Here is a 72,089-nt window from a genome sequence, read left to right as displayed (position 1 = left end):
ATTAAAATTTCTCAGCGAAAATACACAAATACAAGTATTACAACACTATTTAGTGTTCCTTTAAGAGGCAGAGAGATCCGTGGTAACATTCACGTATATTATACAATAAACATATTTAATATAAAATCATTCTAACTTTATTTTTAATCTGTATTTTAACCCTCTAAAACAGCTATGTCCTTGCCACAAAACTAATAATCCATCTTCAAAACCTACAATTTCTTTCCATTCGGTGCGGTCGGACCTGAACGTCTTTATACCATTGTAATCACGTGTAAATTCTAACAAAGACAATGTTTGCACTTTTTAAATCACATTTTATTTATTGTGCAAAAACAGTATTATAATGTTTTAATGCAAAAATGTTAACAACAATTATTTACAAACAATAAAAATAAAGTGTGTGTATATAAATATATATATAWATATATATATATATATATATATATATATATATATATATATATATATATATATATATATATATATATATATATATATATATATATACATACAGTTGATGTCAGAATTATTAGCTCCCCTGTTTATTTTTTCCCCAATTTCTGTTTAATGGAGGGAAGATTGTTTCAGCACATTTCTAGGCATAATAGTTTTAAAAACCTATATCTAATTACTGATTTATTTTATCTTTGCCATGATGACATTAAATAATGTTTGACTTGATATTTTTCAAGACACTTCTATACAGCTTAAAGTCACATTTAAAGGCTTAACTAGGTTAATAAGGTGAACTAGGCAGGTTAGGGTAATCAGGCAAGTTATTGTATAACGATGGTTTGTTCTGTAGATTATCAAAAAAAATTGCTTAAAGGGGATAATAATTGTGTCCCAAAAATGATTTTTAAATAATTAATAACTGCTTTTATTCTAGCCGAAATAAAACAAATAAGACTTTCTCAAGAAGAAAAAATATTATCAGACATACTGTGAAAATTTCCTTGCTCTGTTAAACATAATTTGGGAAATATTTAAAAAAGGAAAAAAAAATCAAATGGGGGTTAATAATTCTGACTTCAACTGTATGTATATATATGTATATATATATATATATATATATATATATATATATATATATATATATATATATAATATATATATATACACATACACACACACACATACACACATTTATGGTTAGTGTTATAAGGATTATTTTATCCCCCTTTTATCTTGGCAAAAACATAAGTTTATTTCAGATATTTCTTTCAAAACAGAATATTCTGTACCGCAAAAAAGCCTTCTCCTCACTTGTGATAATGACAATGAAAGCCAAGCTTTTGGCCTATGCTGTACCAAAAAAAAATAAAATCACCCAGGTGATGACAATTAAATATTACGATTATAACATTGTGTTAGTGGCCAGTGGGGTGGAACAACGTCATTGGTCAGAATTAACCACGTGATGAAGACGGCCTAATATTGTATTTAATGCAATTTTCTTCCTGTAAACTGTATATATAACTATAACTATATATATAACGCTGCAAATTACTGTAAATTGACTGTACTCTATATTAACTGCAAAACTGATAAGACTGATTAAATAATAGACAAATTAACTAAATGTATGTGCTATTGTTTAATTAGTATTTTAATTTAATATTTTTCTTCATATGATATTTATTATAATGTAATTTTGTTCAGATTATAATATATACTATAAATACTAACTATACTATAGTGATCTGCATTAAACAACCTGAACAAATCAGTCCTCTCTCTCTCTCTCTCTCTCTCTCGATTTGATCAAAAATGTAAATGAGGCCTTCCGATTAACAGTCCAGTGTACCCTAGCAACAGCCTAGAAACCACTCAGAACACCTTAGCAACTACCTAGGAATGCCTTAGCTACACCTTAGCAACCGCCTAGCAACCACTTCTCAACCGCTGTGCTTCCTGCCAACTGCCTTTGAGTCCCCGGCGCAGTCACGTTGGCTTTCTCAAGCCAACATCAAAGTTCGTCAACGAACTTTAGGTTCTAGTTATAGAAGTGTTTTCCGACACCCGATCCTTAAAGACAAGCGCGAGATTGAAGCGCGAAAAAACAAGGGGCAAATTGTTTCAGAAACCTGAATCATGAACAAACTGCCATGTTTATCATCCCCCTTTGGGCTATCATGAACTCGTAATGATGGAATTACTCTCTAGCAGAGGTTACATATGTCCAGGTGAAGATTAAAGATACAGATGAGAGGTTTGCACTGACTATGGGCTATGTTGCGTGTTGTTTTCAACCAAAATGAAGACTAAATGTATGCCGTGTGTAGTTTTTCTGTAACTGGTAACATTTCATAAACTGTAAGGGTCTGTATGTGTTCATATATGTTGCGTTTATTTAGTTATTTTATATAATCGCAGACGTTACAGTAGGCTATTTCACACTGTCATTGATCTGCAGTTATGATCAAATCGTGCTTATAGAAAGGTTATTATTTATTCACAAGTATTTATGTGTATAAAGCGTCTGTTTTGTGAGAAGTACTTCTCCTATGTTTTGTGAGCGACCCATACAGCTTTACTTTGGCATGTCGTTGAGCGAGAATGATGGCGTCTGAAACTTTATTGTACACCACGCCCATCAAAAGGGTACCCTTGGTACCTTTTAGGCAGTGGAAACGCAAGCCTGATAAAGATGACCCGTACTGTACCAGTCAGTGGAAATGGGCCATTATTAAAGTTTGCTTAATTGAGTGCACTGAGAAAAATGAGAATGAGACTTTTTCCTCCCTGCATAATGCTGTTCAATAATAAGTTAACAATATTTTGTAAAATGGCATTGTTTTCTCTCTGCAGGACTTCAGGTGGAAAGTTATAATGAGAAATCATCATAGTTACATTAAGCAGTAGGGCTACAGTATTTTTCATTTTAAATAAATGAGTCATGATTTGGGAGCCAACCAAAAATTATGCAAATGAATTTCCTCCTGAGCCTGACAGTGTGTGTCATAATGTGATGAGTCAATAAATTACCTAACTATATTTCCATAAGAATGATCACCCAAAATAAACCTTTTTTTTTCAGGGCACGAAATGATTTTTTTTAGAGTATCCACACTTCCATTAGCATAATTGAAATTCACATCTGATCCTTATACTGACCAGATGATAGGAAATGTAAGCATATACTGAAGGGTTCTTCTGATCTGCATAGTTCAGCTCCAACCTTAATCAAATACACTTGATCAAGTTATTTCAGGTCTTCAGATCTACTGGAAAGTTATGGGTATAGGTGATTTTTTTTATTGGCTATCGATAGATGTTTCCCAGTGAAAGATTGTGGCTGGAAGGGCATCCGCTGCATAAGACTGGATAAGTTGGTGGTTCATTCCGCTGTGGCGACCCCAGATTAATAAAGGGACTAAGCCGAAAAAGTAAATGATTGAATGAAGAGAGACATTAAAACACATCAGAATAAATGATAAAAAGCCTAGTTTTTTTTATAACGGGAACAACTATTCCTTTACTGATATGCTTCAAATCCTTTAAAAAAAAAAAACATGTTCTTGGGACTCGCAAACCATTTCCCCCAGTTTCTTTCTTACAGTAGAGTCATGAACACACCTTAACTGAGGCATTTGAGGCCTGGGTTCATTGAATGTTGTTATGGGGTCTTCTGTGGATGAGTTGTTGATGCACACTTGGAGTAATGTTGGTCAACTGGTCACTCCTGGGAAGGTTCTTCACTGTTCAATGTTTTGCCATTTGTAGATAATGGCTCTCACTGCGGTTTGCTGCAGTCCCAAAGCTATAGAAATGGCTACAGCTTCCAGACTGGTATTTGTTTTTGAATTTCTTTGACTTTCGGCATGCTCACTAGCTTTTGAGGATCTTTTGGTCTACTTTGCTTTGTCAGGCGAGTCCTATTTAAGTGAGTTCTTGATTGAGATCAGATGTGGAATCAGGCCTGAGTGTGGCTGAACTCCAGATAAATTGATAAACCAGTTACAGGGTGTTTTGACAAGGGGAGTAAACACTTTTCCACACAAGGCTATATAGTTTGGGATTATGTTTTTCCTTACTATTAAACACCTTCATTAAAAAAACAAAAAACAAAAAAAAAAAACATGTTTACTTGTGGTATTTTTGACTAATATTTAAATTATTTAGTCTTCTGATATTAAAGAATGTCTTTCTTCTGAATTAAATAAATGTTTTTGTCAATTTAGTTTTTATAAAATAATGATTATTCAGCTTGAAATAGACCTGGAATGCTATAAAATTGCTAATTTTATATATTATTTTGATGGAAGGGATGGTTTGAGCTTTTTTTATTTTGTTAAGTTTGATGGAATGCTGTAGAATCTCATGGAAACAACAAATTGCAACAATAAATTTAGTGAGGATGAATGTGTGTCTACCTCTTTTACCTCAGCACTGGTGGAGAAGCAAGGTAATAGATGCTGTGACAGCTTGATGAATGCATGCTAAATTATAGGCTGTCATTGACTTTTAAAGTGATTTGAAATTATTTTTTATGAATGAATGGCGAATGCACTATAACAAATTATATAGCAGTTTGTTTAAAGAAACAGAGCAAAATGTTTGTCAATTTAGAACCTTTTTTTAATCAATCTTCAATTATAAGTGTCTAACAATTTCTTTTAGGATACTTTCTATTGAAGCTTGGCTTCCATTGTGCATTTGTCAGGCTATAAAAACATGAAACCACTTCACACAGAAGATGTCACTTAAAGGTATACAATGTCAACCAAGACACGTCAATAAGGCCCTGTTTACACTGTCAGGTCTTGATACCCAATTCCGATTTGTTGCCTATATCTGATTTTTTTTTCCTGTCTGTTGTTTTAATAGTGACCCATATCCAATTCATGTGATCACACTTGCCATACAATTCACGGTGTCGCGCTTGCATAAAGGCGGGTGTTAGCATCTGTGCAACACTAGCCACGATGGAAGAAATTGTCTTGTTTTTAGCTCTGCGAAATATGCAAAGTGTAGTATAAGCAGTGAATGGTTCCGATTTAGGCCCACGCAGTTTATGTAATGGTATGGCCCTGATGTGTGCGTGTAGTTGAAGATGTAGCCTTTGCCTGTGTGCGCACTGGTGTTGTTGGAGAGAATAGAGTTGTTCTATGTGTAGCCCACAGTGCGTGTATTAATAGCAACAAAAAGCTTACAACACGAAGTTCGCCCAACTTTAAAATGATTTAGAGGTGGGACATGGCCGTCATCGCAGCTTCACCTAGGGTTTATATATGGTTTCCTCCACCATTCAGAGGAATTTGTGGGTATGAGAGAGGTCTCAGGTCTGTTGGGAGCAAATTGTGGCGACTGACTTCTTTCCTCCTCCATGTTTCCTCTGTTTACCACGTTGGCATCTCCACACACGCTCTTTCTTCTATGCTATTAAACCGTGGAGAAACACCACATTGTCGCAAGTTTAATAACATATAAAACAGAATGCCCCGATAACAATCCGATCTGCCTGTTCACATCAGTCGCATTGTCACATATCCGATTTATATCTGATTTATTTCCACATATGAAGTAGGCCTGAAACCGATCTCTGAATATCCAAATGCATGCGTTGTTTTTCCGTGTTTACACGGCCATAGAATAGATCCGATCTGTGTCACATATGAGCAAAAAATCGGAATTGGGTCACATTTACCTGGCAGTGTAAACAGGGCCTAAGAGACAGAGACAAGAAGACATGTTCAGAGTTGAAGTCATCCATCCATGACTCTTTAACTCATGTTCTGAAATGGTACCTAATAACAAACAAAAATTATCTGTAATGTTAATTTTATATCCTTTGATAACAAAAACATACCCTTAAATACATAATTCTTTATTTATTCATTCATTCATTCATTCATTCATTCATTCATTCATTTATTTATTTATATATTTTTTTGCTGAATTCCAAAGTTCAAGTTTGGTTTGCTTTCTTAATTGCATGAATGGACCAAAGTACTCCCAGTTTATTCAAAAGAATATAAAATCTCTCTATGATGCACACGTGACTACATGTTTAGTTAAATGCATATTAAAAAAAAATTATATGTGATAATTCTCATTTCATTGTACTTTTATAGATTTATTGCAGCATTAAATACATTTTAAATATTTATTTATTGTATTATTTATTTATTGACTGAACTCAAATGTACGGTCGCACTTTATTTTGATGGTCCGTTTGTTGAATTTAATCTACATTGCATCCACATGCCAACTAATTCTTGGTAGATTATAAATAAACTGTTAGGTTGGGGTTAGGGTTGGTGTAAGTTGACATGTACTTGCAAAGTTTCTTATAGTCAGTTTAATATCTGTTTAGCAGCAGTATTAACAGTTATTAAGCAGACAGTCTACTAATACTCAAATGGACCATCAAAATAAAATGTTACCAACTGTATCTCCTCTAAGAGTAATACTAGTGTATTGTACTGTCTCAGGTGTCACTGAATTTCAGATACTTGAATCCCTCCAGCTTCTTTTTGTATGCTGTCAAATGACTTCCAGTCTTTTTCTTTGTGAATTTTTCTTTTTAATGTCAGAGGGGTCTGAAAAATGTCATTTGGCAACTCAAAAAAGTGCAGGAAAGTGGCAAAATAATTTATGATGCAGTGGAAATAATCCAGGTCCAGCTGGTGCCCATCGAAACCGTCTAAAAACATGGTGTTTTCTTGTTTGTACTCTCCCAGAATTAAAGAGACAAACGTTTTTAGATACTAACATATATCTGCACTTAGGGCTTTTTGAAAAAACACGTTACACCCCATGCGTTTCTCCTAAAACACACTTGCAACCCAGCAGTAAGGGACATGTCTAGTAACTATCGCAGATATTTATAAAGCAGATATTTCCTATTTCAAGTATCGCATATTTTTGGGGGGTTATGGGTATGTTTGTTTCAGTGCGTTCAAATAGTCTTGCAACATTATCATGCAAAAATTATGTTTTGTGCACATTTTTGCGTTGCCAGATGTACTATAATTTCGACCTCTGTATGATCGATAATGAAAAAAATCCTGTAATGTACGATAATTTAGAATTTTATGGCATTTAAAATGAATTTCATTGTGATCTTAGGGCTTCTACTTATTCATCATGCTGGATCTTTTGTCAACTGTTTGTGAGGAGAACCTAAAGTTAGACACCTTTTCTATGTCATCATACCTTACATTTTCTCAGCCAATCAGCGTGGAGATTAGATGCTTAAGTGAGATGTTTTCAGGTTGAGGTTGATTGCTAAGCAATGAAGTTTTAAATGGTAATGCTGAAAAGAAAGGTGAGAAGGACAAGGGAGTTTGCCCTTGATGTTCTCATTTTTCCTTTTTCAAATGCGTCATGTGAATGTGTTTTTCCAAAGTAATCTCATCAAAAAAAAAGCCACGAAATCGGCTCATTGCAGATACTCTAAATGGGCTCGTGCACACCTCAGAGTGTGTTATAAATTCTGCAGGTGCACTGCTTACAAGCCTACCAGCACTATGTTGTGGTCCATGACGGCATCCAATTTGTACTCCAAAATGAATTCCTTAACATCTGGCAATGCACATAGGACAGCGACTCGGAGGTGGAGTTTGAAGCTTCCCACTGAAGTCTTTTTACGTGTAAAGCTGCAGTCACACTGGGCTTTTCCTCCCATAGACTTCAATTCATACGCACGCAAATGCGTCAGACCGGAAACGCAGGGTCATGCGTCAAGTTTCGCAGGTTGCTTCGGTGCAAAGTTCAACCTTGGTAAACTCTGACCTGCGAAATCGCATCACTTTATTGCGTGAGACCAACCGAGAATTAAAACATGACCTCTCTGGCCATAAACTTAAAACATGGAGCAATCGCTCACTTTTTAAAATGCCTAATAATCTTGTTTAATCCCGCCCCTTTTCGCAGCGCCGTACGACAGAATAGCGCATGCTCAAACTCTAGTGTGACTGTAGCTTTATGGTAATTTGCATGTTGTTTCAAAACAATATTTGTCTTGATAATGGCTGTAAACTTTCTGTTTGACTTGTGTATGATAATTTTCCTATATATACGATAAGTTTGAGGTTCTGCTTTGACATTTACAATCTGGCAACACTGATATCATCCCTTTAAATAAAATGTTCACATTTTAAAAAGGTACCACCACAGTTACAGCCTAAAAAACTCTGTTTCTTAGAATATAGGAGTAGATGAGTATCTCTCCAATGTCTTTTTGTTTTGAGTAGATTTTTAACTGTTTTACACTATGAACACTTACGGCCACAGCCATGTCACCCTGCAGCCCAAGACCGGTTACTCACTGAAGCTAAGCAGGGCTGAGCCTGGTCAGTACCTGGATGGGAGACCACTAGGGAACACCGGGTTGCTGTTGGAAGTGGTGTTAGTGAGGCCAGCAGGGGGCGCTCAACCTGTGGTCTGTGTGAGTCCTAATGCACCAGTAAAAGTGAAGGGGACACTACACTGTCAGTGGGCGCCGTCTTTCGGATGAGACGTTAAACCGAGGTCCTGACTCTCTGTGGTCATTAAAAATCCCATGGCACTTCTCGTGAAAGAGCAGGGGTGTAACCCCGGTGTCCTGGCCAAAGTCCCTCTATCGGCCCTTACGATCATGGCCTCCCAATCATCCCCTTCCACCAAATTGGCTCTATCACTGTCCCTCCACTCCACCAATAGCTGGTGTGTGGTGAGCGCACTGGCGCCGTTGTCCTGTGGCTGCCGTCGCATCATCCAAGTGGATGCTGCACACTGGTGGTGGTGTAGAGAGACCCCCCCTCATGATTGTGAAGCGCTTTGGGTGTATGGCCATACACAATAAATGCGCTGTATAAATACACATTACATTACATTACATGAAACGTTTACGTTTTGATGATGTGAAACTGTAATCAGAACCACTTTGGCTGTACTAGTTATCTAAAAAATATATTAGAATATTCATCACACAATAAAAATCTATTATTTTTGGGGAATATTTTGGTCCAGCTAACTTTTTTTTTCTTCAAGTGATTTGAAAAATAAGAAATATTCTACCAAATGTTGTGTTTAAACTCTTATGAATTTAAAAAATTGGCATTGTTTTGTCAGAAAAATAAATAAAAAATTAACATATCTAAACAAGACACAATTTTAAATTAATATTAGTATTTAATTTGGACCAATTGCTATTTTACACTCTATTTAAAATACTACTACATCTAAGAATAATAATACTTATGACGAAATAAAATAAAGTGTGCAGAAATATAAATATATATTCATCTTTAATTATTCCTCCTTAAAATTCAAATACACAAACTTGCTCAAAACCCTCATGTGGAGCATTCCAAACCAATCACTTGTTATTCCAAATAAGATGTTGGTGTAGTAGGCAGCAGCTGACAGCCGGGCAGCTCTACTGAGGTATTGGAACAGAGCCCTTGTGTGAGAGCTGCGTGTGTTGAGAGACTTGTAAGCTTCTCTGATTAAAGAGACGCTGGATGTCATTCTACCCGGCAGACCTATGGGACAGACGCCAATGAAAGCTCGTCCCCAGGGGTGTTGAAACAGAGATAGCAGTCGGGAACTGACATGAAGTGCATGGCGGCAGAAGGGCTTCTCTGAAGGACAGAGGTCGGAGTTGTGCAGAATTGTGATAAACATCCTGGCAGACTCGGTTTGAGGTGTGAATTGTTCGTGCCTGAGAGACAGACTGCAGTGTTACAGAACTTATATTTCCCTTACTTAAATCAACTGTTTGAACACACTTCAAGCACATATTCACATGTTCATCTAACTATCGTAGATGTGAACAGTGTCTGGATTTTAATTATGGGTTGGCTATAATCTACAGCTGCACAAATATTTCTGTAGAACGGTTCTTTGTTGTGTTAAGGTAATGACAATTTTATTTATTCTTTCTGTCAGTGTTTCTGCGACAGCTCTTTCCATGCAGATTGTTGCTTGGCCCTCTTTCTTGCTCCCTTTAAAAGAGGGCTGCGTCCGAAACCGAATACTTCCATACTATATAGTACGCTAAAGTCAGTATGCAAGCCGAGTAGTATGTCCGAATTCATAGAATTCGAAAAACAGTATGCGAGAAATACCCGGATGACTTACTACTTCCCATGCACGCTGCGCTATCCCATGATGCCCTGCGAGCGAATTCATGAATGGGAGTGAAGCGACGCAAATGACGCAGGTAGGTCGCGTGACCATGACAAAATGGCGGATGTACTACGTGAAAATTCCATTCAAACTTTTCACATTCATACTGTATAGAACGCACTTTTTTAACAGCCGAGTAGTACGTTTACATTCAAATGCAGTACCTACTAAGTAGTAGGTGGTTTTGGACGCAGCCGGTGTCTCCCCGGCCCAATCACTAGAGAAAACAGGTGTTATTAATTATTTCTGATTGGGCTACTGACCAGCCGCCGGTGTCTCCAATCGCTCTCCCAACTTTCTAGCTGTTCGGCCACGCTCTCTCCACCACAATTTCCTTTTAATGCTGGTGTAATCTTTTATATGTTACATGTGAACGAGTGCATACATTTTCCACTGCAGTTGGATACTTGCCCGCTGGAGAATAGCTCGCTTCAGATGAGCGTATTCCAGGAGATTCTGGGCCAGTAGCTGCTGAGCTGCGATCTGGGCTTCGCCCGAAAGCAGCGGGAGGACTCGTACCGGCCACTCGGCTCGCGACCAGCCACTCGCCTCCGACATCTTTTCGAAGAGGTCAAGGAACACTTCCCTGTCATCCTCCGGCACCATTTTCTGTAAGGCGATGGGAGGGTGGGCGGCAGATGTCAGAGCGGGCCGGATCTCCTGGGACAGCAGACTCCGGATTTGCTCGCGGTCCTCCCGCTGGGCCTCCATGAGGACTTGGAAACGTTGTTCCTGGATGTTCTTCAGTTTCACCAGCGTCTCATGTTGTTGTTGGTGGAGGACTGAGAGGGCCTGGATAGCGTCCGCAAATGGCAGTCTTGACGGAGTGGTCATTCTGGCAGTGAGGCTCTTCTCCTTCCCGGGTTTCGGCACCACTGTAGTAAAGTTCGTTGTTGTGTGGGAAGAAGAAGACAGGGTCGACGATATCAGGTAAGCAATATATTTTATTATTTTAATGCACACCACTTGCAGGCTGTGTCTGTGCGTGTGTGTGCTCTCTCCTCTCTCGACCGCTCCTCTCGTTCTCCTTAAGAAGGGATTCTCTCCGGCCCAATCACTAGAAAGACAGGTGTTATTTATCATTTCTGATTGACCTGCTGATTAGCCGCCGGGCTCCTAGCATGCTCACCCCCCTTATTGGGTGTTCGATCACGCTTACCTCTCCACAGTTACACTTTATTTTGATGGTCCATCTGGGTATTAGTAGACTGTCTGCTAAATATATGTTGATACCGCTCCTTAAAATAGATATTTAACTGACTATAAGAAGCTTTGCAGGTACATGTCAACTTACACTAACCCTAACCGTAAACTCAACCCTAATACCAACCTGACAGTCTACTTACAATCTAATGAGAATTAGTTGTCATGTAGATGCAATGTCACTTAAATTCAACAAGTGGACCATCAAAAAGTGTGACTATTAGTTTTATATTCATTAGTTGTCATGGTCCTGACCTGACAGTCTTGTCTGTCCTGTCAGTGTTTAATGTTTGCCTGTTTGTCCTGTGCTTATTTACATTACTGTCTTAATTTGTGTTAAGCTGCGGTCACACTGGGCTTTTCTCCCCATAGACTTCCAGTCATATGCATGCGAATGCGTCCGACCGGGAACTAAAGAACCTCTCTGGACAGAAATTTAAAATATGGAGCAAATCGCTTAATTTTTTAAATGTCTAATCATCTTGTGTAATCCCGCCCCTTTTCACAGCGCCGTACGACAGAATTTTGCATTGCATGAACTCTAGTGTGACCGCAGCTTTACAAGAGACTGGGTCATTTGAATCTGTGAATAGTCAAGTTTACAATACTGGAAAAACTAAAATATTGAAACAGAAATGTGACTGAATATTACCACGTATTTGCTTATAACTCATGCACTATATAAAGGGTTTTAATGTGGTATTGTTTAAAAAAAAATTGGAAGTGCTAATAAAAATGTGAAAGTCCTAATAAACTAGAAAATGCCAATGAACTCCAGCAAGTAAACAAACCGGCAGACACAAAATGACGCTTTTTACTATGGAGGGATGACTGCGCAGACTGATTGTATCCCTGCTTTAGACAAACTATACAATTCGAGAGTGAAGCACGGCCGTGGCTGGTAAACAGTGTTTTAATGCATCGCACGTCTCTTCAGGAGCAGACGTGAATTCATTTAGCTAAACTGCGACATGGTCATCTTGCGGAAATATTACCAACGATCCATCAGGTAATGTTTTCCCCTCTCTCTCTCTGTTGGTAAAGCACTATCAATAAATGTTTTCCCCCATATCCCATAATGCACAGCGCATCGGCCTACGGCAGCTGGATTAGTCCAAAAGGCGCAGTACTTTTTGCGGTTGGTTCTGTTTTAGTTCGGATCATATTTTCACCACAAACGAACCGCTCCAGGGTTCGTTTGAAACCGTACTGAGACCACCTCTTCAAGCAGGTCTCGGTACGCTTTTTTGGTCCGCTTTTGGTGCGCACTCGAGTATGATTGCTGCATTCACACCTGCCCAAACAAACCGCACCAAGAGGGAAAAGAAACTCTAGTGCGATTCAACCGAACTAAATGAGGCAGGTGTGAAAGCACCCTAAGTGTTAAGAATACAGTATTTAAAAAAAGCTTGTACAGGCCAGATTTTCCAATGAGACTTGGAGCCAAGTTTTTAATGTATGTACTTTATACATTTAATGACTTTCGCAAATAAATCTGCCTGAGAAATATTAACAGGAGTAAAACCTGTCACAACAAAGCCCTTAATTGAAAGCTTTCAAATGCAGCACTTAGTGAAAACAGAACTAGCTGATATATTACAGCATAAAGTGCCCTCCTCAAAACATCGCATCTTCCGCACATAAAAAATGCACATGATTTATTTTGACTGACACCATCAAAGTGGAAATAAGATCTGTAATTCTCTGAAATTGCAGCACAAAAGAGCTTGAAGGCAGGTATACAGCTTTCCGTAAGCACACACAGGACACAGCCTTATCAGGTTTGAAACTGCCTAGACATTTTTATCTTTCTACTTGTGACGGATAGATACCCTGTATCACACGTCTATGGACATTTCTCTTATTTTTTTTTTTTTAAACCAGCTTGAGGATCAAGCCTAATAATGTTCTGGTGTAGGCATTAGCTCTGATAGAAGTCAGAAAGGTCTCTTCACACAGCTTTGTGTCATTTAATCTCTGAGTTAGAATCCATTTAAGATGTTTGTTGTCATTTCTGCCGAGTAGAATCTTGTTAAAGCGAGCGATCAGCCTTGCACGTATTTGACCCTGACAGAAAATGGAGTGCGTGCAATATCCTCATCTTGAGTGTTACTCTACAGAATTAAACGTCAGTGGATTCAAAGCACATTCTTACTTTGTATATTCCAGACGAGATCGGTTTATGTGTGGTACTTTGCATTTACATGCATCTTAAATGCAAGATTGTGATATCCACTTGTGATCACTGCTGTGAATGCAAACAGTAAAGCATGAAACTAGCATCGCCAAGGTCATTGGTTCTGTATTTGCAAGGGAATACAGATGATGAAATGTAGCTATATCTTGAATGAAATGTGAGTCTGCTAAAGCCAGAACTGTAAATGTATAAGCACCAAGACACATCAATGATTCAGTCTGACCGCTTGCTGGTAAACATCGAATGATTGGATCACAACATATTTAAGCAATTTTATATTGTGAATCATACATTGTGTTTAGTATGCATTTTTTAAGCTGTTTAAAAAATAATCCTATACCCTTATGTAAATTATGTAACAACGTCGTAGTGGGTAGCACTCACAGCAAGAAGGTTGCTGGTTCGAGCCTCAGTTGGGTCAGTTTGCATTTCTTGGCATTTCTGTGTGGAGTTTGCATGTTCTCCTGTTGTTCAAGTGGGTTTTCCTCCTGGTGCTCCGGTTTCCCCCACAAGTGCAAAGACATCTGGCATTACATCTTATCCATATTTCTTTCCACGTTCTTTGCACGTTAAACACACGTCGACCCCAACAGGAAGTAAAAAAAAAAAAACTGCATCTGCGTTGACTGCATAATTTTTTTTTATGTGTTAAATATTTCAAATTAATCACATTGGTTAACGCACTAATTTTGACAGCACATATATATATATATATATATATATATATATATATATATATATATATAATGATTTTTTTATTAACATTGTTTTAAAAAAATGTAACTAACATTTTAAATAAGTGATATCTTTTGAGGAAATTTTAACAAAAAGTATCAATATCGTATCGCATTAAAAAAATTCCGGTATCGCCCATCCCTATCTCTCACCTGCAACAATATGTTATATACAACATATTGCCATTAGAGTCAGCTGCACAGCACACAAGTGTAGTATTGATCATAGTAAAATATCTCCCTGATATGGAAGAAGTTGGCAAACAAAGTTGTTTTTACAGTTTTTTTTAATTATTATTTTATTTATTTTTGTGCATACTGTATGCTCAAAAGTGTTCTTGGAGCTTCTCAACCACAAAAGCCACGTAGAATGTTTTGACAATGACCTTAGTTACCTTTCTCTGCATTGAATGTCCCAAGAGGATGAAAAAGCTTATTTTGTATAAATACCTTATTTTGTGTTCCAAAGACCAATAAAGGACTCGGGGGGGATTAAATCAATGTGAAGGTGAAAAATTAATACCATAATTTTCCTTTTAGGGTGATTTAACACTTTACGACCAAGCCTTAACATACAATTATGAGTCTGATCACTGATCTCAATACCCTTGAGCGCTGTTGAGATGTGCAGCAATGGAGGATTCACATAATGGATGCGCAGCCAACAAATCTGCATGATGGTATCATGTCAATATTGACCAAAGACTCTGAGAAATGTTTCCAGAACCTTGTTGAATCAATTTCACAGTGAGGTAAAGGCGTTCTGAAAACTAGCAAGCTGATTTTTTTCCAGAAAATCTATTTGCAGGTATGCAGTATTTACATTTGAATTGCATTTTGATGACAGACTCACTTCATTACATTGACGCTATCTGACCGTCATTGTCTTTAAAATCCCCTGACCCGTTCTTACCTCTGGTGTTTCTGAGGTTATTTCCCAGAAGACTTCCATTACCTTAAATTTTACTTGCCTGATATCAATGCATCCTGGGAGTTCCCTCAGATAGTTGTGTGATATGTGCTGAGTGATGGAAGCAGATGTATTGAGGGTGAGTCAGTCGCTCGCTCGGGTCGCCATAAAATTAATGAACTATGTCTGAATAACGATCCTGTCTTTCTCAGTCCTACCTCTTATAATTGACATCTAAACTGCTACCACACTGGTGCCATTTCTCAACTCCACCTCAGAGACTCAGAGAGGTTAGTGTCGGATTTTTATGTTTTTAACCATTACATTACTTACAATAGACTGTTATGTTAATTCTGTCTTCAGAGAATGACTTAGTAGCCATTGTTCACATCATCAAGTTAATATGCTTTCTATGTGTATTAAATTATTTTTCTAATTTTAATTTGAAGCCGAGTGTGATGCGGCTGGGATGAGAATCATCGCCTCCAAGTCCGAGGCCATGGTGCTCCACCGGAAAAAGGTGGTTTGCCATCTCCAGGTTGGAGGAAAGTCCTTACCCCAGGTGGGGGAGTTTAAGTATCTCTGGATTTTGTTCACGAGTGAGGGAATGATTGAACATTAATTAGATTGACAGGTAGATTGGTGCAGCGGCAGCAGTAATGTGCTTGATGTACCGGTCCATTGTGGTGAAGAAGGAGCTGAGCCGAAAGGCAAAGCTCTCGATTTACCGGTCAATCTATGTTCCTACTCTTACCTGTGGTCATAAGCTTTGGGTTATGACCGAAAGGACAAGATCTTGGATACACCTGACACCTGGGAGGAGCTCGGAGTAGAGCCGCTGCTCCTCCACATCGAGAGAAGTCAGCTGAGGTGGCTCTGGCATCTGTTTTGGATGCCTCCTGGATGCCAACCTAGGGAGGTGTTCCAGGCATGTCCCACTGGGTGGAGGCCTCGGGGAAGACCCAGGGCATGCTGGAGGGACTATGTCTTTCGGCTGGCCTGGGAACGCCTCGGGATCCCCCCGGAGGAGGTGGAAGAAGTGTTTGGGGAGAGGGAAGTCTGGAGTTCTCTCCTAGGACTGCTGCCCCCACGACCTGGCCCCAGAAAAAGGGCAGAAAATGAATGAATGAATGAATGAATGAATAATTTAAAGCATAACCAAAATGGGACATCTTGTCTTACTTTACATTCTGATGATCTTGTATTTGAAAAAATGAGCAAATATGCTAATAGCATGTTAAAATCTTAGAATTGTTTGTGATGTGTAATAGACTACAAGCAGGAACGGCACGCAAATATAAGCATACTATAGAGCTGCTGGAGAGGTGGGGGGTTACACAGATGGGGCAGCAAGATGGAGAGACCTTCAATTTTTATCGTTATTATAATTATTTCTGGGCATTAGATTGGCATTATTATCTTCATATCAACAAGTAATCATGGTGTTAGGCACTAATCACACACAGGGCACATATTTAGACTGGGTTGTGAAAGCAAGCCAGACTACTGAAATCCTATTTTTCTTCTGAGACTAAAAATCAAACTCTATCTTCTCCTAGAGCTTTCGAGCTATGACCACCAAACTCACACCAGACCTTCAAACTGGTGTGACTTGGTGTGCTATATCTTTTCCGTCTGATCCGACTTTCGGTTTTCCAAAAAACATCCTGGGCCGTCGGAAAAATTCCATAGACTTAACATTAGACCAAACTTTGTGACCTCATAACTCTGTGTCAGACTGTCACACAAACTTCTAGCTGGGCTAATTTAACTCAGACTACCTAACTGCCAATAACTGATGAGCTTTTAACGCCCTAGCAACTATTTTTGGGACCTTGAAACTGTCCCATAGACTAACATTGAAAAGGTTGCTATTGACTTTACATTGGATCAAACTCTGTGAGCTCGAAACTCTGCATCAGACTGTCCTACAGACTATTGGCTGAGCTCATTTATCTCAGTCTAGTCAGCAGCCAAACACTGATGGCCTTTCAACTTTCTAGCCACACCCTAACAACCAAATACTGCACCCTAGCAACTGTCCCATAGACTTCCATTGCAAGTGGCTGTCATTGACTTAACATTGAATTTATCTGTCTGAACTTTTTCAAACTATTTTTGCCTGCCTGCCCACCTGCCCGCCCGCCCTTTTTAAATAAACTATTACCAACAGGCTTTCTCAAGCCAGAGTAAACTGTTATTTATTTGCCCTTAGGGCAACTGTGTTTTAATGCCCTTACGACACCAGCGCTGAAACAGGCCTGCAACGAGGTTTAGTTAATTTTTCATTCATTTTATATGGACTATTTTTGGGCTTTTCTGAACCATTGACTTTGCCGTTTATTTGAGTTATTTATTTTACGTTGATATTTTTATGTTGAGTTTATTATTTATTTTGAAACAAACTTTTATTTCTTTTGTTTGCATTTTTTAATTGTATTTAAGTACATTTGGAAAAGTAATTTTGTGCCAGATTTGTTGTGTTTATTACTTATATTAATTGGTATGAGGTTATGGATTTCTTTTTTGGGTTGAATTACAAATTAGAGCGATCTAATTTATAAGAAGTCAGAGCCCTTCCAACGCCATAGGGAAAGGGCGCTACCTAAGGCTGAACAGCATGAAATCCCATCAGTCTACAGAGAAATCGCCCTGTATTTCTCTGATGCAATCAAGATATCACAATAATTATACCCAAAAAAGCAGAGCAAACACTACCAGATTACTGTTTTGTTTGCAATAAGGTAAAACACTAATAACATGAGCACTCTTCTTTCTTTCTTTTTACTTTCTTTTAGAAACAAATGATGGCACCCAAAAAGTAACTCAACGTTAGACAGAGTGGCCTACACAAAATACATATATTCCTGATATCTGATCTAAACAACTACATTCTCAACTAAAAAAAAGCCTCATAAGTACATTATGTTGTCAAATAGCAGCAGCAGTATAGTCAAACTGTAGAGTGTCCTCTGCTTATTGCTGTAATACACAAGGGTGAAGAGGGTGGACGAGTGCTGTTATTTGCAGATTATCCCACGGCTATCAGCCAATCACATTCAAGAACCAGAAAGAACTGGTGTATAAACTCATATAGATGCATGGAATAACAAAAAAAAAAAAAACTTTTTGATGTATTGATGTTCTTCATACCTTTTATCAAAAGAGACCTTTATAATCTCATAAGACAGTTCTCAGGCGAAGAGAACTATTTGAAAGAAACTGTGTTAAATGTTTAATGGAAGTGAAAGCCTCTCAATATATGAATCTCTGACTCATCATTTTTGTCAACCCTTGTCTAAAGAAGACCACCAAAATCAATAACTCTCAAATCCTTCATCTATGCAATTCAATTCTGAAGCCACCCTCTTTTAAAGCCGAATTTTTAAATCGTGCACTGAGCTATTTAAGCGTTAAATTAAATCATATGTAGTTTACAAAACTAAGCATGCAGACTGCTGCTTTTAAAGCACACAACCAGTAAGTAACAATGCGGAAGGTATGCCTTTAGGGAGCCCTGCAGTAGATGTAGACTGAAGTGGGGTTGATAAATGGGCAGTGGGGAATAGTGGGTGAGCAATCAGCAAAGTACCAGGATAAAGAGATTGGCCTGTGGCACATATCAGTCGGTACTAAAGGAGGAGTGCAAACATGCAGAAGACAGCGAGTTGAAAAGATGCATTCATTCTTTTTTTTTTAGCTTTTTTTTTGTGCGGTACTCATCTAGACCGACGACAGCTGATCCATTTGCACTGAGGTGACTTTTCTTTGAAAAGAAAATGTTTTTGTTTTTGAGAGAATGGAGTTATTTTAGCACACAGCCTCTAGGTGAAACTGGAGGTTGTTTCAAAATGTGCACTTCAAATGCTGTGTCAGATTACATGTTGAAATGCCAGACAAAATGTCTTGTCGCAAGCTAATTGGCTCTCTTTGTAAAAGCGACCGCGTTGGAGTTTTCACACTCACAGTCCAAAAGTGTATGAGAACTAATGCTTGCGTATGGCATCATAAATCTCTGATATGTCTGTGGTGACACATCGCAACTATTGCAAATATCGGTGATTACTTTGAGGTCACGACAATGAGCAATTCCAAATCCAAGTGAACAGTGTGAGCCCAAAGGCTTTTAATCTAATTGCCTTCACTCTCTTCCATCCGCATTTACCACAATTAATGACAGTGCTGTATATGTTTCCTCAGTACAAAACATGCTTATAAAGCTAATTACGGTGGTGGAAAGAGTACTGAAAAATCATACTCAAGACTCAAGAAAAAGTACCATTACTTGCCTAAAAATGTAGTGTAAGTGGAGTAAAAGTATCCGTTGTGAATATTACTCAAAGTATGAGTAAAAAGTAGCCCTTTTAAAAGTACTCAAGAGTAGTGAGTATTTCAAAGTATAAAGCTGATGCATTTACATGTAATGTGTGGATGTGTGTAAACGAAACATTCTGTAGTGCATTTAATTATTGACCAGGAGGCACACAACGTCATAAGACGTTAATAGTAGGTTAGATTTAGGTTGTGACGTTAGGTAAACAAAATTCAATGGCTAGCCAGCATCTAAGAACAACAGTGTTTTGATGTCCAATAATGATGACAAATGACGTTGATATTTGGTTGATTTTGGGTTGTTAGAAAGTGACCAAAATCCAACGTCGAGCCAACATCTTATTTTTGACGTCAAATACTGACACTTATTTGTCAGGTATAGCAACCAAAATCCAACATCTCATAGACGTCATAGTGGTAACATCCACACAACATCATTAGACGTTGATATTTGGTTGATTTTAGGTTGGACATCGACGTCAACCTGATTTTCATTTCCAAACAAAATGCAACGCTACCACAGTGCTGAAGTACAACGTCAATCTGACGTTATATTGACGTCTTGTGCCTGTTTAAGACCAATACGGCCATCATACAGTAAACATATTATATATATATTTATATATATATATATATATATATATATATATATATATATATATATATATATATATATATATATATATATATATATATTTATATAAAATAGTAAATTGGATAGTAAATTGGATATAAATATATATATATATATATATATATATATATATATATATATATATATATATATATATATATATATATATATATATTATATAGACAGGGAAAAATAAAGTAGTGACTGCAGGTTGAAGTAAAGTAGTGGAGTAAAAGTACCGAAACAGCACTAAAAATTTACTCCAGGGAGAGTAAAAGTCCACATTTATAAAACAACTTAGTGAATTACAATTCCTGAGAAAATACTACTCAGTTACAGTAATTTGAGTATTTGTAATTAGATGCTTTACACCACTGCTAATAAGTTATTATGATTTTAAGTCAAGCAAACTAAACGAAAATGCATTTACTTACAGAAAAGTCCATTCATATATTGATGTAGAACACTGTGGCATTTTGATGTACAGCCTTAAGATTTTTGCTCAGCAGGTGGTGATTAATAAAAACCCACAGATCCTAAAATAACAACACGCAGGTCTCATATCATGCAGTTTAACAGAGTAAATTGGATGTCAACTTAGTGGGTGGTGTTACAAGAAAGACAGCTTTGGACAGATTCCCCCCCTTCTTAGATTCAATGTCACAAGCTGCTTTATGATTGCCCTAAAGGTGAATTGTATCTATTAATAAACTGATACTGACTTTGAATAAGATCAATTTAATTATAGATAAATTAATTAAATATTAAAAACTACAGTATACTATCTTATTTTTTTTTCTGTGAAACAGATAAAGTAATGACCATAGAATAAGGCAGAACTTATTATATTGTTGCTGTCACATGGTTTTTATCTTCTTGTTTTATCAGTCAGAATATAATTATATGGTCACACTTTATTTTGATTGTTTGCTGAACTTCAGTTGCATTGCATCTACATGACTACTAATTCTCACTAGATTATAAGTAGACTCTTAGGTTGGTGTTAGTGTAAGTTGACATGTACTTGCAAAGTTCCTTATAGTCAGTTGAATGTCTGTTGAAGCAGAGTATCAACAGATATTAAGCAGACAGTCTACTAATACTCAAATGGACCATCAAAATTAAGTGTTACCCTTTATCTTTGTTATTCAGCTACACCAATTGAACTTTATAACAGAATCATTCATATTTTTCTTCACCTCTACTACAGTTGTACGAATTTGTCATCAAAATGTCCTTTACTTTTACTGAGAAACTTTAATCACAAAATAAATTAGTTCCACTGCAAAGTGATCAGAAAAAAGTTTCTTGACTGTAACAGACCTATGACAATCATGTTTATGACATGTTTATAACAGGTACTGCTTTATACATTTTTGGAGAGCATCAAATACATCCAGGGAGGTACGTTTTTCTTGTAGTTTTTGTTTTCGCATATCCACCAGAGGCTGCTGTTTATGTTTTTTTGAGGCCTCGAATTTCTCTCATGTGTGCCATTTGTGCCTGCTGTTCTTGGGTAAATCCACCAGAGGTCTCTTGTCGACTGACTGACTTACTGACTGACAATCAACTGACCCACTCTCCTCCTTTTCTAAACCCAACCAATAGTGTTTTCAAAAGCACCTATTGACCCGCCCACCCACTAAACCCTACCTAAACCAAACCGACAGTTTTAAAAAGCAATCCAGAAAAATAAAACACCTTGACTGATTTTTACCACATTCTCAACCTGTTATTAACTTGTTTGTTTTATTTTTTGGCTTCTGTTTTCTTCTTACCTGCTTTCTAGAACTATTCTTAACCAGACTCAAACGTTGTCATTGTGGTCAACTCCTCTCTGCGTCTCAAGTTCGCTGACGTACATGGCGAACTAATGGACAAACTGGTAGTGGTGAGCTGGATAGGTGCAAAAAGCAACAGTGTCCTACCACCCCCATATTGTTCAAAGCCATATGTACTTCTGCTACATATGCATACATTTTTCATATACATTAGAAAGTTCTTATTACAGTCTAATGAACACCACTTCAAGTAAGTTGAGTGGGAGGTTTTGGATGCATCTTTCAGGGAAGTGTGTCTGGGGTAAACTTTGCAGGGCATCGAAGCCCTACAAGCAGGATTTGACTCCCCTGCCCTAAGGACTCTAGTGGTCAGCACTATGTGCCAAATAAAAGTCTCAGGCAGCAAGGTTTTGGAGGGGATTAACAGTGTGTGACACTTACCCCTCATAATCCAGCCCTGGTCAAGGTTATCTCAGAAAAAAATCCTCCATTAATTACCCTGCAAGGTGTGTCGGAGCAAACTTGGGACAGTGAAGGAAAAGGTGAGGATCACAGAATTCCTCCCTATGTGAGCCCATACCTATTGATGGTCAATTTACCAGTTTAACCACAAGTGTTAACCTACCCTACTCACCTGCTCTTGTCATGCTATGTTTGCTTGAGGACAGCAAGTATTCTGCAGTTTCACTGAACATCTGCCAGCTGGAGGATAGCAAGTAAACATTGGGGCTATTTGACTGCTCCTGGTGGGACTGGACTTGGTCCAAGAAATATGCAAATCGTGACTGCAGCAGAAACAACATTGATGTGGCTTTCCAGGGTTGGTAATCATATCTCAACTTAATTTGATACTCCTTGCTACAGAGATCTACTGACTACATGAGAATCATTTTGATGCAGGTTATGGGTAAAGAATAATTGATATTAGAAAATAATTAAGGTTACAATAATATTAACTTCTTTGTCCAAGGTTCCAAGAAACAAATCTGACACTTTAAATGTTTCAAGGGTAATTGGTTATTTGTGGATGCATCACTTTATCATCAAACCTACGTCAAAACGTACTCATATAATGTAAACTTAAAGTTCCAGCATGTTTTATTTTATTCTGATTTTAAATAATATATATATATATATATATATATATATATATATATATATATATATATATATATATATATATTATATGTCTACCATGTAGTGTTTAATGTAGTGATATAGTTGTTTAATGGGACTGAGCCACACTGGAACTTCCAGAACTCTATAATTGCTACAATGGCCATTATTGTCATTCTGACCATTTACATAAGCAACCCAAGCTCATTCTGAAAACGTAGCCCCGCGGACATTTCTGGAGACATTTCTGGAGGTAGGTATGACCGCGTTTGGTTTTTTCGAGCAAATGCTACGGGGCGGTGTGACGCCGCTCCTCTTCTTAGCGCTCACTCGCCGGCTACGAACTGGCTCACTCATCTCGGTGTGGAGGGCTTTCCCGCCGCAACCAGTTTGTCCGCTTAGCTCGCAGCATTACGTCGGTGGAGCGGAGGCCCGGAGGAGGAGGATCCGGCCGCGATGACGACCGGAAAGAGTCTGGGGAAGAGCGGTTCCAGAAATCAGGTAAGATGAAAAACAGAATCCAAAAAATAAAAGCGAACGAATTTGTGACGGGGCGAGAATGCGGCGAGATCCGAGAAAGCGGTCAAAATCAGACGAGGGCTTTTTCTTTTCTTGACAGCTTTTGTAAATAGTCGTTTGGGTTAAGGGAAGGAGGAGGAGGGTGATCGGGTTGGCCGATTGGCCCGGTCGATTGTTCAGTCATTCGCTCGACAGCGGCCTCCGGCGGCTTCTCGCGCGCGAATGGCACACGCTCCCGAGAGGCGTTCAAGACTCTAAAAAGTGTGCCGCAGCAGCCTCTCGCGGATTCCCGAAAACAAAAACTACACGAATACGGACCTCCCGGGACGTATTTCGTGGCCTCCAGAAACGTCCGCGGGGCTACGTTTCCAGGATGAGCCTGGGTTGCATATAAGACTGTACTGAATAAAATGTTCACACATTTAGATTTGAAGCTTCTAGTTAAATTGCATAATTAAGCTAATTTTATAAAGTCGTTACAGTAAAAAAAACAATCTATTTTGTAACGCATATAGCACTATAATTTTGATTAACTAGACCACCCCCAAAGGTGCATACCTGTCACTGTCACCAGCGTACACTGATCGCTAAAGGACTACAAATCCACCATTTCATGGTCTACAAAAATGCTCACACACACACGTTCCTTCACCTGACTGATTGCACACACTGCCGGAGGATTGTCTAGGACTATTTACGCTCACTATTTAAGCAACACAGACACACTCTTTAGTCGCTGAGTGTTGTTTACTTTTTGTGACATTACAGCGAGTTTCTTTTATCTTGTTTTGCCGTGTTTTGACCCTCACCTAGTTTGTCTGTTTATCCCTGTATGCTGCCTGCCTTCTGATCTTCTGCCTGTATATCTGACTATGACTCTGGATTACCTGTGTACACCTGTTTACCCCTGTGTTGACCATTGCTTACCTGACCTCAGTAATAAACCTGCATTTGGATCCGCACTTCAAATGTTGTTTTGGAAAGTTAAAACGGCATGTCTGAAGTAAAGTTATTATTATTTTTATTTATTTATTTTTTTTTGTAGAAAGTTCCTAGGCAACAAAGGCACGCATATCCAAAGGGCACAGAAAAAAGTAGAAGACATAGACATGCTTCAGGTCAATTTTAACATTACGGCCTTGCAAGGTAGAAAGAATCAGAGCACCTAAAATAACAAGGACAATGTTAAAATAGTGGTTGTCACGGTGGCACAGTGGGTAGCATGATTGCCTCACAGCAAGAAGGTCGCTAGTTCAAGCCCTGGCTGGATCAGTTAGCATTTCTGTGTGGAGTTTGAATGTTTTCCTCGTGTTCACATGATTTTCCTCAGTAGGTGAATTGAATAAGCTAAATTGTCTGTAGTGAATGGAAGAATGTATGAGTGTTTCCCAGTGTTAGAAGGGCGTCCGCTGTGTAAAACATATACTGTATAAGTTGGCAGTTCCTTCCGCTGTGGCAACCCTTGATTAATAAAGGGACTAAGCCAAAAAGAAAATGAATGAATGTTAAAATAGCAATGATAAAATTACATATACACACATTTTCGAACATACAGCACATTAGAGTTATATGGGTTTAATTTTAGTATTTAATATTCAATAATTTTCAGGGTAATTTTTATTTTAATTACAAAATTGAGCAACATTCAAAATGGCTACCTTGGTAGTTCTAATGTTACTGTAATAATTTTAAATATTGAAAGTAATATATCCTATGAAAAACACTGTTTCCACTGGCCACAACTAGAGGCAGAAGCTGTGATTAACAATCTGGCCAACATACACCAATGTTCTGATGCCACTCAAAATCAACAACTTCTGCTTAAAAAAGGAATAGATCTCTAACAGCTGTAGCAAATTCTCTAGTCTTGAATACATCAAGTTAAATAGCCACTTCATGTTTATATAAAATTATGTTAGAGACTCTCAAATGATTTTAGAGACTCACCTTGAGTCTTGGTCTTTGAATCCACAATCTTCACTTTCTAAAAGCAGGTTTCAGACATCAAAAATAGAGATTCAGTCAACCATAGACAGTGCTTCCAACTAGTCTCTAGAGACCTTCTGGCCAGTTTCTGATTGTTCCACCAATTGGCCTTCAGTTGAGTATCTTTTATACTGACAGCATGTTTTCCTGGCAAAGAAGCAAGCAACTTTGTCAATCACTACTTGGATGCTGGTAGGCTGCCTAGGGAGGAGCCATTATTGCACAGTCCAGGCCAGCTGTGAAATTTGGACCCGGGCAGGTTTACACAAATGATATATTTATTCGTGAAATAGCTAGTTTGCACATGCCAGGGCCAATATCTCTGATTTAAAGATGCGAAGGTGGACGCAAATAATAATAATAGGCAAGCAGTACCTCTTCAGAAAGAGATGCCAATGATATGCAAGCCAACTATCACTTCATAACTTTCAGAACCAAAAATAACTTGGCAATTTGTGCCTAAAAAGTCCTGAGCAGTAAGTTTTCTAGTAGTTTTCTGGCAAATGTGGACTGCAGTTTCTCACATTTAATATTTTCATTGCTGCATTGGTCTCACTTTATATTAAGTGGTCTCAAATATAATGTACATACATTTAACATAAGCATTTGGTGCAATGCACTTATATAAATGTTTTTACTTTGTACTTATATCCTAACCCATCCTTTATCTCCTATAGAACATGTTAAAACTACAAGTCCACAACAAATGTGATGCAATGCATGCAATAAAATGTATCTTTTCCATGTTAAAAATAAGTATTTGTCAATCCGTGACAGCGACATGCAAAATGTCTATTTTCAAAAAAACATTGCGGCCGAATACCTGCATAGACTACAACAATGATCATCTTAGTTGCTGATTATGTTCTTTATTTAGTGTTAAATGCTAATAATGTGAGTTTGAATTCAATTTTACATGACATTCACATCCATACTGATACTGGCAGCAGATTACATTACCTCAGATCATGGAAATAAGGGTGCTTTCACACCTGTGAATCGATTCAGTTGTTTCGAAACAGAGATTACAGTTGTTACATTGTTGCTCTTTGCTCTTGGTGTGGTTCGCTTTCACACTGCAAAGTTTCTAAATGGACCAAAAGAGCTAAAACAAGTCAGGTGTGAGTAAACTTTCCTCACATTGGTCACATTCCCACTCAGCTGTACGGGGGGGTGGTGGTTTGGTGGTGTTTGACAAGGTGCGCGCGATGTGTCTGAAGAGCGAGGAGGGATGCGGTGGGGAGGGGTAAGAAGGGTGCGCGACGTATTTGAGGATCGGGAAAGAGAAGCGCGATTTCCGGGAAATTATCACTTGTTTGCGGGCATTCGGGAGTCTCTGTGCGTTTGCGGGAGACTCCAGAAACTTCCGGGAGACTTGGGACGTCTGAAATGATCTCCCGCCCTACTCATAATTCTCTCTTCATAAAGCTGTATGTCTATTATATATCCATAATACACTGTGATATAGCCGGGCTCGGATTGTATTAAACAATCGATCCCCTCTAGAGTTCGTTTCAATTGAGTCGAGACAACCTCATTCAAGTGATCTCGCATTGATTGATTTGGCGCAGATGAGGGCGCGATTGGTGGATTCACAAATGCCAAACGAACCATGCTAACTGGGCAATCGAGACAGTTTCCTAAACAAAAGTCTTGGCGTGAAAGCACCCTAACACCACTAGCAAACATTTAGTTTGAATGTTAATGTTGAAGTGTGACTCAGTGCAAACCAACAACATCCGTCACTCCGAGTGTACTTTTAATAATTTTACAGAGTTTTAGGATGTATTAATTGTAATAAAAGCCATACCATTTTATTAGGGTGCTTCTGAACGGCTCTGGTATTTAAATGTTTCTGTTGTGAATCTTCTGGTGCCGACAGACAAGTTGCTTGTTGCTGGAATCTTAAACCTACCCATACCACCAAACATGTCACTAAAATCAAAGCTCTAATAGCACTACAAGTATTGTACAATACAATACATGCACAACAATAACATTGTACTTATTTTTTGTTGTAAGTACCTAGAAGTTATTTGGAGGACTTACAGTCTTTTACCTACCTGGGCAGCATCATAGACCAGCTAGGTGGAACAAATACAGACGTCAAGGCAAGAGTCGGCAAAGCAAGAACCGCTTTCACCCAGCTCAAGAACATCTAGCCTTCAAGAGAATTTACTTTGACCACCAAGACCCATCTGTTCAGCTCCATTGTAAAGTCAGTATTGTTGTACGAGGTTGAAACCTGGAGGATAACCAAAACAACCACCTGAAGAATCCAGACATTCATCAACAACTATTTCAGAAAGATACACATTCTTTGCCCAACAGGATCAGCAACACTGACCTATGGGGAAGGACCCGTCAATCTCCAATAGAAGCAGAAGTCTGGAAGAGAAGATGGGGTTTGATAGGGCACACCCTACGCAAACCACCATCTAGCACAGGGGTGGGCAAACTCGGTCCTGGAGGGCCGGTGTCCTGGACAGTTTAGCTCCAACCCTAATCAAACACACCTGCTTATAGATTTCTTGTGATCTTAAACACACTGATTAGCATGTTCAGGTGTGTTTGACTAGTGTTGGAACAAAACTCTGCACGGACACCGGCCCTCGAGGATCAAGTTTGCCCATCCCTGAACTAGCATCACCAGAAAGGCTCTCAGATGGAATCTCCAAGGGAAGCAGAAGAGAGGCCGTCCAAGAAACATTTGGTGAAGTGACCTAGAGGCAGACATCACAAGGATGGGTTATACCTGGAGACAAGTAAAAAGAACGGCCCAGAACAGATACCTCTGGAGATTGACCTTTGGCAGCCCCTACCCCGGAAGGGGAGGAGGGTATAAGTAAGTAAGTACCTAGTATTTAAGGCCACTTATTGTTATTATTTGATGATTATCATTTACTCAAAGGCTTGCTTGGAGTTTAGACAATGACTTGGGTGATCTTATACATTAGTACAGGGGTCACTAATCTCAGTCCTGGAGGGCCGGTGTCCCTGCAGGGTTTATCTCCAACTTGCCTCAACACACCTGCCTGGATGTTTCAAGTATACCTAGTAAGACCTTGATTAGCTTGTTCAGGTTTGTTTGATTAGGGTTGGAGCTAAAATGTGCAGGACACCGGCCCTCCAGGGACAAGTTTGGTGACCCCTGCATTAGTACCTTGAATTAGGCACACTGAATGGTAATATTATAATATGGTGTTCTGTTGTATGCCACTGCTTATCACCTCAGAGGGGAATCTAGTTTTAAGGAGCAACCTTAGTGGCTCTAGTGAATGTGGAAACAGATAGATCAAGTTGTTATTTTCTAAAAAAAAAAAAAAAATAGAATCAAGATGAAGTGTTTTGTTTATGTATGGTGCTGGTGACCTCTTTTAACACAGCAAAAAAAACAGATTTCTAAAGGAAATGAGCCTGCAATTGACATCAGTGTTGTTTTTATTCATTAATCTCCCAAATAAGATGTCAGCGCTCCTTTTGTGCTCACAGCTAATGGCCGCTCAGTGTCTTGCCCTCCTTGCGACTTTGTCATGCTGGTGTCTGTGGTGCAGAAGCATAATTATCAAGGGACCCCACATAATGCTGACATACGCACTTGGGGGCTCGTTCTCAAGGTCTCAAGGCTCAGCATCCTGCCCACGTCTCATTTTAGTCATGCTGTCGGGGGCATAAAGGGTGCTCAAAGCTTTTCTAATCCATTTTGGCAAGAGGCAGCTATGGGTTTGTCACATATGAGCAATGAGTGGCATTGCATGGAAGACTTTTAATGAACGTAATATATTGGTTTAACAGGGAAGAGCTAATAAAGTGCCTAATATTGGCTTTAGTCAGACAATCAATTTGTGGTTATGAAAAAAAAAAAAATTATGTTGCTGCCAAGTAATAAAATATTTTAGTTTAGCTGCTCATTGACTCTGCGTTGTAAATACAACTAACTAATAGCAAATAGATTGTGCTAGAGCTCATTTCAAGCTGATTTTTAGTAGAGATATGTCCTTTCTTAATACATTTATAAAAGTGTCCTAGCAGAGTAACAACAGTTGTAGTATAGTACTTTAAAGTAAACACAGATCCTGACCTGACATGGATAACCACACCAAGGCTCATTATTGTTATGTACCCCTGTATACATTTCTGGCCAGGGCAAAATACATCCCAGGAGAAATGTTTTTTGGTAGTTTTTGTTTTCACAGATCCACCATAGGCCACTGTGCATGCTTATTCAGTTCTCAAATTTCTTTAGCGAGTGCCATTCGTGCCTGCTCTTGTCACTTAAATCATCCATAGGCCGCTGACGACTGACTGACTGACCAGCCGACACTCACTCCCCCTGCTTTCAAAAGCACTGATTGACTCGATCACCCCCTACCCTAAACCCAACCGACAGTGTTTTCAAAAGCAATCCAGCAAAAGAAAATCCCTCATAGCTGCCTGATTTTTTTTTTACCACGTTTTCAGATATTGCCACGTTCTCACTGTGTTATTTACTTGTTTATTATAATTTTTGCCTTTTGTTTTAGTTTTACCTGCTTTCTGGAGCCATTCTTTGCCGGACTACAACCCCGTCGTTGCAGTCAACTCCTCTCTGCGTCTCAAGTTTGCCGACATACTTGGCAAACTTGTAACAGTGGAAAAACCATCCACACGCAGGTAAGCGTTCAGCTGTTAGCGCAAATAAAAACAGAAGCCTTCAATGGTGCCGTAGAGATCCTTTTAAAGATGAAGTGCAGCCATACGTAGCTCTGGCTACATTATTTGTGCTCTCCACAAATGTATATGGGGGTACATTTTTACAATGAGCCTGTGTTAGGATAATCTAGGTGAACAAATTATTTATTATTTTATTTTTTTATGTTTAGCTACTTTGTATGATTACAGTTGTAGGAATTGTTTCAACAATATCCTGGTTCTTTTTATGGACTTGAATGTCCTTTGAATGGGAGCATTGCTGTCTATGAAGATTAAGGGAGCTCTTGGATTTCACTTATCATCTAAAATATCACAAAACAAAAGTCTCAGGAGCTTGAAACAATATCTTGGTAAGTAACCGATAACATAATTACTGGGTGAATTATTACACTGTATAACATTATCACATACAGGATTGTCAGGTTAAAAGCTAACCCGTGTTTTTAAATGTGTGTGCATTGGCAGTAGACTTACCAACAGATCCATGTACTCCAACTTGCGGCTTTACTGTTTAGGTAATCTCACCTTTACAGTGAGGCCACTTAAAAGATATCCATAGACAAATGTTTCCATTTAAAATATGCAGATGTATACTACCTGACAAAAGTCTTTTCAGCGATCTCAGTTCTGAGAGCGACAGATAATAACTTGACTTCTAGTTAATCATTTGGAAACGTGGCAGAAGTTTTTTTTTTTTTTTTTTTCTGTGAATCTTCTGTTGAACTGCATCCCAATCATCACATACTGCAGAAGACCTGTTTGAACCTGCATGAACCCAAGATTCTCAAATCAGTCAAATTTGGTGAAGGAAGAGTCATAATTTGGGGTTAAATTCAAAATGGGGGCATGCAATGGGTGGATGACAACATCAACAGCCTGAGATATTTAAAACATTTTGCTTCCCATTACATTACCAACCACAGGAGAGGGCAAATTCTTTAGCAGGACAGCGCTCTTTCTCATACTTCAGCCTCCACATCAAAGTTTCTGAAAGCAAAGAAGGTCAAGGTGCTAACGGTATGGCCAGCCCAGTCACCAGATATGAACATTATTGAGCGAGATGAAGGAAGAGGCATTGAAGATGAATCCAAAGAATCTTGATGAACTCCGGGAGTCCTGCAAGAATGCTTTCTTTGCCATTTCAGACTTTATTATTAGGTGATTTGAGTTATTTTTTCACTGGACGATGACGTTCTATTCTATACTGTACATTATTTTTGTTAAGTGACAAGATTTGTGTCTAAGAAAAGTCAGACCTTTCTTAATTGAATAATTCAAAATCAAGGCATGATCATATTTTATTGTGGTAAATTAAGCGTAATCTAAAGGCCTTTGCCTTTTATATACGCCACTTCTAATACCAAATGATCAACTAGAAGTCAAGTTATTATTTGCTGTTGCTAAAACTTTGATAGGCGACAAGACTTTTGTCTGGTAGTGTATGCATATTAGATACATTTTATATAATATATTTGTTTGTCGAGAATTCATGTTAAGGCAAAATGTGAACAAATAAATAAAACTTGTAAGACAGTAACAGGTCTGGCTGTTCAAATCCGATTTCAATTAACATTTTGCATCACACATCACAGATATCATACAAAAATGATTATGAAAATGCTTGAATTGATTACAGGACGTACCTTTTTTTTTTTTCTTATGTGATGTTAAATTTCTGCCCCGCAACTCGAGAGGTCACTTGTTTGAAGAGCGAGATGATGCTGCTCCATTTTTTATGTATCTGTTTTGAAAGCCTTGTCACATACATTGGATACGCCCATGTTGTTACCAAAGATAAGTTGGTTATGTCTGGACACACAAATCTGATCACTTGCAGACAGTCCATCTAAAAAAAATCTGATTTGAGAAAAAATTGATTTGCCTGCAGTCTCAACATAGCTTGAGACCTGAAATCGAGGGGTCAGATAATGGACACAACACAAAATTGGTGTGCCTCCAGGAACAGGGATGCTCTTTTGTTGACTGTAAAGCAATATATGAAGCATGGCCCACAAAGGAGTCACTTTCAAACCAAACACTTTCTTTTCAACAACACAGCACATTCGCATGACCGTCTTGAACATACCAAGTGTTATGTCTAAAGGACGTCTACTAGACAACAAAACAAGCAAACACTTGGCTAAAACAAGCAAACATGAAAAAAAGTACACACATGCTTTACTCGTGTTTAAAATGACTCAAGTACTGACTACATGTTTGTGCTCAACTAAAAGTAAAGTATGACCTCAAAAATGTACCTGTTAGTTTCACACTGGTAACACGAGCTTGATACATTTATACAAAATAACTTGGACTTCTAATTTTGATGTTAAAAGGTTGTTGCTTATTCTCAGTAGGAAAATAACCAAGCAGCATCTCTTTATTGCCCAACAACACTGCTCAAAAAGCCTTGTGTATCATCATATTAAAATGTCTTTTAATATGCAAATGTTTATTTATTTATCTTATTGAAAATAGATTTTTGTAAAACCAAACTAGACTCTAAGTCAGGGGTGTCCAAACTCGGACCTGGAGGGCCACTATCCTAGAGAGTTTAGCTCTAACTTGCTTCAACACACCTGCCAGGAAGTTTTTAGTAAGAACTTGATTAGCTGGTTCAGGTGTGTTTGATTAGAGTTGGAGCTAAACTCTCCAGGACACCGGCCCTCTAGGACCGAGTTTGGACACTCTTGCTCTAAGCCAGGGGTCACCAACCCTGTTCCTGGAGAGCTACCTTCCTGCACATTTCAGCTGCAACCCTGATCAAACACACCTGTATGTAATTTTCAAGTGCTGCTTTAGGTACTATTAATTGGTTCAAGTGTGTTTGATCAGGGTTAGGACTGAATTCTGCAGGAAGGTAGCTCTCCAGGAACAGGGTTGATGACCCCTGCTCTAAGCCATATAAGTTTCCACTGCCTCAAAAAAAAAAAAAAAGGTTAACAAAAATAGGTTGGCAGAGTGAATATAGTGTTCAGTGAAATAAAGAATGAATAAAACAAATGAAATGAAATGGTTGTAATAATGATTAAAAAAATAATAAAAATTAGTGCTCTGCATATTAAAAAAGGCACTATGGTAGAAAACGAGGGTGAAAAACTATTCTGTGGGGAGTGTATGCAGTTTTTGTTTATTATGTTGCTAGAAGTAGGCATCTGCCTCTAATGGTGTCTTTAAAGAAAGTCTAGTGTTCTCAAAAGTAAACCGAAAATCTGCTGGGTGGTGAACACCTTAAAGAAAATGCAGCCTGCTTAAGTTTGATTTTCACAGAGTTGAAGGCTGCTCTTCTGCCGCTCAGTTCAAGTGTGCTTAAAGGACAACAAAGTAAATGTTTTGGAGTGGCCATCACAAAGCCCTGAACTCAATCCTATAGAAAATGTGTGGGCAGAGTTGAAAAAGCTTGTGCAGGCAAAACAGCCAACAAATCTGACTTAGTTACACCAATTCTGGGCCAAAATTCACTATTGAGTGAGAAGCTTGTGAAAGGATACCCAAAACATTTGACCAAAGTTATACAGTTTAAAAGCAAAGCTAAAAAAGTACCAAAGAAATTTGTGTAAACTTTTGACTGTAAACTTTTGAAATGTAAATCATTTAGGTAATCCTAACAGACCAAAAACCGTAAACGTTTAGTATAATTTACCATCAGACATTTGTTTAAAAATGGTTATGTTCCTTTGTTTAGAGTGTAGGTAAATTTCTGATTTCAACTGTAAGTATCAAATGAATAATCATTGATGAGAATTTATGGAATTGATGGAATTTATCCAAACATCCAAACCTTTTTTTATTGACAGTTGTCATTTTAAGACATTTAGGCCTTTTCTGTTTGTACAAGTTAGCAAAAGTAGAAGGGGCCACCAACTTATCAACAGGTCAATTGAAATTGTTGAATAATAAAATCAAAATAAATCCCACACCTTTTTTCTTCTTCAGTGAGGCATGACAAGATCTTTTTAAAATGTCATTTTTGAAATTACCTTTTGGGATCGCGGTAAGTCATCAACTGTCAGCCGCATCTGACAACAATCTAATGACGGCAGACTGTGAGTTATGCCTCTGGGATCTTATTGCGTCTTTGCCAAGAGATGGGTCCATAAGAAAACTTGATTTGCTTGATTTACACTATATTTCAGAATGATGAAATGTCTTGTCAGAGCCTGCTCTAAAGCATCGCAGGGCACAGTGTGAAGTCAAATACCGCACAAATTATCCACATCCTGACTGACACTGTGCTGTTCCTTTATGTATGCATTCATCCGGCTGCAGCGTTTAACCTTATATGTTTAATTTGCTTTCTAACAATGTCACACATCCTGATTTAGGTCACTGTCACATCTCTAGGACTCAATTTTATATATGGCCTATGGCGAACTGTGTGTTTCCCATAATAAACCTGTTTGTGTGAGTTGTTATTGTTAGAAACAACACCCCAGTTTTCTACTGTCATATACAATTGCTATTCTCTGAAAATTTGTGACATCTGCCCTAACCCTTCTTGGCGCATACATGTTGCGAATGGCAGATTGGTTTATTGGTATATTCAGTTCACCAGTTTGAATGATTCACTAACAAAACTATAAGGAAGCTGGTTTCCGCCATGAATGAAAGCATTAGAAAGGCAATCAAGCATTTTATCAGTTCTGACTACAAGCTTATATCAGAATTCTGATTCTTTTCTGTAGCTCATATCCAAGTTAAACTTAAGGGAATATTCAGACATTCCAAGTTGGGAAAAGTCATTTCCGGAGGATACAGAGTTGATTTGCGGGAGGTTGTGGGAGAGTGGGTGCCTGAACAGCAGGAGGGGGGGGGGGGGACATATCTGAGTAGTGGCGTGCGTGCGCGAGACGTTCCTGAAGAGCGGTGCAGTGGGGGTGAGTTGTGCACGACATACCTGAAGAGTGATGGGGGTTAGTTGCGCATGACATACCTGAAGAGCGGTGGGGGTGAGTTGCGCACGACATACCTGAAGAGCGACGGGGGTGAGTTGCACTCGACATACCTGAAGAGCGATGGGGGTGAGTTGCGCACGACATACCTGAAGAGTGATGGGGGTTAGTTGCGCATGACATACCTGAAGAGCGGTGGGGGTGAGTTGCGCACGACATACCTGAAGAGCGTGGGGGTGAATTGCACGCGACATACCTGAAGAGCGGAGGGGCTGAGTTGTGCACGACGTACCTGAAGAGCGGTGGGGGTGAGTTGCGCACGACGTACCTGAAGAGCGGATACCTAAAGAGCAGAGGGGTGAGTTGCGCATGACATACCTGAAGAGCGGTAGGGGTAAGTCGCGCGCGACATACCTGAAGAGCGGTGTGGGGGAGTTGCGTGCGACGTACCTGAACAGCTGGGAGGGATGCGGTGGAGAGGGGTGTGCGACGTATTTTAGTACCGTGATAATATCACGATTTCCGTGATATTATCATTCAATTGCGGGCATGCGGGAGTCTCAATGCATTTGCAGGATACTCCCGGTACTTCCAGTAGACTTGGGACGTCTGATATCCTGCCTGATCTCATGAGGAAACGTAACTATTTTATATTTTTTAGTCATTCTTTCATTTTCTTTTCGGCTTAGTCCCTTTACTAATCAGGGGTCGCCACAGCGGAATGAATCACCAACTTATCCAGCATATGTTTTATGCAGCGGATGCCCTTCCAGCTGTAACCTATCACTGGGAAACACCCATACACTGTCATTCACACACATACTATGTGGAAAAATTAGCTTACCCAACTCACCTATAGCGCATGTCTTTGAACTGTAGGGGAAACTGGAGCACCTGGAGAAAACCAACGCACACACGAGGAAAACATGCAAAAGAAATGCCAACTGATCCAGCCGAGGCTCGATCAAGCAACCTTCTTGCTGTGAGGTGATCATGTTACCCACTGCGCCACTGTAACGCCCTATATAATCAGCTTAGTGGCTAATTTGAGTTCAGTCATAAGGAAATCTAAAATTTTTAGACATATCATTGACATATCTTGCAATTTTGACATTGCTACTTGGAGGTTTGAGATCTAAATTATATATGCATGCATATTTAATTACATTTTGATAGATTTAATCTCAGCAGTCTGACAAATTTCTTCCAACTGTGTTTCTCAAATACCTTTCCCTCCGAGCTCTGAGTTTATATCTTAATATATATTTTTATATTAGGAGCAACACGGTGGCTCAGTGGTTTCACCTTTAAAATTTAAAATTGACGTTTTGCGATTTTATTTTATTTTATCATCTCTTTTGTCCTGGGTAACATTGGTCTTCACACTGTCTACAAGGGTGCGTCATGCCACCCTGTGAAGGAAACTCATTTCAGCCACTTGTACCCAACGTCTTGTCCTTTCGGTCATGACCCAAAGTTCATGACCATGGGTAAGAGTAGGAACGTAAATTGCCGGGTAAACCGAGAGCTTTGCCTTTCGGCTCAGCTCCTTCTTTACCACAACGGACCTATACATCAACAGCATAACTGTTGCCACTGCACCAATCCACTGGTGGAGCACCATGGCCTTAACTATGTCACACTCTGCTGCAAACCGCCCCAGTGCATGCTGAAGGTCCATGTTTGATGAAGCCAACAGAGCAACATCATCTGCGAATAACAGAGATGAAATCCCGTGGTTACCGATCCAGACCTCCTCCAGCCCAAGACTGCATTTTGAAATTCTGTCCATAATAAATATAAACAGAATTGGTGACAAAGAGCAGCCCTGCTGGAGGCCAACATGTACTAAAAACAAGTGTGACTTATTGCCGGCAATGCGAACCAAACTAAAGACAGCCCTTAACAGAGCACCCCTGACCCCATACTCCCAGAGCACCTTCCACAGAATGCCACGAGAGACACAGTTGAATGCCTTCCTCAAGTCCACAAAACACATTTGGACTGGTTGGGCATTCTCCCATGGACCCTGGTGAGGGTTTAGAGCTAATCCAGTGTGCCACAGTCTGGACAAAAACCACATTGTTCCTCCTGGATCCTAAGTTCACCCATCAGCCGGATCCTCCTCTCTAGTACCCTGGCATAGACTTTCCCCGGGAGGCTGAGAAGTGTGATCCCATTATAGGTCCCCCTTCTTAACAATGAGAGCCACTATCCCCCATCTGCCCAGTCTAGAGGTACTATCCCTGACCTCCATGCGATGTTGTAGATACGTGTCACACAAGACAATATCCAGCTCTAAGCTCTACGATATCCAGAGATCTAAGATACACAGGGTGAATCTCATCCACCCCCTGCTGCTTTGCCAATGTGGAGTCCTAGAGCCAAATGAAATATTTGGCATTTTGTCTTTATTTGACTGGACAGTAGAATGACAGGAAGTAAAGTGGTAGAGAGAGTGGGATAGGATTTCGAAACGTCCATAAGTCAGGATTTGAACTGATATGGTGATGTGCTAACCACTGGGCTAGCACGCTGGCACATATGTAAGTGTTAGTATCACAATTTTACTTTGCGTTCAAGAATTTACATATCACAGTTGATTTGTTTTTTTCAGCATGGGATAGAAAGAACGAGTCATTGTAAAGTTCTATCTCATAATTTATTTTACTCATGTCGCATAATTTCCAATTCTCTTCTCAAAAGTTGAGATCGCATTTCACAATCCTGATTTTTTTTTTTTTTCAGAATATTAAGCTAATGTCAGTTTATATTCATCAGTTTACAATCAATTTTATTGTATGGGTACTTTAATGTGTGTACATGTGTAATATGATGTGTACCAAATTATTATTGCAATTATTTTTTCTTTCTCCAGTCCATCAATGCACCATTTCCACTTATTATATTAGCTTAATGTACGCAGTCAAGAGCCTCCTTATGGGTAACTATTCAAGAATACCAAATGCGTTATTATAACAATAACCATCATTCTCCCGAGCTAGTCAAGCTGACACACAGTTGCCAGATCCTCCAGAACACGAGCCACTTGACTGGTTTTGACATTTAACTCCTAACCCACGGACAGATCTCTCCAGAGGATTCTTTGACATGACTGTCTCATAACAAGCCCATGCACACTGAGTCCCTGCATACATGGGTTAGGAATCTGAGCCGGGAATCATTACGGCTGCTGAGCATTGTTTAAAATCCAATTACAATTCAGCAACGTTTCAGTGGCTCTTATTAGAATTGAGATGACCTTGGGCGTCTCCGGAGAAAGGCAAGGGCAGACGGAAGCTCCCTGTGAACTTTCAAAAAAATTCATTGCTTCTGAATAATTCAGGGGTCAAACAAATACATGAAGCAGAACAGTCGGATAAAGACCCGGTGTTAGTTTATCATTATGTGCGTTAGGGAGTCAGGAGACTTTTTTTGGAAAACATATTTAACACTGGTTGATGGTGTGGAATAGAATGACGAGTATAGAATTTGCATTTATAAAATCAATCCATTTTTTTTTTTGGTTCGGCAATAATTATATGATGAAAATCAATTATTAAATTATCATTAATACCAACAGGGTTCTGATTGATTAATTGTTTGATTTCACATTATTAATCCTAAAGGTAAATTAATTTGTTCAAGTGGACACCAGCAACAGATGCTACGTCACAACCACGCCCCCACAAGCTTCTGATTGGTTAATGCGGCGCAAATGTCCGCTTAAGTTCAGATTTTCGAACTCGAACGACTATTCCGGATGTCTATTCGCATGTTTGCATTGACTTAACATTAGGGCTGTCAAATGATTAAAAAAATTCACGTAATTAATCACACTTTTTTTGTAATTAATCATGATTTATCACGAAACGCCGCATTTATTACAGACATAAAAAGACAGGCATTAAATGCTATTCGAATTTCAAAACAATCAAAGGCAATAACAAACAAAAATGATTTCCATGTTGGATTTTAAGTGGACTACACACACATGCACACACACACACACACACACACACACACACAATGCGGGCAGTACAGTGGACCCGGTGAGCGAGGGAGGGATCCCTTTAGATTCATCAACACGCACGATAACGTTCATCAAATTTGCTTAAACTAAGCGCTCTAGAGTATGGCTGTATTTTACCAGCAAGGATTCTGACACAGCAACGTGAAACTTATGAAATGTGAAGGCTCATGGACGCAGCTTAGAGAATAGGGCTGTCTTTGACAGCTTGCGACTTCATCTGCAATTTTCACTGAGTACATTTACATGGAAACCAATACTCCGCTTTTATAGTTAAGATAATGCTGATTAGGAGTCTACCATGTAAGCAGCGTTTTTTTGATTACCTTAAAGGATCACGCGAGTCCCGAAATTAGGTTTTTCTTTCCGTTCGCCATGCGGTATCAAACTCCATTAAAACATCCTGAATGAAAATATGCTGAATGAGAGTGAACTGCTTAACTGCAGTTAAAGTCTAAAGATTAAAAAATGAAACACCCGAAATTGCATGAAACTTTGGAGGAAACGCAGAATAGCCTGATGATGCAACATTAATTGTTTTATACTAAAACTTTTCTTCTAAAAAGCGCATCCTTGGTCTTATCCAAATTATTTTGAACGTCAAACACGCGCTGGGCCAGGGCAAGCTGAACTGGCGCTCTAGGCAAACGACAATCACGCCGCTCTCAACCCAAAAGTGAAGATCACCAGATGCACGCACTGTCCCTAAACACACGTCGGCCACAACATAAAATAAAAAAAAAACTGCAACAGCGTTATTTACTTTTTTTTTTTTTTTTTACGCGTTAAATATTTAAAATTAATCATGCACGTTAACGCGCTAATTTTGACAGCCCTACTTAACATGTAAATCACTCGCGCTTGGTGCACCTTCCGTGTCTGGTGTGAACACAGCATGAAGCATGCAGCCACAATGTAAACACCGAGCCACATGTTTAGACAACACCAACAAAAACAGAACAAGACATGAGCACACGATAAATAAAAACATGTACTGTGTATTTGCATGTTGCATGCATGTTTCCGATCCCAACCAACTAAAACCGAAACCAACAGGTCTGGAGCACTGAGAATGAAAACCATGACATGAACAAAGCAACAAACACACCAGGATGAAAGTGCGCATCCTGAGCCCGCACACGGCACGCATACAAAGACAAAGACTCGAGAAAAACTTGAGAAAACCTGGACTGTGCACAACTTACAAGACATGACAGAACTAGTGTCTGGACTCTGCCACTAAAACAAGAATTAACCACAATTTTTTACTCTTTCAAATTTGATTTATTCACATCCTAAACGTGTCATCTTTCATCTTAAATTATATTACTTCAATAAATTACATGTACGTTTTAAGTACTATTACTAAAATTCAAGCATTTTCAAGAATTTCCAGCACATGTATTACCTCTGATGCACAGATGTAAACATTATGCTACCCTACAGACTTATGTATGTAGTCTCAAACACATACACAATCATGTCACGTCTCAACCCAACCACATCTGGGCCCTGGACAATGATAAAAAAGGCTAGGCTCCCACACATTCTGAATCTTATTTTTGCCTTTAACACTATAGAACTTTTAATACACCAACTGACCTTTTTGCAAAAAGTCACAGCCTTCAGGCGGCCCCTAGCATATCTAAAAAAAAAAATGCTTCAAAATCTCTGTATATTGTACTAGCCAAGGTTATTCACTAGGATAAAAATGTTCCTGGCCCAAACTAAAATAAACTGGTAACTTTTGGTGGCTCCACTCTAAATGTCAGATCTTATAGTGAACAACCTGATTGATGTTCTGTAGAGTTAACAATTAAAAACCTGGTTGATCATGTCACTTTTTAGCAGGAAGAGTTTGCAATGTCATGCATTTTCCTCTTAAATCTCTCACATTGACCATTTTCTTTGAGACAATATGTTGATATAAGAGTTTCAACAATGGCATATATTTTACACAGCTCCTGGCTAATACTGTTATGAAACCATCAACATCAACAATAGTAAGGATGAATTTGCATTGGCAACCTTAAGAAATACAATCAGTGTTCAACTAATACTTATCTCTGATGTCTTTTGAAAGTCTGTGGAGCTTTGAGCATTCTTTCAAATTTCCTTCATTGGAGCATATTACTGTACTTCTTGTTCCAGTCTTTAATAAACTTGTACAAATAGGTGTCGACACTTGCTGTAACTTCCTAAATCTTTCTTGGGCTTGAAACATTTTATACAAGTTACCATAAAATTCTCTCCTTCTGTCATGTTCACCAGCGAACAACCACCAGATGTCGCTGGTAAACACACACACACACTTAGGACTACAAATCTGCTGATAAACTACATATTCAGTCATGCCACACACACACACCTGCTCCAAGTCTCCACTGATTAGACTCCCACAGCTGATCCTGCTTCAAGACTGATTACACACAGTATTTAAGCAGCAAACACACTCATTCACATTGCCGAGTCTTGTTAACTGTAATAGTAACACTACAACGCGGTTTCCTTGTCTTGTTTTGACCTTAGCCTAGTTTATCCTTTTGTCCTTGTTTGCTGCCTGCCTTCTGACCTCCTTGCCTGTTATTCGACTACGATTCTAGACTGTCTCAATATACCTGTTTACACCTGTTTTGACCATTGCTTGCCTGACTACGATTAAACCTGCATTTGGATCCTACCTGCTGTTGTTGGTGTCACTCCCCGTTGTTACACCTTCCAAGTTAGGGATTTTTGACAACCTTAATGTACACGGAACTAACCAATTATTAAATATATGTCTTGCAACTCACAGACAGTGTTGCCAACTTAGCGACTTTGTCGCTAGATTTAGCGACTTTTCAGACCCCCCTAGCGACAAATTTTCAGAAAAGCGACTAGCGACAAATCTAGCGACTTTTTTGTGTGTTACTGGAGATTTTTAAAGACTATCATTTGCCCATACTGTATCGTCCCTACTCTTCTCAACGAGCTGCGGGTGATGCCGTCGGCCCTTCCCCCGCCTTAGATCACTGATAGGCGGCCCTGTGCTCCTCTACACATCTATACTGATAAACCGTATTTAAACAGCAATAAATTTAGGTTAATTGACATGCTTGTATAAAGCATAGAGCAAATGTAAATACCTCTTTTGTTGACTAAAGGCTGTTAAACAGACAAAAATGGTAGAGCGGGATGACGTCAGTAATATGCAAATTAACGTATGACATAATCTAGCAACTTTTAGCGACTTTTCGGGCAGAGCTTAGCGCCTTTTTGTTGAAAATAGTTGGCAACAGTGCTAACAGAGGCTGTATAGTGCATCAACATTAACATTGAATTGACCTTGCATAAACATTTATTCAAAATCAAAGTCTGCAAGCTTTACAACCAAGGTCAGCCATCTGACAGTCTCAGGTTGGCTCCAGCTCATTTAAGATTTGGGTTAACAATTTAGTTTAATTATCATCATACATATTTTTCTCAGTTGGCCAACTTGCAAAATCAAGTCTTTAAATCCTGTATGGCATGCATCAACTTTCAAAATAAAAGGTCTGCTAAAGCAAAGACTTTAGAATGCACAAGACATGTCACCCATATAGTTTTGAATGGGGAAAAGTGTAACGGTCAATATGGTGAATGAAGCCCCGCCTTCTAGCCCAGGAGCCAATCATCAATTGATATATTTCAAATAAAGCCCGCCTTCTAGTACAGGAGCTAATCATTGATCACTACAGACTGACAATACTCTGGGGGAGGGGCAATACTCTGCAGACGTTCTGCAGATTTTGTGTGATTTTGGATGTTTAGAAATTAAACTAAAGACACAGATGTTGTTTAAATGTATTGGTGATTCTTAATATGAAATTTAATCATAAGCTTGGTAAGCATTCATTTTCTTGTCAGCTTAGTCACTTTATTAATCCGGGGTCACCACAGCGGAATGAACCGCCAACTTATCCAGCATGTCTTTACACAGCAGATGCCCTTCCAGTTGCAACCCATCTCTGGGAAACATCCACACACACATTCACACTCCGGACAATTTAGTCCACCCAATTCACCTGTACCACATGTCTTTGGACTGTGGGGGAAACCGGAGCACCCAAAGGAAACCCAAACGAAGGCAGGAAGAACATGCAAACTCCACACAGAAACACCAACTGAGCCGAGGTTTCGAACCAGCGACCCAGCGACCTTCTTGCTGTGAGGTGACAGCACTACCTACTGCGCCACTGCTTGGTAAGCAGTTTTGGAGAATTTGATGTTTCCCCATTCAGACAGAATGCCCAAGCATACTGCCAGAGAGGCATTTCAAAGATGGCCGCCAAGTGAAATGACTTGTCTTAAAGGGACTTTAAGCCAGGAAAGGACAGGAAAGGGACACTTTAACACATTTTCCCAAACAAGGGATACTTTTTTATGCCTGTATTTACGTTTACATTCAGTCATTTAGCAGACGCTTTTGTCTAAAGCAACAACTTGACACTTGACAAAACTTTGTCAACTTGCCTTTCTGATTACAGTTAACTTTTGGATTGCAGTCAATTCAACTGGCCTTCGATACTAGAAACCCTCTTGATAAAATGCCTGGTGAATCCTAAAAATACTCATATATATTGTCTGGTCATCTCCATCTTGCCACAGTTGCCAACTTATCAGGATCCCACACCTGCAGCAGAGAACACATGCCAAAAATAATGAACTTCAGGAGGACAGAAACAACATTTGCTGATGTAATCATGAGAATGTGTCTGAAATTATTTAACGCTAGCTCCAAATGCTGCAGATACTGGTCTATATGTAAAAAGAGATGCTAATAATAATAATAATAATAATAATAATAATTCATTTTCTTGTCGGCTTAGTTTCTTTGTTAACCCGGGGTCGCCACAGCGGAATGAACCGCCAACTTATCCAGCAAGTTTTTTACGCAGCGGATGCCCTTCCAGCTGCAACCCATCTCTGGGAAACATCCACACACACACTCATACACTACGGACAATTAAGCTTACCCAATTCACCTGTACCGCATGTCTGTGGACTGTGGGGGAAACCGGAGCACCCGGAGGAAACCCACGTGAACGCAGGGAGAACATGCAAACTCTACACAGAAAAGCCAACTGAGCCGAGGCTTGAACCAGCGACCCAGCGTCCTTTATGCTGTGAGGTGACAGCACTACCTACTGCGCCAATGCTTTGCCATAATAATAATAATAATAATAATAATAATAATAATAATAATAATAATAATAATAATAATAATATGATGATGATGACGATGATGAACTGAAAACTTATCATCAGCAATTGCATTAATTGCTTTGGTTATTGTTTGGTGCAAGTCTGAGCATGCAAGCCTGGAGGTGAAAGTGCAAATCTGCAGCCAGACTCTATTAATTAAACTCTGCTGCTATTTGGGGATTTTCGCCTGGATTTTGCCTACCCAAATTTAAAAGCTTCCCAAATCCACATGCAGAGGTGTAAATGCAAAAATGTGGTATCATTTTAAAGAAAACCCTTTGAATTTTCATAAAACACAATTGAAAGTGTTTAAAATAACTGTATATGTTGTCTGTGTTATAATAAACACCTAAAAAAAAGAGGCGCTTTTTGAATTTTTTTTTATAAACTCAAATTTGAAAGTGTGCCTTTTAGGTTCTGTGTGGTCTAGTGTGCTGTAATTAATTTTGTTGATTCCTGCACATGTCTGTAATCATAGGAAAAAAGAAAAATGTCTCTACCATAATCTATGCAAAAGTTATTGTATTCCAACTGATGAGAGGTGCTGTACAAACCACAGAGACCGATCCTTGTTTACATATTTCACTATTCTTTTGTTTGATCAAACATAATTCAATGTGTTTGGACCACATCAGACATATAAAAGGATTACTTATGCACATCACCTCAAAAACAGAGGAGAATGGCCCTGAAGCGCAAAGCATAAGGTAAGAGATGACAGCTGTCTGTGCTATCTGGGGCTGCTTAGTGATCATAAATGTATTGTTTACATTACTGCGCCATGGAAACACCACAATTTATTCAACAACTGTTTGACATATATATATATATATATATATATATATATATATATATATATATATATATATATATATATATATATAATTCAGTAAAAAGAATGCTAGAACTGTATGAGCACCGGCAAGAGCTTTCATTTGAGCTATAACTTGTACATGTGTCAAATAAAAAAATATGAAAATGAACCAATGTAAAATACCCAGCTCGGGTATCCAAAATACTGTGTATTTAAGTGTAAATAACTCTTATACAGTAGTATAAAAACCAAAGTGATGCATATGTGCATAAAATATAGATTCTACACTTTCAAACGACACCACTTACGGGGGTCTGGTGCAACGCTAGCCCTTTAAATCTGAAAGCGAAAGTCGATGGGTCCGCAGAGTTTAAGTGGTTAAAGTTGTCCATGATTCTTATTAACTCACAGTGCAGTAACTAATGTTAACAAGCACGAATTTGTAGTTTAATACTGCATTAGTAAATATTGATCTATAATCAATAAATGCTGCACAATTGTCGCTCATTCTTAGATCATGCTCCTAAGTACATTAACATTGACTAAATGAATCTTATTGTAAAGTTGGACCAAATAATCTAGTATAGGCTACAAGGCAAAACACAACGCATCAAATCCAATCAAACACTGGTTTCCTTTAGTGAACATACAGCACGCTAGTTGCATCAACACTCACATTTATTTGCAGCCTTTTTGTTTAATAGTATAAATAAAAAATAAATAAATACAGGTGTCGTTAGAATATTCACATTTTCACTTGGTAATTTACATCTGATTATCAATGGTGCTGAAGTCACATCCTGCTGAAAGCATTTAGATTCATATGCCAATAAATTCCAGTAAAAAGATCATCACAGATTTTTTTTGCCTATCTCATGAAAAAAAAAAGAACTGGCAAAGGTTTCATTACCATCCCGCAGACATCTGGTTGATATTAATCTTGTTTCCAGGGATCAATATGCTCTAAAAGCAGATTGGCTCGTGCTTTAATCACCCTGAATGCCTCGAGTTGCTTAAAGCCCAATTATGCTGCTGATGCACGTTTGTATAAAAGCTTCCCTGTTTCTTTCTACAGATTTAAAGGGCATTTTTTTCACCAGCTGGGTTGAGTTTGTGTAGAGATGTTTTCCTTATGCTGTATTCAGAGTTGTAAAGGCCAAGCATTTATTTTAATTAAACATAGACAATGACATGGTCTATTTGCATATGGGGGTTTTTATGCTTGGCAAGCCACTGGAATTTGACATTGACTATCAGAGGAGGATGTTGACAATGGATGCTGATTTTCAGTGATGAAATAACATGCATGAAAACTGCTTAATATTTCTCAATCTTATTATATTACCCCCTTTTTTCAAACCCAAGCTCATTACGGATACGTACCCTGGTCTACATTTCTGGGGATAGCATTCATTCATTTTCTTTTCGGCTTAGTCCCTTTATTAATCTGGGGTCACCACAGCGGAATGAACAGCCAACTTATCCAGCATATGTTTTACACAGCGAATGCCCTTCCAGCCACAACCCATCACTGGGAAACATCCATACACACCCATTCACACACACACACACACACTCAAGCCTGGTTTATACTTCTGCGTCAAGTGACCGGTGTAACCAACGGCGTAACCAACTGTTAACTTGTTTGTGTTTCAAATTATCATCCTTTCTAAAATGTCTAATAGCTAAAAAATACTATTGTGGACACCAGGACCATCTTAATGTAATTAATGACTGCATGTTGTAGGGGGCAGAAATGAAGCAGAGAGGATTCTTTATAAGGTTGTTGAGGGAGACTCTGATTTAGAGTCTGACAATCAGAGAATTAGAGACAATTAGAGAATGACAATTAGTTTTAAATGGCTTTTATGTTAAATTTGTTTTGGATTAACATCACTTCTTTCTTTTTTTGTCTTGTTTTTTTTTAGTTCGGCTCTCTTACAGACTAAACTGTTTCAGGACTGTCGATACAAAAGGAAAAAATGGCTTTTGTTTTGTTTTTGTTACATTAGTATTGGATTAATATCCCTTTACAGCCCTATCCTCTACAGCACAGGTGTCAAACTCAGTTCCAAAAGGGCCGCAGCTCTGCACAGTTTAGTTCCAACCCTAATTAAACACACCTGATCAAACTAATTCAGTCCTTTAGGCTTGTTTGAAACCTACAGGTAAGTGTGTTGGAGCAGGGTTGGAACTAAACTGTGCAGGGCTTTGGCCCTCTAGGAATTGAGTTTGACACCCCTGCTCTACAGTTTTGTTGTTTGAGTTTGGTGGTCATTTTGAACTAAGATGGTCCTGTGGTCCACTACAGTGGATGTGCTTTAAAATTAAAAATAAAAACAAAATGTAAAAACTCTAAATTGTAGAATTTTTTTAACCCAGCAGGTCCGGATTGGCCAATCAGGAGGACTGGGAGAGTTCCCGGTGGGCCGGTCCATTATTTGGCCGCGAGGGCTGGTGTTTCTAGCTGCTTGCACTCTCAGCAGTCGCACTTTTTTTCATTTATTTATTTATTTGACCATAGCCTCACTCTTTTTATTCATTATTTTGCCACAGCTCTGCCCCATTAGCAACATACAGCCTGCAAGGTAATGATGAATTAACTATTAATCCAGCCACACAAGTGTAACATTGCCATTGTGTTCCAGTGGTCAGCACGTTGCTTTATGACGCCGTCAATCCGTGTTCGATCCTCACATGAGTAATTTTTTTTTTATTTTATTTTATTTTTTGTTAAGACATATAAAACTGTAAGGTTGTTGAACATTTTGTTGAACAAGTTCTAAAACAGCTGTTTTCTTTAAAAAAAAAAACGTGATAGTGTAATTAGAAACTGAATTGGAAATTACCTTATTTTAATATAGCCAGTCGTGAATTGAGGTGGGCCAGTCTAATGCTTGAAACTCCAGGGCTGAAAAGAAGTCCCACTCTGGCCCTGACCCAAAGCATGTGGGAAATCACAGAGAAAAAAAAAGGAAAACATTTTCTTTGGGTCTCAGGAGGAAATATGCGAGTCTTTTTTTTCCCTTAAAGAAACACTAGTATAAACTGATTTAAAATTGCTGCATCATTCACAAATGAATCATATCACAGCAATGACTCCCCATTTAAACCTCTTAATTTAGAGCTTCTAAATGAACCATTAAAAACACAGATAGCAATAGCTGTTCATGCAGGACAATCAGAAGATTACCGTCACTGCAAGCCAAGCCAGACAAACATCTCATTGTAATAATAATAATAATAATCTGCTTTCTCCATCCTGAATAATAACCAGGAGTGTATTCATCATTCCTGATGCAGCATCTTCGACACAAAGAAAACATTTAGTCATTGTTTCGTGATCAGAATGCCAATCGAAGGCAAAGTACAACAAGAAAAGCAAGCAAATGGATAACCCAAGCTCTATAATTGTAAATCATTCACTTTTCATTCTGCTTCAGAGTCAGAGAAGAGCGATGCTTTCATTTTCTCAATCCAGAAATGTTTTATTCAGTTTGGAGGTTAAATCACTTGGCAATTGCTGTAGGCCTCATGATTTTTCATGCATTGTTAAAAAAGCGATATAAAGATACTGGTCAATTCTGATTTCAAGATAATAACTACCTTAATTTAATTCTATATATGCCTAATGTTTAGTAAATGTGTTTATACTAAGTGTGTCTATTCATATTATATTATTTAAAGGGGTCATGATCTGATTTTTTTAAATTTTTTAATCAGCCATACAAGTTCTACTTAGAATAATTGCATGGATTTTACACTCAAAAAAACATCTAAATTAATAAGTAATGTGATTTTTTTTTTTTTTACCATTGTTTTAAGGCCTTGTCTGAGAATGCATAGATTGCCTGAACAGTCCTTTGATGGCTTGAATGTAAACACTCACTGCTATGATTGGAGAACAGTTCGGCAAAGTAAACTACTATTCGATTCCCCCTTCAGTTTATGTGAGGGACTTAATGCATCTGTGTCTCTATCTGACAATGCCCTGCATGGATCAGTGGGTCAGAGCAACAGATTAAAGGCCCGTGCACACAGAGACGTTTTTTGCTCGCATCTTCCGTTAACGTTTAACGCCTCGTGACTAAAACGCTGTCGATGTGATTGTGCACACCAACGCACAAAACTGCAGGTGCAAAAGTGTCATTAAAAAAAAAAAAACTCCTCATGCTCATTTTTTTATTTATTATTATTTGACGTACTGCGTTAAAACCTTGTCCAACAATCAGGTTGGCACTTTCGTTCATGTGTACGGAGCTGCTGTAGTTACAGTAAACAGCACTTGGAGCCGCTCAGTTGAGCCTTAAGGCTTTGGTGTTTTTTGCTGGAGGCCGTGTTTAACATAATTATGATGTACGGATAAGTACATTCCATAACTTGGCATTTTCTGGACCTGGTGTCAATAAAAACTGATACTTTGATTTTATTTGATTTATTTTTTAAGAGAAATACAAATACATAAATAAATACATAAAATATCTTTAACAAAATATACATTTCAACACGGTCGAAAGTGGAGCAAAATTTGTCTAATATTTTATTGTAGTATTCCTTTTTACTTTTTCTAATAACGGTAAATAATTTATTCTTATACTTTTTATACATATTTTCAGCCTCTGGGGTACGACACTTAATAAATTGTCTTTAAAATGTATTTGTCTTTTTGCATGCATTTAATAAACCTTTTGTAATCTATGGACTTATTATTTGCTTTTGTTTATAATTAAAATGTACTATTGGGCATTTTTTATCGTATAATAAAACGAAAATATTTAAAAATGTATTATAAGCTTTATCCTTTCAACCTCTTTATGCACTGTTCTCCAATTTTGTTTCAATAATTCACTCTTAAATGCAATAAAAACTGATGTTTTAGTAGCAAGGATGCTCTAGAATTTACAGTAAATTATTTTCAAACTAAAAGCTCAAGTAAATGTTGAAATCTCAGTTCATGACCTCTTTAATATTGTGTCTGAAATAAAGGAGTGCAAAAGCAAGAGTCTTTATTCTCCATGCATTCACCATGGTTGAATGGTATGAAACCATGGTATGAAACTCAAAGACCGCAAAAAAATTAGAGGTATTGGGGAGACAACAATATATATATATTGTTGTTGTCTCCACATTCCCTCCAAATTTTTTTGCGGTCTTTGAGTTTCATACCATGGTTTCATATATATATATATATATATATATATATATATATATATATATATATATATATATATATATATATATATATATATATATATATATATATATACTCATTTATGAATAGAAATGTTTTTCTTTTATATAGACTTTTCTGATAAAAAAAAAATTATGACAAAATCTGGTATTTGTCATCTTGCGCACACTGACCTGCTTGGACAACCCTGGAATACATCACATTTGGTTGTCCAGTCGCATACAGTCTAGTTGCAGAAATTCAACCATTCAACGTATCCGCAGTTCAAACTGGATCTGAACTTTCCGCATACGGAGATGATCGTAACTCCAACCAGCTTCCGGACTACTGTCCATTGGAAATGAATAACTTCCAATCTGTCACTTGTCGTGTGCAGTGGAAAGGCGGCTTTACACTGGGTAATAAGCTGCGTTTGAGTTGATTGGATCAAAGGTAAATTAAACACGTTCCCGTTCAAATTTCGTCCACTTATGGTCATGGTTTACAAATACAGGCTTCTCTGATCTTTCAATTTAAAGGCTCGTGCACACCGGGACGCTTTCCCTTTGCGTTTATCGTCAGCATTTTTCAAGACATTTCTCCGGATTCAACCCCAAGCTTTTTTCACTGGCGTCGAGCAGAAGAGTATGCAAAATCACTCCTTGACATTAGGTGGCGCCAGTGGCATAAAAGCTATTCTGCATTTCTTATTTTGGTCGATTTAAACAACGATAAACAACATAAAACAAACATTTTGATGTTCTGATAGCGATTCCTATGTAGAAGAATCACTTTCTGCCCTCCATCTGAGCCATAGCTAGCAGTGACAGTATCAAGCAATAGCTAAAGGGTAAATTCTTGAAAATATGTTTATTGTATCTTGTTACGTACTGTCTGCAATAGTGACATTTTCCTTGTGCATATTTTCTTTGTGAGATTTCCGTGAAGCTGCTTGAATTTATATGGACAGCTTAGTATGGTATTTAACTTTGATTTGAGTTCATTTGAGTACAAGAGCTTGTGTCAATCCCAAAATATGCCTAACAAAATATCTCTGTCCTGCCTATGATCCCCCAAAATAAATTTTCCGTTGCCGAGTATGAAGATCTCCAGAAAGCTGAATACGAAACAATCCCGAAAAAAACTGTCCTTTTGTTGACCAGCAATGTCGCACTCTCAAAGTCAGCACTTTCAATGGGGATTTTGTGGCAGGCCAAAAGGGAGGGATTGCCTTTCGTGCCTATTGAGTATTCTCCCAGCTCAGCCTTGATCCTGGTGAATCACTCTGGCTATGGGAGATTGTGACTGGCACTGCAGATATACAGACTCTTTCTGCAGGCGACAGCAGCTTTTGCATACCGTAGGTCGTAAATGGCAGCATTCATCACTCCATGAAGCAGTTTCTTAAAAATGATGTGACGAGTTTTCTTTCTCACCTACGCAACAATTACTCTGAGTTTAGGCAGAGAGAGGTATAAGTGTGAAACCTGAAATCAATATAAAATCATGATGCTCTACTTAAAAAGCAAAAGCTAGCAAAGAACGCATAAATCAGTCACTGAATAAATAAATTGCATATAAAAATGACAAATGCGCCGTTGATTAAACCTCACAAAAGCCTCCATACCTTCCATTGTGCGTCTCAGTATTCATCGGCTTTGTTCAAATGGAGTGCATGCTTTGGAGTTAATTTCAGATTCCTGACAAATGCTCATTTTGTTTTCTGCTGATGCAGGTATCTTTTAAAAATGCAATTCATTTGGAGACCTGAAACTGCCCTGAAATATTTATGTGTGCCAAAAACAGCAATTGGACAAGAAATTAGTTTTTTTCTTTCTCTCTGTGTTGCCCTTGCTTTATTGGCTGTATGTGGAATAATTATTTCTGTATGCTGCAAGTATGCTGCATGCTTTATTGAGGAAAATGAGTTTTATTTGGGCTGAAAATCCTCCTAAAGGACAATGCAAAAGACAGTCTGGCTCAAGGTGTCTATAAAAACAGAAGAAAGTTATTTTTACTTATTCATGGTAACACTTTACATTAAGGTTTTATTAGTTGAAGGGAAAATTAAGCACTCAAGTCAAATTTACATTATTTTGTATGTTGGATTCCTCTTTAATGAAAATATAGGAAACAAACTCAGTTAATGTAACCATTATAAAGAAAACGAAATGTTTTACTATAGATTTTAGACCTAGAGTGCCACCATCTTGGAATGTCGCTGTGTCTGACTTCACAGGGTTGGTTCCGTTCCCTCCACTGAACAGGTACAATGGAAGTAAGGGACTAAACGTGGAGACTGTGAAGCCTAATTTAACCCAATGCGTAAAGGTTGTTGTTTTTCCTTTTAATTACCCATCAATTGATGTGCTTTGATTCACTCGTGAGAAAACAGTGAGAAAGCAGACCAAAGCGCATTAAATTAAAAGGTAATATATATATATATATATATATATATATATATATATATATATATATATATATATATATATATATATATATATATATATATATATATATACATATATATATATATATATATATATATACTTTTTTATATTAGACACACATCTGATGCTTGTATTTGCACCAGCTTAATGCCCACAACTTCACGCATTATGTTAAATTATCTGTGTTTAGTCCTTTGCTTTCATTGTACCTGTTCAGTAGAGGGATCGGAACCAACCCTGTGATGTCAGACACACCGATATTCCAAGATGAAGGCACTCAAGGTCTAAAGTCTATACTATTTTCTTCATAGTGGTTACAGTTTGTTTCACATATTTTTATTAAAGTGGAATCCAATGCACAAAATAATGTAAATTTGACTGAGTGCTTCATTTCCCCTTTAATGTTAATGGATTTACTAACCAGCATAGGCTCATTCTGAAAACGTAGACTTTATTTCTGGAGATTTATGCAAACTATGTAGCCAAAAGTATGTATGGCTGCATTTCATCTTTAAAATTAATGGTATGTGTGATATGATGCCATTCTTTTTTTACCAGCTGACCACTTATCTCCATATGGGTGGCTTTCCCGCTGTTACCAGTTTGTCCAGTGGCAAGTCGCATATGCTAGTGGACTTGAAATGCAGAGAGGAGTTGACTATGACAACGCGGTTTGAATATTGGTTCCACAAAGCAGGTAAGACAAAAACAAAAGTAAAAGAATAAAAGAACAAGTAAATAACAAGGTTAGAATGTAGTAAAATATGAAAACGTTCTAAATATTAGGGCTTGGGTTTAGAGAGGTGGGTAAGCGCTGGTCAAACTATGCTTTTAAAAACACTATCGGTTGGGTTTAGGAAAGGAGGAGGGTGGGTCAGTCAGTCAATAAACAGTGGCCTCTGGTGGATGTATGCAGGATGTGCAATTGGCACTCGCAAGAGAAATTTGAGATTTCAAAAAGCGTACACACCATCCTTAAGTCGCATATTCTATTTCTTAGAAAAACAACACAAAAGTATGGATTCATCCATGGACTTCTATTAACCAGCGGATGTTAACTGTATCTTGAAATCTGCTTAGACACATCATCTTCTGCTATGTTTTACACTTGCAGTAGTACTGTATCTTTGACACAAATATGTCTTATTCCAGCCATGTTCAACAGAGCTGCCCCCCTTTCAGTCTGAATTGAAATGGAATATTTTATGTTAATATTAATTGACCATTAATATGAATTCCTATCTTGGTCAAGGCTGCAATTAGACAAGCTTACAGAAAATCCCACTGGAATGAATAGTGTGATTTTCAGTAAAAAGTGCCAAGAAGTAATACAAATTGATTGGATAATATTCTTTAGAAGGCCAGTTTAAATGTAAAATCAAGGCTTTTTTGCCATTTGGACTACATGGACTACATGTAAAAATTTCCATGTATTATCCACTTTTTTATAGCTAATGGTTAAACAGCTTGTAACAACACTTTCGTCCTTTCGTTTTACATATTAGGTTGTGTTTGAAAGCTTGTAGACATATTTTTAAAGTTTTAACAATTTAATTACCAATCAACAATGTAAAATGTGGCATTTACACTCACTTCTGAGATTCTTACTCGTTCATTAATTTTCTTTTTGGCTTAGTCCCTTTATTAATCAGGGGTTTCCACAGCGGAATGAACCGCCAACTTATCCAGCATATGTTTTACGCATTGATCAATTCACATGAAGTGCATGTTTTTGGAATGTGGGAGGAAACCGGAGAACCCGGGGAAAACCCATGGGAGCATGCATGGGAAGAACATTCAAACTATGCACAGAAAGAACAGCCGGCCTGTTAAAGGAGTAGAACCGGTGACGTTCTTGCTGTGAGGCAACAGTGCTAACCACTGGGCCACCGTGCCGCCCTATGAAGGGAAAGGTGGAGAAGTAGGGGTTGAAGGGGGGATTCTTCAAATCGAAGATGGCTGTAGTGAGAAACCCTGGCTCTTTATAGTGGGTTAGGACTGGCCTGATTGGTGGATCATACATAGCTAATGAAGAACCAGCCGTGGTCAATCAAAATCACGTGATTCTCTCGAAATTAGTTTATAAATGAACTTCACAAAGTGGATTTATACATGCCCTTAATGCTTTTGCTCCATGCGCTTTAGACTTTGAGCTTAGATCTGTTAAAATGAAGCCCATGATCTTCACAAAGGCACATCACACACACACACTTTTAAAAAAAAATACAGGGAAAAAATTATTTTTCATTTAAAAAAGGAAAAAAATAAATAAATAAACAACCGAACATTGATTAAAACCAAATCAAAAGTTGATAAATCACTCATTGGGCTCTATTTTGACGGTCCATGCGCAGAGCTCAAAACGCATGGCGCAAACGCCTTCTGGGTGTGTTAGAACACGTTTTTGCTAATTTAAGGACAGGAAAATCCGCTTTGCGCCGTGGCGCATGGTCTAAAAGGGTTGAGTTTATTTTCTTAATGAGTTATAGGTGTGTTTTGAGAATAAACCAATTAGAGTCTCCCATTCCCTTTAAGTGCCAGCTGCGTCGCGCCAAGAGCGCATTCACTGTTTACAGGACGCAAAGTAAGTCTAAGTGGAAAAACTGAGCATTTCACTAGCAAACAGTTAACAGTTTTTTAACAGAAAACTGTTAAACAGGGCATTTGCTGCGTGAGAATGAGAGATAATGGATCACTCACACATTCGCTCTTGGATAGGGAAACCTTTACGCACAGACATCAATTAGTCTATAACTAATTATTTTGTTTGTTAAGCGCAAATATTCGTTTCAAAACTATTTCTAAATTCAGTTCTAATTTCCAGCAAACGAATAAATGAATAATAATAACAAAATGTGCTCAAAAACCTGAGTTATATCCTAAAACACATGCTGTGCCCCATATGGTCTAAAACCTGACAGGTGGGCAAATCTCAGCTTGTTGTTAATAAAACAAACATAAATATGGATATAATAAATAATACTGCTAATAATAATAACATTATACAAAAGCAAATTGTTATGAATGAATTGAAAAAGCCTCCCGAGATGAAGAAGACATAAAAGCAGTGATTTTTCATATTTATGTAGGCTAGAAAATAATATGTTTTGTAATATTGTAATCCTTTATATTATATCCTATATGTATTCTTATTATATCCTATATATATCCTTAATATTAAAATTTTTTCATATGTAAAGATATTTGCCTATTGCTCTCTTGTGTGTATTAAGCAGTGTGTAAGCGAGGCACAACTCTGCGCGGAGTTTAGACCGGGTTTGTTTTGGTCTAATGAAAAATCTATTATAGTTTCTCAAAATAGCAACACGCCAGCAGTACGCCTTCCTTTTTAGACCAGAACACCTATGGGCGCACAAATGAGCGCTAATGCATTTGCTATTTAAACAGCGTAGCGCAACGCCTCAAAACGACTCTTGCGCCAAGCTGAAACTACCAAAAGACTATTGCGCCGCGTCTTGCGCCACATTGCGCCAGGTGTATGATAGGGCCCATTGACTTAAAATCAATAATTAAAGTCAATTAATGCTCTTGTTTTAAAAATTATTAATAATACAAAATTTAAATGTATTGAAATTTCACCAATTTGAAATGTATGTAACTGTAAATGAAACTTTTGGGTTGCAATTTAATATTATCATAAGTATTTTAACCCAAATTATTTCACGTTGTCTAACCCAGTACTTAGTTAATTCTTTAGGTAAGTACACTCTAAGTACCACACATTAACATTAAAATAAAGTGTAACCCAGATTTGCACCCAGTTTTCCCTATAATTTCAGATTCAGTTCAAATTCAACAGCTGGTTTGATATACAAATGAATGTCTTCAGCTTTGACTCACACACAGCCCTGCCATGTGCTAATCTTTAAGATTCTTTCGAATTTCAGATTGTACTGTACTGGGGAGGTCATTTAAGGTTAGATTTCTGTTTTTAATGAAACCTGAATAAAATGATATGTATCAAAGGATCAACTTCAATTACCTTCTCCATCAGTTTGCAGTTTCATTTAGCCACACATGATTGATTATAAGGGCTAGATTAAAACTCGATCTTGAACCCATCTCATCACTTTGAGATATAATAATAGTTTTACATTATGCCTTTACCTTTTTATTATTAAGATTAAGGTCTCTATTTGAATATAGTTTTTTAAATTCTCTTTAAAAAATATACCAAGAACAAATGGGTGCTCCTAGAAGGGGGGAAAGTGGGTTGATTCCCAGAGCCAAGTTACGAATGGCCTCTAAAGTTTCCTCCCTGTTCCTGTCAGGTAGTTATTGTTAGTTATCACACCAACAAATTAAAGGCAACACATGTGCTGCATACTCTTACAACAATACCGAATGCTTAGACATGCTGCAAATGTTACAAGAGCATCCCAAACAAACACACTCTAACTCCTGATCTTAGACATACCTGTGCAATTGTTGAGCTTGAATGAATCAGCAGCTTTGAACAAATCATTTAAATCTGTGTTTCTCAACCACGTTCACTGGAAACACCAGCACTGCACATTTTCCATGCCTGCTTAACCAAACAAACCCTGTTTCAGATCATCAGCTCATTAGCAAAGACTAAAAGACCTGTAATGGTGTGACAGACAAAGTTGACATCCAAAACATGCAGTGATGGTGATCCTCCAGGAACGTGGTTAAGAAACACTGATTTAAATGAATGATTAAATCATTAAGACTTGCTAAGTTTTTTTTTTTATATTTCTCCCCACAACATTTCTTTTTTTCATTACAATATTCATAAATGTTAAAGCTCCAATATCATGAAATAATTTATACAATTACAATTGCTGCATAAATACATTAATACCACCTGTAAGCAACATCAAACTATCAGCAGAAATGCACCTAAATATCATTACAGATTCACTTTCTATGAGAATTCCTGCAGTGCCTGGAATTGATTTTGTTTACACAGATTTAATTTGATCTGTAACAACCAAGAAATCTGCCTCGTTTAATTTACGTCAATTTATTCATGAAAATCTGATTCATTTTTGTAGATTTCACTTGTAAATTCACAGAACACTGGAAGATGTCGTGATCTGTGCAGTTATGAATGCACTATAATTCTAAAGCTTGCCCTAATAGTTTTCTTTGGATTGTTGGACAGAGACCAAACTTCATCAGTAGACAGAATCAACAGACTAGATTAAACTGTCATGAGGAGAGACCAGTGATGTGTTGAGAGTAGTTATGTGCTGTGAGAGACTAGAGATGTCTGTGATACGCTTCACTAAACAAAGTGTTTTTGTTGAAGTACACTGGCTATATTGTAACACACTCTTTTACTGGCATGGTGCAGTCACAACTAAACTCCTTTGCATTTAGAGCTGCAACCCATCTCTGGGAAGCATCCAACACACTCATTCGCACGCATACACTACGGACAATTTAGCCTACCCAATTCACCTGTACCGTATGTTTTTGGACTGTGGGGAAACCGGAGCACCTGGAGGAAACCCACACGAACGCAAGGAGAACATGCAAACTCCACACAGAAATGCCAACTGACCCAGCCAAGGCTCAAACCAGTGACTTTCTTGCTGTAAGGCAACAGCATTGCCTACTGCGCCACTGTGTAGCCATTATTATTATTATTATTATTATTTATTATTACTATTATTATTGTTATTATTATTATTATACATTATTATTAGTACTACTACTATTAGTAATTACTATTACTATTATTATTATTATTAATATTAGTAATATTATTACTAATATTAGTATTATTCTTTATTATACCTTATTATTATTAATATTAGTATTATTGCTATTATTATTGTTATTATTATTATTACACAATAATATTATTATTATAACTTATTATTATTATTATTATACCTTATTATTGTAACTATGCCTTATTATTATTATTATTATTATTATTATTATTATTATTATTATTATTAAACAATAATATTATTGTTTATTATTATCATTATTATTATTATTATTATTACTATTATTATTAGTATTACTAATATTATTTTATTATTATTATTATTATTATAACTATGCCTTATTATTATTAATATACCTAATTATTATTATACGTTATTATTCATATTACTATTATTATTATAAGTATTATTGTTATTATACCTTATTAATATTATTATTATACCTTATTATTATTATTATTGTTATTAATATTATACCTTATTATTATTATTATTATTATTATTATTATTGCTATTGTTATTATTATTATACCTTATTATTAATATTACATTTGTTATTATGATTATTACTGCTACTGTTAAAATTTGTAATTTTCTAATTTACTCATATATGCAGGTATCAGTTTGAATTAATATTGACTTAAAATATTTTATTAAACTGTAATTTTTAGAAAATAGTCAATTGCGCTGTGTGGGGGAAAAAACATGCCACATTGCCCTCTTGTGGTAGCAACAGCGTTTTAAAGGAGGTTCTAGCTTTTAATATATGTTATTGTTTCCTGCTGTGTTTTTTTTTTTCAAACCTTGACATTTCTGATCAAATCCCAGTCTGACCCATTTAATCACACTGTTATTGTCACTCTCGATGAAATGAATCAGATGTGTAGTCAAAACATGGCTTACCATGAGACATTACTGAAGAAGCAAATGCTAATCAGGGCTGTTTTGCTTTGGCTGATACATGAGAAAAAAGGTCATGATCCAAACAGAAGCGCCACTGAGACTCATTACATGTGGACTGACAGCCACAGTAAACCACAGCAAAGAAAGGCATTAACTGAATTTAATCAACCGTTCATTTGTCTCACATGCAAGAAAAAAAAGTCCCTGTTGCATTAAAAGCCTGTCATATCTGAACCGATGGGGGACATTTATGTAACTGTAAACGGTTTATTTTATTTTATTTATTTATTTTTGTCAGTTTACATTTTGTAATTTCTTTCTTACATTTGCAAAATTATTTCTTTAATTGTGTAACGGGGAGACTGACACGGAGGGATCTATTTTGCAGTATTTATTAGACACAGTTTAAACACAAACATCCAACACGCACTAAAGTGCGAACTCACATCAACAACAATCAATAAAGATCGTGGGGCTGGCAGCTGACAGAAACAGAGTGATTTACCAGGCATAGATCAGTGGCAGGCGGCGTGGTTCAGAGTCCTTATGACAAGCGTGGGTCGAAGGCAGGTAGCGTGGTTCACAGTCCGTGTAACAAGCGAGGGTCGAGGGCAGGCAGAAGGCAACTCAGAGTCAGAAACAATCCGGGGTAATGCACAGGAGATCAGGCAGGAAAGAGCGCTCAGTAATGCTGGCCGGGGCTGAACAAGACTTCGCACTGGACTGTGGTTTGAGTGTGGCTTATATAGGTAGCGTGGGTCATTACCGGGATTCAAATCAGGTGTGTGCACAATCAGTCTATGTGGATGATGTAATGCTAGAAGTTCGGGGATGGCGGCCTCTGCTGGCCAGCGAGGGGAATGACTGGGACGTGTCGGTGACAAATTGATTGATTGATTGATTGGTTGGTTTATTGATTGATTGATTGATTGGTTAATTTATTGAATGATTGATTGATTGATTGATTGATTGATTGATTGATTGATTGATTGATTGATTGATTGATTGATTGATTCATTTATTGATTGATTGATTGATTAATTTATTGATTGATTGATTTTTTTTTTTTTTGGTTCCTGCCCCCTGGTTAAAACTAAGCCACTAAACTACATTTCTCTGTTTGAAACAGTGAGAAATTGTTTTTATTTATTTATTTACTTATTTGGCTTGACACCACCACCACACACAGACATATAGACTCAAACAATACACTCAATACATATGCACACATGATACACTCTATACATATGCACGGAGTGTATCATTTGTGTCTATACGTGTATTGTGTGCAAATGTATGAATAATAGAGTTTATTATTATGTATGGAGTGTATTGTTTGTATCTGTATGTATATGTGTATTATTTGTGGTATATGTATGTCTCTTATTGGCTTTTGTTAACTGGACCTCCCAACTTCCTGTAGCGCAGTGGTTAAGTCATTCGCCTTTGACGCCAGAGACCCGGGTTCTATCCTAGAGCCTTACATGTGTGTATATTGTAATATGTATAGAGTGTATCATCTGTGCATAAGCATAGAGTGTAATCTTTGTGTATGTATTTGTATCTATATGCATAGAGTGTATCATTCACTGGTTAAGTCATTCACCTTTCATGCCAGAGACCTGGGTTCAATCCCAGCGCCTAACATGAGTGTATATGTATCATGTGTGCATATGTAAAGAGTTCTTTTAAGCAAAGTAGAAAGTTGGGGTAGATGTTATCTGACTCAGTCACCTCTGTCCACCATGATGCTGCTCTATTTGTACTCCTCTTCTGTTCAATTTTAAATCCTAGATTTCCCTTTGCTGCTAAAGACTTTAAAGGGACAAGATTTTATCTGCTACTGTTGTCACTATCGGTGCCCTCACAAAGGCACTGACTTGGATGCTGCATGTGGTAAGTGCTATTTGTTGGGGTAGTTTCAAGTGACCTGTGCTACAAGAGAATGTTGTGTCATTTATTTACAATCTAAAACACATTAAGATCACTTCAAACAGGAGAATTGATTTGTCCTATGTACATAAATGCTTTTCTTTGGGGTAGTTTTATTAAGGATATGAACAACAATCAAGACTGAACCCATTTTTTATGGAATTGCATTGTTTTCTATTACCTTTTTGTTTTTTGCTAGTTTTATGTCTTCTCATCTTACTTTATTCCAACAAGTAGGAGTAACATGGGGACGCTCTTTTGCATCTTCCTCATATTATAATTTCTTTGCCCTTGTGATAAACAACCAGTAGATGTCAACTCTAACTTTAGCATTGTTCTTTTAAGCAAAGTAGAAAGTGCTATCAATTTGGGGTAGATCATAGATATATACACTAGATATCGCCTAGGGACCCTGAGCATGCGTCAATAGCGCCACCACATTGGTACAGAGCTCCCAGGACAAATGTCATTCAACCGCACTAATCAAGACAGTGTTATTACGTGAAGAAGCGGGACTTTAGCGCTGTCTACGGGTGTAGTAACGACCAAACAAAGAAACAAAGCACAAAGGCAGAACAATTCATAGGTAATATTAAGTTTTTTTCTGTTTTTGTATGTTCTGAACTTTTGTGCTTATCAGGTCACGTTATTGATGATAACAGTCACTTACTGCATTCATCATAAGGCAAAGCAGCTCCAACTCGCACTAAACACTCGGCTTATGCTAGTTTTGTTGAATAAAATCAGCAAACAGTGCAAAAGAAATATGACAACGAGATGCGGCACTGCCAGAAACATGTATTATTGTGGGCTAAGTGAAGGAGTCGTTCATAACTGAGATTCATTTACAAACGAATCGCTCCCTCCGTCAGTAAGAGAAGTGAAAGCAGGAGAGGAGCTGTGTTTCAGGACACTGATTAGATCAAATTTAACAGGGAGGGTGGATAGTACATTTCTGTACACACAAACACAAGCTTTTTGTCAGGAATGCCCGTGCGGTCACTGATCCATCAATGTAGAAAAGTGATGTAAAATTATAATTTTCGTAATTAGAAAAAAAAAATTACATACTAACATCCAGGAAATCTCCCGATCATAAATATATGTGTATATGTGTATATCTCTGGCTTTGGATGGCCACAGTCCTCCACTGTACCTTGGTCCCGCATTAATTTCAAAGGAGCGCTACCCTGTTCCAACATGGCGGCTCTATTGACGCATTCCTTTCAATAGAAAACAACAGGGTAGGCGACATCTAATGTAATTATCTATGGGGGTAGATGTTTGCTGACTTAGTCGCCTCTGTTCACCATGATTCTGTTCTATTACTCCTTTTCTAATCAGTCCCTGCTGTAAAATCCAGCTTAAACCAGCCTAGGCTGGTTGGCTGGTTTTAGCTGGTCGACCAGGTTGGTTTTAGAGGGGTTTTGGCCACTTCAGGGCTGGTTTCCAGCCATTTCCAGCCTGGTCTTAGCTGGTCAGGCTGGGAGATGACCAGCTAAAACCAGCTTGACCAGCCTAGCCAAGCTGGGAGTCCAGCCAAAACCAGCTATATCCAGCTTAAACCTGGCTGGTCAAGCTGGTTTTAGCTGGATTTGGCTGGTAATTTTCCAGCCTGACCAGCTAAGACCAGGCTGGAAATGGCTGGAAACCTGCTTGGAAATGGCCAAAACCCCTCTAAAACCAGGCTGGTCAACCAGCTAAAACCAGTCAACCAGCCTAGGCTGGTTTAAGCTGGATTTTTCAGCAGGGGTTTTAAATGCCACCTAGTAATGTTTGGAAAGAGAAGCAATTGCAATACCCTTTTAGAATCACTGTTTGTCATTTGGCCAGTGTTTGTTTTTGTCTATTATGGGATCACAACAGCAGCATACACGTAGTAAACACTAGAGGGTGTGAGTTTGCATGAGAGTGGTCCCGCTGTTCACTGGTTTTGCTTCTGGAATCAGTATAGCTGTTTCAAATGGTCTCCTAATTCCTTCCTGCTCCAGGAGACAAAACTCCTAGATGCATTTGCATCAAGTGAATTTAAATGTGTGTAAAGTCCCATCACTTTGTTCTGAAGACTTTCAGCCAGCAATTTCTCATAGGGCGCCAGTCTGTTCTCTGCGTTCTTGGAATTGAGAAACAGCCAGTATTTAGCACAGGCAAACAAAATTAGTTATTAAATCTATTGTTTAAAAATCTGGGGTGTCAAGTTCCCTTAGGGCCGCAGAAGAGGCGTGATTAAACAAAATGATTAGACATTAAAACAGTGAGCGATCGCTCCGTATTTAAAATGTCTGTACTGAAAGGTTACATGTTGATCTTTTATTGGTCTTACACAATTATGCAATAATTAATAATGATGCAATTATGCAGGTAGATTTACCATGCTTTAACTTTGCAATTTAATTTAGTGAGTAAATTAAATAACCAAATTATTAGGGTGGATTCAGTGATTTAAGGGTTCTAAGCAATTTTTTTAAAACAAAACTTTTGAAATGATTTGTGTTCTTAAAATTAAAATGAACTAAAAATTTTAAATCAATGTTTCGTTTTTAAAACTAAATTACTGATTTGACTGCTGGACTGGTCCATGATTAAGGGTGGGGGACACATTTGCTCAGATGTAATAGTTATATTCAAATTAAAAATTTGAATATAACTATACAAAATACAATAGAAAACAATGTCATATTTAATTTATAGGTATAATTCTAGGTATTTATTTGGGGGCCCTCGAATTTATTGGGGTCCTAAGTGACTGTTTACGTTGCTTTAAATCCACCCCTGCCTATGCTACATACACTGCAAGTGTTTTTTTTAATTTATTATTAATTTAGCTTTTTTGTAAATAGAAAATGTATTCATGTTGATGGTATAAAAATGTATTCATGTCTGCTAATTGGTTTCTTTCTGTTATACATTTTCTGTTGTATTGTTTTCTGCCAATACAATAAAATACAATTGTTTGAAGAATTTGTTTGCATTCTAATTTTATTCATTCATTTTCTTGTCGGCTTAGTCCCTTTATTAATCTGGGGTCGCCACAGCAGAATGAACCGCCATTTTATCCAGCAAGTTTTTACGCAGTGGATGCTCTTCCAGCCACAATTCATCTCTGGGAACCATACACACACACACTCATATACTACGGACAATTTAGCCTATCCAATTCACCTGTACCGCATGTCTTTGGGGGAAACCGGAGCACCCGGAGGAAACCCACGGGAACGCAGGGAGAACATGCAAACTCCACACAAACGCCAACTGAGCCGAGGATCGAACCAGCGACCCAGCGACCTTCTTGCTGTGAGGTGAACATGCTACCCACTGCGTCGCCCATTCTAATTTTAATAATAGTAAATAACAGATTAATTTTAGTAACTCTACAATTACTAATATGATATACCATTAATGTATTATGCTGTCACCGTGAGCATTTGCACTATATTGCCTCTATATCGCACTTAGTTATCACTGTTGTTCTGTTACAGAAATTAACTGGCAACACTAGACAGTTACTCAGTGTTAAATATCTCTTAAAGTGACCAACTGTCAATAGTGTTAAAAATATCCATACAAACCAAGAAATCCACTCTAATGAGCATGACATAAACGCATACATATTTAACTTAATTGTATCCTTTAAAATAATATCAAATCATAAGCAATCTGAATTAACACTTTAATTATAAATATGTTTGATGGGTCTAAATCTAGGCAAACTGATATCGCATGAGTCATACATCTCTCACTGCACTAATATGCAGTAGCCTATAGCGTAAAGCTACCACAAGGTGGGGCTAGATATCTTTACTGTGACAAGCATGACCTAATCAAACCTTTAAAATGTGATTTTAAATCAAATGTGTTTTGAATATGAAAAATCAAATCCAATTTGAATATCACAATAAATAAATAAACCTAATCTGCATAGTTTACTTAGTTAAGCCTTTTTGCATTTTAAGCTGAATATTGATATATTGAAAAATAACTAATAGTCTGTACAGTGATTATAGCACAGGCAAAAAAAAATTAGTTATTAAATTTATTGTTTTAAACAATATTTTTTATTTTAATTGTTTTTTTTTTTACCTTTTCTACAATTTATCTTAATGCAAAATAATAATAACATCTAAAGCATATTGTAAAACTTTAGAAATGATTTGTTTTCTTAAAATTGAAATGAACTAAAAATAATAAATGAATGTTTTGTTTTTAAAACCAAATCTTTACTGATTTGACTGCTGGACTGGTCCATGATTGAGGGTGGGGGACACATTTGCTCAGATGTAATAGTTATATTCAAATTAAAAATGTTTTGACCCATACCATACAAAATACAACAGAAAATAATGTAATATATAATTTAAAGCCATAATTCTAGGTATTTATTTGGGAGCACTCTGATTTTTTAGGGCCCTAAGTGACTGCTTACATTGCTTATTGGTTAAATCTGCCCCTGCCTGTGATACATACACTGCAACTGTTTTATTTATTTATTTATTTATTTATTTATTATTATCAATTAAGCTTTTTTGTTACCTTGTAAATAGAAATAGATATATGAATAATTAATATTAGTATCACTAGAATATATGACATACTATTAATGTATGAAAGCTATTAGCTAAGCAGTTTCCATTTAGTTACCACTGCTGCTCTGTTACAGAAATTAACTGGCAACACTAGACAGTTACACAGTGTAAAACAGTGTTGTTAAAAAAAATCTTTAGGCTACTAAGAAATCTACTCCAATGAGCATGACATAAACGCATGCATATTTAACTTAATGGTATCCTTTAAAATAATATCAAATCATAAGCAATCTGAATTAACACTTTAATTATAAATATGTTTGATGGGTCTAAAGCTAGGCAAACTGATGATATCGCATGAGTCATACATCTCTCACTGCACTAATATGCAGTAGCCTATAGCGTAAAGCTACCACAAGATGGGGCTAGATATCTTTACTGTGACAAGCATGACCTAATCAAACCTTTAAAATGTGATTTTAAATCAAATGTGTTTTGAATATGAAAAATCAAATCCAATTTGAATATCACAATAAATAAATAAACCTAATCTGCATAGTTTACTTAGTTAAGCCTTTTTGCATTTTAAGCTGAATATTGATATCTTGAAAAATAACTAGTAATAGTCTGTACAGTGATTATAGCACAGGCAAAAAAAAAATTCGTTATTAAATTTATTGTTTAAAACAATATTTTTTATTTTAATTGTTTTTTTGTTTTTTTTTTACCTTTTTTACAATTTATATTAATGCAAAATAATAATAACATCTAAAGCATCTTGTAAAACTTTAGAAATGATTTGTTTTCTTAAAATTGAAATGAACTAAAAATAATAAATGAATGTTTCGTTTTTAAAACCAAATCTTTACTGATTTGACTGCTGGACTGGTCCATGATTGAGGGTGGGGGACACATTTGCTCAGATGTAATCGTTATATTCAAATTAAAAATGTTTTGACCCTCACCATACAAAATACAACAGAAAATAATGTAATATATAATTTAAAGCCATAATTCTAGGTATTTATTTGGGAGCACTCTGATTTTTTAGGGCCCTAAGTGACTGCTTACATTGCTTATTGGTTAAATCTGCCCCTGCCTGTGATACATACACTGCAACTGTTTTATTTATTTATTTATTTATTTATTTATTTATTTATTTATTTATTATCAATTAGACTTTTTTGTTACCTTGTAAATAGAAATAGATATATCAATAATTCATATTAGTATCACTACAATATATGACATACTATTAATGTATGAAAGCTATTAGCTAAGCAGTTTCCACTTAGTTACCACTGCTGCTCTGTTACATAAATTAACTGGCAACACTAGACAGTTACACAGTGTAAAACAGTGTTGTTAAAAAAATCTTTAGGCTACTAAGAAATCTACTCTAATGAGCATGACATAAACGCATGCATATTTAACTTAATGGTATCCTTTAAAATAATATCAAATTATGAGCAATCTGAATTAACACTTTAATTATAAATATGTTTGATGGGTCTAAATCTAGGCAAACTGATATCGCATGAGTCATACATCTCTCACTGCACTAATATGCAGTAGCCTATAGCGTAAAGCTACCACAAGGTGGGGCTAGATATCTTTACTGTGACAAGCATGACCTAATCAAACCTTTAAAATGTGATTTTAAATCAAATGTGGTTTGAATATGAACAATAAAATCCCATTTGAATATCACAATAAATAAATAATAAATATACCATATTTTTATATGTTGTATTTGTGTTCATATTTAAATGACTGGTTTCATTTCAGTGCAATTTGATCAGAAAGTTATGAACAGGTTGGGTTGGTTTGCTTATATTAGCGCAAATCATAACATTAATTGAGCGAAAGTCACTGCTTCAATTCAGCGCAACGTGAACGCGCATGACGCGCCAGTCAAAATAAAGGGGCGGAGCGATCAACAGCCTGTATAAAACTAAAGCTCTGAGATTTTTCTCCATAGTCGAAACGCGAGCATGGACATACTCAGGACTATAGCACACCACCACCATCACCACCAGCCTGTAAATAGCGGGAAGATGTGTGAACACACACACAGCAGAGCCAGTGAAAGCAGACGAAGGAAATTAGAGGATACTTCATATGCCACTCAAGAAATGTCACGCATTGTCACGGATTCAGCCACTGGGAAATGTTACTGTAGAGGGAAAGTTTTAGGCAAGGTAAATGTTTTACATTTGACAAATCAAAAATATTTAGCATTTTTATGTTTAATACAAAAGTATATATATATATATATATATATATATATATATATATATATATATATATATATATATATATATATATATATATATATTTTTTTTTTTTTTTTTTTTTTTTTTTTAAGATTAAATCTTGATAACAGATTTTCAACGATTGGTGTCATTAGTATGTATATGTGAAAATGCAGTTTCTCTGTTGCAGGGCGGTTTTGCCAAGTGCTATGAATTTACAGATCTAAGCACAGGCAAAATGTATGCAGCCAAAATCATTCCACACACACGCGTTTCCAAACCTCACCAAAGGGAAAAGGTAAGCTTGCTGTCCTGTTGTCACGTATGTACTTCTGGCAGCATTACTTCATTTACATTACTTCCCTACATCATTTGTTAAGCTTGCAACCATTTGATCGACAGATTGATAGAGAAATCGAATTGCACAGAGCCCTGCATCACAAACACATTGTTCAGTTCTACCATCACTTCGAGGACAAAGACAACATTTACATCCTACTTGAATACTGCAGCAGACGGGTGAGTATTATTGATATGGTTTTTCGATCTGACCAACAAATATTGTTGCTATAACTTCCTTATGTAATTTGTTCTTCAGTCACTAGCACACATTCTCAAGGCCCGAAAAGTGCTTACAGAACCAGAGGTTCGGTACTACTTAAAACAGATTGTCTCGGGACTGAAGTATCTACATGAGCAAGAGATTCTGCACAGAGACCTTAAACTAGGTAAGTGACTACAGCACACATTCGACTAGCATTAGCATTTTGCAGATACTTTTACTCAAAGCAACAAAAGCAATTTGTTAAAGAGCCCCAGAAATGTAAAAATGCATGGTATGCAGGGCCGGTGCGTCCATAGAGGCGACCTAGGCGGCTGCCTAGGGCGGCAGTATAGAGAGGGCGGCGTCCGCAACACCCCCCTTTCACCCACATCCTCAGTTATGTCCACAACACCTTACTCACCACCAGCGTCCACAGATATATTCGCGCAAAGGTGACAGAATAAAGAGGGCAGCGTCAGTGTGCGACACCTCCATCAGTACTCGCGTGTCCTCAGGTAAATCCGCGCATAAGGCGGCAGAATAGAGGTCCGCGACACCCACACGTCCTCAGTTATTTCCACGCATAGGGCGGCAAAATAGAGAGAGCAGCGTTGGCGACACCTCCCTCCCTCCCTCAGCACCCGCGCGTCCTCAGTTATATCCGCGCATAGGGCAGCAGAATAGAGGTTCGTGACACCAGCGCTTCCTCAGTTATATCCGCACATAGGGCGGCAGAATAGAGGTCCGCGACACCTCACTTCATTTTTATAACCGGTCACTTTCGTTTTCACATTGGGGTTGAGGGTGGCGTGATCTTCCTCTGCCTAGAGCAGCAGTTCAGCTTGATCCGGCCCTGATGGTATGTTAATAAAAAAAAAACTGATTTGGAAGGAAAATAGACAAGGGGAAGTTCTGAAAAGACATAAATACCCTTGATATATCATAATTCATTTGCTATTCCCAGGTAACTTCTTCATCAATGAATTTATGGAACTGAAGGTTGGAGACTTTGGTCTGGCTGCAAAACTGGAGCCGCTTGAGAACCGTCGAAGAACAATATGTGGGACACCAAACTACTTGTCACCTGAAGTCCTCAACAAGCAAGGGCACGGTTGTGAATCTGATGTCTGGGCCCTCGGCTGTGTGATGTAAATATGATGGCCAGTTTCTCTTGGATCTTAAACAATTGCAGTGGAGATGTTTATTTAAGTTGGATAACTTGCATTCCGAACAGGTATACCATGCTGTTGGGAAGACCCCCATTTGAAACCACAAACCTTAAAGAAACGTATCGATGTATACGAGAAGCACGATACTCAACGCCATCATCTTTGTCGCCTCAAGCCAAGCATCTCATTAGCAGTATGTTGGCCAAGAATCCTGTGGATAGGCCACAATTGTGTGATATTCTTCGCCATGACTTTTTCTGCCAGGTGTGTGCGCTTTTCTGGAAACCAAATGTATCAGTAGTTCTAAAGTATTTAGCTTTCAACATATATTTTTCTACCTATTTTAGGGTTTCACACCAGACAGACTGTCTGCTAACTGTTGTCATGCAGCCCCAGACATCCACCACACAAGTCCTGCTAAGAGTTTCTTCAAGAAAGCTGCAGCTACCCTGTTTGGTGGGAAGAAGGACAAAGCAAAGTATTTGGAGACTCGAAGTAAGCTCTTTTAAACCTAGTTCATTGCGAACAATTTGATGCCCAGATTACCTAATTGGAAGAGTAAACATTCATTCTTGCAGATAAGCCTGCCAAGGAAGAGGAAGAAATAAACATAAACAGACTTTGCATAGACCTTCGGAAAACATCAGTTAGTCCTCAACCCTGCAGACAAACCCTTGAGGTGAGCTTTTTTTAATGCTCTTGCAGAAAGTTGTGTTTAAACTTTATGATTGTAACCTGTATCTCTTTATTAATTTCCCACAGAACAATAAACCCTCCATTCCGTCTGCTGGAAAACCAGCTGTCTTGACAAAGGACGCCAGCAGCAAACAGCACATTAGAGACAGCATTCGAATGATAGTGCGAGGGACTCTTAGGAGCTGCAGTAGCAGCAGCAGCGAATGTAAGAGCTTTCACATCACATTTTAACCAAAAGAAGGATGTTAATGAATAGCTCAATGAAATATGTTATTGATATTGATGCCTTTTGTGTTCACAGGTCTTGAGAACTGCACGGTGGGAAGCGTTGCAGACACCGTGGCCAGAGTACTACAAGGCTGTCTCGAGAACATGTCGGAAGGTGCGTTTCATGTGTTCTCTCCTGTGGAAAGACACTTGCTATTAAATGCAAATACCTCAGGTCTTAATACTTCCAAGATACAGGATTTTTACTCGTGTGTTGGTCTTCTTAAATACAATAAGCTTTCAATAATCAGGGGACGTGCGAGAATGAGTTAAATTATTTGCAGTCCTGCATTGAAATTCAGGTTATGACGATCCATTTGGTAAAACTTAAGTAAATAAAATCAACCCAAGCTCATTCTGAAAACGTAGTCCCGCGGACGTTTCTGGAGACAGCGGATTACGTCCCGGGGGGTACGTATATATCAGCGTTTATTTTTTTCAAGCGAACGCTACGGGGCGGTGTGACGCCGTTCCCTTTCGCGCTTGCCTTACCTCCTTGTGGAGGGCTTCCCCGCTGCAACCCGTTTGTCCACTCAGCTCAGCGTGTACGTCGGCAGGCTCGAGATGCGGAGAGGGGTCGACCACGGCGACCGGTTTCGAGTCCGGGGAAGAGCAGCTCCAGCAATCAGGTAAGACAAAAACAGAATCCCAAAAATTAAGTGAACGAGTTTCGTGACAGGGTGAGAACGCGGCAAAATCCAAAAACGCGGTGGAATAAAAAAAAATCAGGGCTTTTATTTTTTTGGACGGCTTTTGTGAACTGTTGCTCGGGTTTAGGGAAGCGGGCGGGCGGGTCGATCGGTCAGTGGCCTCCGGCGGGTTCACGCGAGAACAGTGCGGGCGCGAACTGCACTCGCAAGAGGCGCCTGAGGTGCGAAAAAGCGCGCAACAGCGGCCTCTCACGTATTCCGCTGTCTACAGAAACGTCCGCGGGACTACGTTTCCACAATGAGCCCGGGTTGAATAAAATCCATACAAAAATCTGAAAATAAAGCACATTGAACAGAGGGTTGTAAGTAATTATTATTATTTTTTAATCGAAAGCTAACTTAAGTTAAAATCTGCTTTTTCCTTAAGTTAAAGTTACACATTTGATTTCACTTCATACAGTTGCAATCAGAGTTATTCAACCCCCTGAATTATTAGAGCCCCCTTTTTATTTTTTCCCCTATGTTCTGTTTAACAGAGATTTTTTTCAACACATTTCTTAACATAATTGTTTTAATAATTTATTTCTAATAATGGATTTATTTTATCTTTGCCATGATG

At 37.8% G+C, this 72,089-nt stretch overlaps 1 protein-coding gene, 1 long non-coding RNA gene and 1 other non-coding gene across 4 annotated transcripts in view; 2 read left to right on the top strand and 1 right to left on the bottom strand.

The window, feature by feature from the left end:
* Positions 1 to 24,589: 24,589 nt before the first annotated feature.
* On the bottom strand, positions 24,590 to 30,887 carry LOC141376289 (uncharacterized). Its single transcript, XR_012386085.1, has 3 exons — positions 30,701 to 30,887; positions 27,882 to 28,257; positions 24,590 to 27,779 (listed from the first exon to the last, which is right to left on the bottom strand). It is a non-coding gene; the product is annotated as an uncharacterized lncRNA (long non-coding RNA).
* Positions 30,888 to 61,282: 30,395 nt separating this feature from the next.
* On the top strand, positions 61,283 to 61,364 carry mir430a-1 (microRNA 430a-1). The gene has a single exon (NR_029954.2). It is a non-coding gene; the product is annotated as a microRNA 430a-1 (primary transcript).
* Positions 61,365 to 67,866: 6,502 nt separating this feature from the next.
* Positions 67,867 to 72,089, top strand: part of plk2a (polo-like kinase 2a (Drosophila)) — an 8,294-nt gene continuing 4,071 nt past the window's right edge. Inside the window, exons 1-10 of one of the 2 annotated variants that reach the window (XM_003199277.7) lie at positions 67,867 to 68,090; positions 68,335 to 68,442; positions 68,547 to 68,663; positions 68,743 to 68,872; positions 69,653 to 69,836; positions 69,923 to 70,121; positions 70,205 to 70,352; positions 70,436 to 70,536; positions 70,620 to 70,758; positions 70,855 to 70,935. In XM_003199277.7, the coding sequence (XP_003199325.1) occupies positions 67,884 to 68,090; positions 68,335 to 68,442; positions 68,547 to 68,663; positions 68,743 to 68,872; positions 69,653 to 69,836; positions 69,923 to 70,121; positions 70,205 to 70,352; positions 70,436 to 70,536; positions 70,620 to 70,758; positions 70,855 to 70,935 (1,414 nt within the window). In that variant the 5' untranslated portion in view covers positions 67,867 to 67,883. Of the gene's footprint in view, positions 68,091 to 68,334; positions 68,443 to 68,546; positions 68,664 to 68,742; positions 69,361 to 69,415; positions 69,837 to 69,922; positions 70,122 to 70,204; positions 70,353 to 70,435; positions 70,537 to 70,619; positions 70,759 to 70,854; positions 70,936 to 72,089 lie in introns of both variants that reach the window. The other variant, XM_073914367.1, reaches the window with a different exon arrangement.

This window comes from Danio rerio, chromosome 10 (genome assembly GCF_049306965.1).
Source record: "Danio rerio strain Tuebingen ecotype United States chromosome 10, GRCz12tu, whole genome shotgun sequence".
Lineage (NCBI taxonomy): Eukaryota > Metazoa > Chordata > Actinopteri > Cypriniformes > Danionidae > Danio > Danio rerio.
This window is presented reverse-complemented; position numbering and strand designations above follow the sequence as displayed.